The sequence below is a fragment of the Panthera uncia genome (genome assembly GCF_023721935.1).
Source record: "Panthera uncia isolate 11264 chromosome C1 unlocalized genomic scaffold, Puncia_PCG_1.0 HiC_scaffold_4, whole genome shotgun sequence".
In the NCBI taxonomy this organism is placed as follows: domain Eukaryota; kingdom Metazoa; phylum Chordata; class Mammalia; order Carnivora; family Felidae; genus Panthera; species Panthera uncia.
In genome coordinates this window covers 68,336,203-68,400,158 of record NW_026057585.1, presented here as the reverse complement: position 1 = coordinate 68,400,158, position 63,956 = coordinate 68,336,203, and the positions used below count along the sequence as shown (strand labels likewise).

Sequence of the window (63,956 nt, the reverse complement as noted above, 5' to 3'; positions counted from 1 at the left end):
TATATATATATATATATATATATATAACATATTCTATATTATTTATAATATAAAACATATAATATAAAGCATTATATATAATATAGATAAGTTATATATATATATATATATATATATATATATACATATATTACTTATTACTATCCAGCTAATCATCAGCAATCCTGGGGCCAAAGGAGGGTGGTCCTCAGTAGGAGGAGGCAAGAGCTCCTGGAAAGAGGGTCTCTGCCTGAAGCCCCTTCAGGTCAGCTGGCCACCCCCACCCCTGGGTCAATCCACAAATCTGGGATGTCTGTTATACAAGAGCGGTGGCTTGACCAGGGGTAGCTGCCAGGCCTCCTGGTCCCGGGTTCCTGCTCCAAGGGCTCAAGAGCCTCTGGGTGAAGGGGTTGAGGCTTTAGTCCAGGCGTTAGTCACTAGTCCCAGCCCCTGTCCTCCAGGTGGGATTGAGTCCCTTATTTGCTCAGCCTGGCTCTTTACCCTTCACTGTGAACCCCTCTGTTCCCCTTAATCTTAGCCCTTCTATTCTCCCTCAGTCCGTGAAGGTCTGGGCCAACTCTCAGGCCCCCAACACTTCTACCATGCTCTCTATCCTTAACCCTCTCCCTATCCTCAGGGAACCTCCCACACCACCATTACTCAGTGCTGGCTTATTCACTACCCTGGAAGCTCTCAGCTTCTGCCAGCTGAATTCTGCCTCCCCAGACAGAGCCGAAAGAGCTGCTACCACCCCCACCCCAGTCCATCCCACAGGCCACCCTTGGCCCCTCATAGATTCCCCAAGCTGGAAACAAGGCTTGAGGATGAAGTCTGAAAGTGTGACTCCCAGTTCCTGTGTCTGACTCCTGGGCCCCATTATCCTAGTCCCTGAGTGGATGTGCACGTGCGCACGCACACACACACACACACAGACACACACACACAAACCCCACATGCACAATGATCAGACATACCCAGAAATACAAATACAGATGTAATATACTCTGAGAGCTGCAAACAGCGGCCAACACATAGACAGACACTCTCTAAGGTGCCTGCCTATACAGTGGAAATGAGCTGCTTCCCAGTAGATGGGCTCTGGAGAATTCTCTTTGCCTGGGAGCACGGGGGGTGGGTAATTTGGTGATAAGGAGAGCTGGGGCCTATGGGAGGGGTGATGGGAGTTCCATTCTAGCTGCTCTGATGGCACCCTCCCCTTTACAGGGGGTTCCCATGCCTGAAACAGGCGAGTACTTGACGCTCCCCTCACTGAGGCTCAGATTTGCCATTGGGAAAGTGGGAGTTTGGTCTAGATGATCTTTGCCGGCCCAGCAGGCTCTGGCTTCCTGCACAGCTGAGGGTCCCCAGGCACACAGGACTCTGCAGCAATCACAGCTCTGTGGTTATCAAACCAAGTCTGCACCCAGGCAAGCCAGACTTGGATCTCCAGCCTCAGTCTGGGCCTGTGCCTCCACTCCATGCAACTCAGCTGCCTGGAGCTAGCGGGAGGGGTGGCGGAAGGGGGTACTAAAGACTCCCTGGTGTGGACGTGCCCTTCCTGCCCTCCAGTCTGAGTCCCAGCACTGAGAGACTTCAGCATCCTGGGCACAACCGCTCTACCCTGTGCCCTCCTACTTGGTTGGCTCCTCATCTCCAGTGCCCAGTTCCCCCATTCCACCCCAGTGACCCTTTCCCTCACCAACTCTGACCCTCATCACCCCTGTCATCACCACGAGCCTCCTACTCTCCACCATAACCCCACTGCTACCACTATAGAAACACTGGTACAGCACCTACTATGTGCCAAACACTCTTTCAAGCCCTTTATATATGTTATATATCATCTCATTTAAGCCCCGTGACAACTCTATAGGCAGATGCTTTTGCCATCTCTGTTTTCAGATGGGGACACAGAGGCTCAGAGAGGTTGCACTGCTTGTCATAGACATGGTGATAATATGTGGCCGATCTGGGATTCACACCTAGGCAGTGTGTCTTCTAAACCTGTGCTCTTCACTGTGACTCTGTACTGTCTCTTGCTGTGACTGTTCTCTGATCTAGTGCAGGCCTGGAACTATCAGCATTTTCTCCATGAGCCTTTAATCTCCACTTCCTTTTCTGCACACTACGTCACTTCAGTTACTCCCCTGCAATTTACCTTGTCCTGCAGCCTCACCTGTTCCTTTGTCCTTCTGCCAGAGCTGCCTAGCAAAGTCTCGACCCTGCATCGGTCAGGCTTTCTGCTTCCTCCAAGTCTGTGCCCAAACGGTTAAGCCACACAGGTGAAAAGAAAATCACCAGCTGGCACGTCTCTGGCATCGCTCAGGCCCCCAAGGCTGTAGGGAAACCTCCCCCTTCCCAATCGGTGTTCATCAGCCTCCCTCACTGTGACTGCACCTCCTCCTGGATGCACTCACGCCTCTCCTGTCCTAAAACAAAACCAGACCCTCCTTCCACCCCACCTCTGCCTCCATATAACACTCTATTCCTTTCTTCAAAGTGTTTCCTCTTGGAAACAGTCTCCTTAAACTTCATTTTCTCCCACAAAGCCCGGACTCCCAGCCAGAAACCCGGGCTTCATCCTCGCTCTTCCTTCTCCCTCAGGCTTTCCACCGCACTTTCCCAACCCAATCCATCACCAGGCCCCGCAGATTCTTCCCTCTGAGTGTCTCTAGAACCCATCCCTTCCTTTTCAGTCTCACCGCTGCCCCACCATCCCCCTCCTCCATGTCTCCCTAGTGGCTACATCTCTCCTGGGCTCCCCACTGCTGCCATCCTGGCTGGCTTCCTCCAGGCCGCCCCCTTGATTTTGCTCAAGTGGAGCTGAACTCACCACGTGTGGCCAGGTGAACACGCTGCTTCCTGTGCCTGAAACATGGTCTACTTTCCCTTCACCTGGCTGAGTCCAGCTCAACCTTCAGAGTGCAGCCGGGACATCACTTCCCTCAGAAAACCTTCCTTAACTCCCCAAATCAGCAGGGCCAGATCAGGTGTCCAGGTCTGCATCCTCCAACTTTCTTCCTGGAGGACCAGCATTATACTCATCTTGTTTGCTGCTAGTCCCCAGTGAAGCGCCTGACTGTCCCCAGGTGCCCAGGGAATATTGGTTAAACAAACGGTGAAGACAGAGGTTGGTCACAGGGGTCTCCTGGCTTCACCTGTGTCCTGGTTTTGAAGTGACTCTATGCCCACTTCTCTATGCTGACTTCCTGTTCACTTTGGGCCTTGGGAACAATGGCGGTCAGCTGGGCGAGGGCTGGAGGTGGGTCCTAGGGCAAATTCCCACTGAGTTATAAAGCAGGGAGAGATCAGGGTCAGGCAGAGGGGGCCCAATGCAGTCACCCCATGCTGCATGTGCCCTTCTCCTGTTTTCCTCTCTTTCTCATCTTTTCTGGGAAGTCTGTCCCAGGCTACAGGTCCCTGACCCCTTGTCTGGGCACTACTCCGTTCTGCTAGGGTTTCGGGCTGGATGGAGCATGGCCTCCATTCCCTAAAGACTCCCCTCCTGGCCGCCCTCTCCCGCCGGTCTCATCCCCTTGACCCCCGCCCCCTCCTCAACCGCCCCCAACTCGTGGGGCTTTCACTTGCCTGGGCCAGTCGGTGGTCGGAGGCTTCTCTGAGCACCCCGGGCTAGCAGGAGGGGCCGGGGGGGGGGGGGCACGGAGGGTGGGGGTGGGGAGCGCAGCCCCCAGGCAGGCCCCGCCCCTCGCAGCGGCGAGCCGGGAGGTGCGGCGGCGGGTTCGGGGCGTCCCTCGCGCAGCGTCGCAGCCGCCGCTGGGCCCCTGGGCTCCCGGGTGGAGCGGCGTTCTCACGGAGCGTCTTCCTGTCTTCCTCTCCGCACCGCCCCTCTCCCCTTCATTCCTCTACGTTCTGCGGCTTCTAGCACCTTGCCCTGGGCTCCCAGCACCCCCACGGTTTCCAGCCCGGACTTTCGGGGCCGGACGCAGACGTTGCCACTCACTCTGGAGCGAGGGACGTAGGTGGCGCGGGTTCCGTCTGCAGCCCCTGACGGATTCCCCACCTTCCCTGGAGGGAACGGGGGTGGGGCTGTGGGGGCAGGGAGCCTTCTCTCGGGAAGGGGCTTGCTTTCAGCCACCCTTCCCAGAACACCGCCCACCAATCCCGCGCTCGAGAACGGGGTGTGGCCACGAGCCCCTTGTAGGAGGACACACGTGTCCCACTGGGATCTGCAAGAGGTCCAGTGGGGGGCGACGGATGGAGAGGGAGGACTGGGTGGGAGACTGAGATGCTGATTTCCAGAACCTGGAGTTCAGCTGGAAGAGCATCTCCTCCAACCTCTGTCTTCATTCATTTGCTCATCCATTCATAAACCCTCTGCGATGTGAACCACGTGCCAGGCAACGTTCCTCCTGACAGTGGCCCTGGGGAGGCGGCGCTACACTCATTCTCTGGCTGCAGATGAGGAAACTGAGGCGCAAGGCCCCACAGCCTCTTGCCCAGAACTCCGGCCCCCGGACTTGTGGACGCAGAGGTGGGATGTGAGTCACCCCCAGACTCCAGCCCAGCCTGGTCAGTCCTCCAGGTTGGCCAGCAGGGCTGTGACTTCCAAGGGGCTGCCTGGACCAAACCAAGCACTCCCCACTTCAGTGAGTTCTCTGACCCATGGTGGACTTTCCCTTCACCTGGCCAACTCCAGCTCAACCTTCAGAGTGCAGATGGGACATCACTTCCCTCAGGACGCCTTCCTTAAACCCCCAAACCAGCAGGTGAGATCGGGTGTCCAGATCTGTATCCTCCAACTTTCTTCCTGGAGCACCAGCATCATTACCCCCTGTGGGGCCAGCCAGGCACAGCCACAGTTGAGGGTTGTCAGAACTGATTTCATTTATTGAACAGACCACTGGAAGAGCTGGGTCCAATGACCTGTCCATGCCCACATCCACTCCCACTGAAATACTGGAGGGTTCTGGAGCTGCTCAGAGGTGAGAGGGCACTTCCTCCCTAACACTACCCACCACACCACCCTGCCTACTTGGCCCAAACTCACCTTCCAAAGGGGGAGAAGGCATGAGCTCCACACGGACCACTCCTGTGACCAGGCTGAGGGGGTGGGGGCATGGGGGTGCAGTATGCACTTGGGAGGATGTATCTGGACATTCACTTAGACTCGGGGAAAGGCGGTCTCGGGGTTTCAGGCCCTGAAGACTCCCACAGTTTCAAGGGTCTTTTGGACCTCTGCCTAGTTCTTCCCCAGTGGACATAGCCCTTGCCTTTTTATGTGTTCATTCCTTACTTTATTCTGCTCTGATCCCCACACCACTCTGTGCCGGGCTCTGCCAGGCATTGAAGATGCAATAGCCCTGCCTTGGGGAGATCGTGTTGGGGAAGCGGTGGTGGTGGGCCAAGGGCTACCACCCTCCCCACAGCCCAGGTTCCACTTCCCCCCTTCCCACCCCTTCCACCCATGGGCATCTTTCAGGGTGCTTCAGGTAAGGATTAAAGATGGGCAGGAAGAAGGGTTTCCTTATTGAGCAAGGAGGGGCCGCTGGGCCCAAGTTATGTTGATGATAATGACGTTGAGGGAGTGGAGAAGGGTAAGTGATCAGGCAGGAGGGAGGTGGAGGGGAGGGAAGTAGAAGGAGGGGGACTTCCCTCAGGCTGGAGGAACCACAGGCTCCACAACTGGCCAGCATTTATGAGTGGAGGTCTGTCCCACTCTGGTCAGGGAGCTGGTCTCAGTGCCAAGGACAGCAGAGGGTAGAGCCTTGGGTGGGGAGAGAGGAGCCCTGACTATAAGGCCTGGCTGCACAACCTCTCACCGCGGGACTCGATGAGTCCTTTTTTCTGGAGGGCCTCAGCTTTCCCATCCGTACAATGAAGTGGCCTCTCCCACTTTTGGTTTGGTTTTGCAACGTCTGCTGGGTACCTGTGTGCCTGGTCCTCTGGCCCTTGCTCTTGAGAGGAGGAAGGTGACAAAGACCACTCAGAATGATATGGGCTGTGGGAGCACAGCACAGTCAGGGGAGGCTTCTGAGAGGAGGTGTCATCTGCACTGGTCCTTGAAGAATGAGACTCTTCCTAGCTTGTCCTCTGCTCACAAACATGAACAGAGGCCACATGGAGCAGATGTCTCTGTAGAGGTCAAACACCGGCTCCACCTTGAGGGTGTAGGTGAGTGAGGAGTGGTGTGGAGGGAGGCACAATGTTTTCTGCATAGCCACACACACGTGGGCCAGGTCCTCCTTGCCCCAAACCACAAAGATACATGGGGCCTTGACATGACTCTCCAGGGAAAGATTGGGGAATTGTTTTTGTGTTAAATTGATGCCACTAACATTTATTGAGCACCTACTGTGTACCCTGACAGTGACTGGAAAAGGGCAACGCACAGTAGGTTTCAGTAGGATTAAATAATTGTTTTATGAAAAAGGAGACTTCAGCCTGCCTGGACCCCGTGGAGGGAGAGAGGCACGGGCTGCAGGAAGATGATGGGGAGGGTGTTGTGTTAAGGGGATCCTTGGAACTGTGCCTTTCAAGGTGAGGGCTTTGGATAGGCAGAGAGGAGTGGGGGGCCTCCAGGAGAACACAAGACAAAGCGTGGAGGCTGGAATATTTGAGATTGTTCAGCAGCGGTGAGTGGGTAGGGGACAAGAGGGAAGGCTGGAGGTCTTGTCTGGGGTGAGATCACAAAAAGCCTTGGATGGTGGAGTCACACACAAGGGTCTCAGGACAGGACTCAGTTCAGGAGCCACCTCCTCCTGGAAGCCTCTAGGTCACTGCCTTACCTGGGCCCCTGTCCCAGCATGACTATTTTGTTTGTCTAGGACATGCTCCTGTCTGGTTTGCTATTGCTGAAAGCCTGTACCTAAGGAGTGGCCCAAAGTTTTTGATATCCAGAAAGAATCTGTTCCAGCCCTTCTATCTAGCCAGTGAGCTCTAGAAGCCCAGGGCCAGGCCTTAGGGGCTGAGGGGATCCTGTCTGTGGCTCCTGTCAGCCTGTGGTTCATTTCTGTGGCCAGGCTGGAGCAAGGGCCTGAGGTACCTCTGGCCCCCAATTCCAGAGAAACCAGTCAGTAGATCAAAAAGGGAAGAAGCCTGCTGAGCTGCAGTCCAGAGAGAAAATCCACATCAAAAGCCTGATACAAGGGTCCCCTGTGGAACCTCCAGTGACACCTTTGCTTCAGGCCCTGCTCTCGGCCACGTGGAATCCATTTTCAAGAGCTTTGCTCAGGCGAATGCATGTCTGGTGTCTCCAGGGCCTGGTTCACCTCTGGTTCGGGCCCAGGAGGGCTCTGAGATCAGGGTAGCAGGCAGAGAGGGAGGGAGGGCAGGGGGTAACCCCTCAGCCCTGCCTCAGCCCTCCCCAGTTCCCCGGCCCCCTGGCTTCAGCTTCTCCAGTGTTCTGCTCACAGTGGACAGGCTGCTTCGGGCTCCTGGGGAAGAGACCAGCACAGGGCTGCCTGAGTAGACAGATTCCGGATCAGAGCAACCCAGAGGGACCAGTGGGGAGAGAGGGGAGTCCCAGGGACAGTTTCAGCTGAATTTAAAGAGGCACGGATGGTCAGAATGGCTCTTCAAGAGGACAGCAGCATGGTGGGGGCAGTTACAGGCAGGACTCGGGGCTGACTGCCTGGTTTCAGTTCTGGCCCCACCACTTCCTAGCTGCCTTACTTAATCTCTCTGTGCCTCAGTTTTCCCATATATAAAGTGGGCTTAATTACAGTACCTCCCTCATGTGGCTGTTTTGAGAATAGAACAAATAAATATATGTAAAGTGTTTGGAGCAGGGTCTGGAATGGGGCCTTTTGCTGGGATTAGGCATCCCACCACTGGCAGTAAGATGCTGTGGGCGAGGACCATCTTTGAGAAACTCCTGCCCTAGAATTTTCCAGTGTGTGGAGGGAGGGGAGGAGGAAGATGTTCCATTTCAGTTACCAGCTCTGAGAGTTGGATTCCATCATGGGAGAAGAGAGTGAGAAAACATAAACTGAGACATGGGACCAAGGGTCGGTCCCAATGTCCATGCCGGGCACAACAGAGAAGCCCTGAGGTCAAACAGGAGCCCGGCTCAGCTTGGAGCGAGAAGGGTTTTGACCAAACACATGGAAGAACTGGCTAACTCTGCTGGCTCCCGGTGACTGGGGACACCCCTTCTGCATGTCCCTCAAGGCTTCTCCCCGGGCCCCCCAGAGCTGCTCAGCCAGAGAGCAGAGGTGGAAGATGGATTCTGGAGTTTTTAAAACTTACCCTCTTTATTGCCATTGGTGCTGGATCTTCCCTCCCCATGGTCTGGCCCCGGGTGGGGGTGAATTCTCAGGCTCCCTGCATGATAAGATCACCCCAAGCCCCCTGGTTACTAAGCCATTCTCAGATCAAGTCCTGCTTTGGGAAGGGAAGACCTGCCTGTTGTCTCATCTCCATCCCTGCTGCTGTCTTCACTCCACCACATTCCTTTAGGCTTCTCACATGATCTGGGCTGGTTTGGGAGTGGAGATGGGAGAAATGGGCCCTTGAAGGGGAAGATGGCAAACTTTTTGAGGAGGTGAGGGTCGTGAGGAGAACTAGGGATATGGAAAGCCCCCCAGGATTGATAGAGATGGTAGCATGTATGTGGGGAGCTGAGATGAATTGAGGAGCTATACAGGGGTCCTGAGGTCTTAGGGGAGGTAGAGGGTTTTTATGGGGGCTCAGGAATGAAATGCGCTTATCTGGAGATCTCGGAGGCTTTGTGGGAGTTGGAGGCTCCCTCCGGGGAGATGGGAGTTCTAGGTGCTCTGAGCTGGTTCAGGCACCTTTGGAGCAGGCAACAGTCTGGAGTCTGTTACACCGTAGTCATGGCAATGCCAAAACACACACACACACACACACACACACACACACACACCCAGCAACTAACACACACAGCCAGGATCAGTCACACACAGGGTCTCAGTTCTGCCCCACAGTGGGCCACAGACTTACACACAATGGGTCTCACACAACAGTCCTTGGAAGAGGGCTCTGCTGGGTGCTGGGGAGAGGACTCACCTATGGTGGGCAGGATGTGGTCCAGGTTGAACCGAGCCTTTAGAAAGGGGTAGGCCAAGATGAGGAACCCTGAGAAGAGAGACACAGAGGGGTTCTGTGATGGGGAAGGGGCCTGGTTAGTGCAGGCTGCGTGGGGCTGTGGGTAGGCTGTGAGCCTGGGGGTGGTTTATGAGGGTGATATGGATGGGCATGGGAGGAGCATGAGTGTGCAGGTTGGGACTGTGAGTGCATAAATGTGAGCCTGTGGGAGTTTAGGGGGGCGGCTCCCCATCACCCAGCCCTAAGAGGGGGTAGGGAGTAGTGCCTCTTTGGAGAAGGGGCTACAGGCTGTGAAAGCCCGGGCTCCCGGCTCCAGCCTTCCCAGGTGCTAAGCATGTTCTCAGCTGGCTGGAAGTGGGCCCAGCTACATCACCACCACCACCACTCCTCTGTCCCAGTCTGCCCCAAGCCCGGGAGCTTCTTAGCATGCTCTTTCCCACCCAGACCTGTGGATGGGTTAGCAGAAGAGTGGACCCTGCCCTGCCCACCTGCATTTCATCCCCAGACCAAGTGTCTGTGGCTCTTGGCAGGAGTTTGCAGGTACAGATGCCAAGAACCCACCCTTCTGGTGCTTCTGGCTCTGCTTTTGGCCCAGGGTGGTGGAGTAGGGAGGGACAGTACTCAGCATCAGTGCGGGGATATCAGTGGGACTGGCCCAGATAGAGAGATGGATGGATGCCTGGACAGATAGACAGATGCCCTGCCAAGAAATACCAGGAGAGAAAAAGAAACCCTTTGAGTTGGATCCTCTCTTGGCTCACAGAGTGTCCCACTGAGACCTCTGTCCTCTTTTACCTGTCCCCTGTCAACCCACCCTCAACAGGCTTACGAATTCCACCAAAAACCCAAGAGCCCAGGGCTTGGGACTAGAGGGCCAGAGGGGAGCAGCCAGAGAGGAGCATGATGACCAGCTCCCTTCTCCCAGTCTCCCTACCCCAGGCAGAAGGAAGCTTACTCCAACCCTGCCTCCCTGCGTCCCCGACGGCTGCTTTGCTCACATCTCTTTAGCTTCTATGGTCCCCAACCAATTCCTAGTAAACCAACCCTTGCCTCCATTTCTCATTCACTTGACTATGCCCCCCCCCCCCGCTCCCCTTCCAAGCCCAGCACCTGCTCACCCAGACTGGCGGCGCCAATAAAGATGCCACCCACGGCGGCTGCAGCTTTGGACACGGACACACCGATGATGATGCTGCCAGCCACCAGGCCGAGGGCCACACAGGCTAGCTGCAGGCAGCGGAAGTCTCTGCTGCTGATGGGGATGTCCATGCAGGCCTACCCAGGGTACCGTCTGCTGCCAGAGGGGCCTGTCCCCAGGAGAGCCCTGGAGGTCTCCGTCCTCTTGGATGTATCTTTGCTGGAGCTCCACCTTCAGAGTGGGAGTTTCTGGGCAGGAAGAGTCGAGGCTAGTAACCCTATCCCACAGCTCTCCCAGGGGCCCCCAGCCACACCTTGACCTAGGATCCCTGCCAGGTCACCCCAGCCTACTCTTCCTCCCCGGAAGGCCCCTGAATGTGGAGGCCACTCTTGGGACTCCTGCCTGGCCACATCCTGCCTTGGCTGCCAGAGTTCTGGAGAGCCGGGCCTGCTGTACAGGGTTGTCCCCTGTTAGCTTCCTCTCGGGAGAGCTTAGCCTGAGCTCTCCTGCTCAGGATATCCTGCCCTAGCTCCCTGGAACCTGCTTGGCTGCCCCTGGGCCTTGGCCTATTAAAGTTTGGCCTATTAAAGTTTAAAGCGGTGGGGGAGGTTGGTCCAGGGAACACGGGTTTCTCGGAGAAGCGGACAGCAGGGAGGTCCTGAGTTATTCATGAGACTGCAACACGAGCTGCCACCTGTCCCAGATGCCCACGAGGGCACGCAGCCCGGGTTCCACTGCTGGAGGGGGCAGGGTGGACTGGTGGCTTCATGCGGGGTTTAGCGGCCAGGGACGCGAGGAGACTCTCCGGCTACATGCTCAGGGCCCACCCTGCTGTCTTCGGCCATTTGGCACGCGAGACCTCTGCTCAGGGACTCGGAGACAGGCACAAGCATGAGACACAGGGGGCCTACAGGAGGCTCAGAGGCCAGAACAGTGACTGGGACAGGAGGAGAAAAAGGGGTTCACGCTTGCCCCCTTGCTCCTCCCCCCAGCCTGTCAACCTCTGGTCTCCTAAGGGGAGCAGGGCTGAGGGGTCCTGATTTGAGGCTGATCTCAGGGGACCTCCTTCTCCTCAACTAGGCTTGGTACCCACCCCCCTTTTAGTTGCCAGTGGGCTGGGAGGGATCCCTGGTAGGGGGCTGAGAGGGAAGAGCAGGGGTGGGGAGGCATGAGATAGGAGGAAGATAAATATGGGGAGAGGATTGGCAGGGGTGGAGTGTCAGCAGCCGGGGTCAGGAGATAGGGACATGGCTGGCACCTCTCAACCTCCTCTGCCCGGCCTATCTGACCTACTTGCAGTACCCACCAGTTAGAGGCTGGGCATTTGTAGCCCTATCCCACCCGAGACACAGCCCTCGCCACTGACTGCAGTCTCTGGGCCTTTGTGGATAAGGACCTCCCTGATCCCAGAATCTATCTGGGCCTGCTTCTATGCCTGGACCTAGGCACCTGGGCACTGTTCCCAGGGTCCCATCACTGGCCCCACTGGCCTCTCTTTGTGTGCCTCTGTCTCCCTGATGATGTCTGCCACCCAGCATAGCCAGGCCAAGGTCCTCCACCTCCATAGCTACCCACTGCCCCTCGCTCCTCCCCTTCTCTGCTGCTGCCTTCTGCTGAATGTCTGCTTAGCTGTCTGGAGAGCGCCTCCTTCCTGCAGGATGCTGCTTGGCCAGCCCCAGCTCTGTGAAGCTGTTCCTGACCATGCCTGAGGCGGGGGGTGGGGGAGGGGGTGCTGCCTACTGCTGCTCCCGTGTGCCCCATGCTGCAGTGCCCACCATCTGACCTCATCCTCTGTCTCCTCTGTGGACTGTGAGCCCCTCAAGGGCAGACTCAGAGTGAGCTCCACAGAATGCCATGGCTAGAAGGGACTCGGGTGAGGCTTCTGAACACAAGGTAGAGTTCAGGGAGGTCTTAGACCTGCACGACCACCTCAGGTCCTCAAAGAGGAAGGCTACAGGCACCCTGGGACCTCTGCCTCTAACAAGGGGCTTTTCTTGGGTGGGGGTGGGGGCCTGAGAAGGCCAGGGTCACCTGACTGAGCTTCAGCTGAGGGAAGGCACTGCCAGGAGGCTGGAGAGAAGCCTGAGGCAAAGACAGGTGTGAACTCAAAGGTACATAGAGAGGAGGGGTGACTGCAGAGCACCAGGGGGCCCCAGGCTGTGTCCCTGGGCCCCAGAAGAGGAAGCCCCTGGAGGTGGGCATTCCCCAGTTACAGCGGCTGCTGCCAACGTTCTCTGTGCTTCTCTCCAGGATGAGGTCTGATTATTCCTCTAATTAGGCATCAAATGACAGCCCATGTCTCTGTCACACATAATTGACCCCCCCACTTACTAGTTTTAGAAGGAGCTGTCAAAATAATTGTTTATGAAAATGTGTTCTGAGATTTTGAGCTTTGGGAATCTCAAAGCCCTCACCCCCGTTAAGTGTTTGCATAACTCAGGCTGGGCAGGGTGTAAAGCCAAGGGCGGCTCCCACGCCGTCAGCGAGACGGGCACCTCACACTGTGGGTTTTGGGCCAGCCACTCCACCGCCTGAACCTCACTTTGCCCATCTGGTGAAGGGGGATGGGGATGGCAGAGGCTGGAGTCAGGAGGGCCTGCACATTGTGAGTTTCAGCTTCCAGAAGAATACTCTGCCTCTAAAAACTGGAGACCAAAGCTAAATTAGAGGGTTTGGGGTTTTTGTTTTTGTTTTTTTGACATTGTAAATTCCTCAGGGCACAAAGTCAGAGGAGGAAATATGGAGGAGAGACACATGAAGCTATTATCAGTTACAAGATCACAGAACTACAAATCCATGCAAGCTCCTTTATAGAACAGATGGGGAGACTGAGGCATGGGGAAAGGAAGGGTTGCCCCAGAGACCTTGACAGAACCTGTGTCCAGATTCCCGGCTCAGCTCAGAAGTACTCTAGCATTTCTTTGTCTCTGAATTTCTAAATTGTCTTATTTGAGGTGGGAGGAATTGGCAACCCCACCATCAGAGAGGGAGGCACTGTGTTCAGTCAAGGCCTCCATTTTTTCCATCACGACAGGGGAGTGTCATTAAAGGCTTCTTAAAACCTTTGGATGCCCATTCATCCATTGGTTATCTTAAAACCTTTGTGACGCCCACTCTTCCATTGATTAGAAATATAGAGAGGAAGGCTTGCCAATTCTTTCCTCAATATAGGCTGTTTCATCTGTGAAAAAGAAAATACAAGCCTGTCCTTGGGTGATGTGTTTCCTACAGTAGGTAAGGAGATGGAGGTCCAAGTCACTAGAGACTGATCACCCCACCTGTTCCCCACCCTGCAAGCATCAGAGCCCTCCTCGCTGAAGTCTGGGTCCCCCAGGCCTCTGGACTCGGGGGCTGTATAGGCAATGGGTCATCTCTGTCTCTGGGCAAGGCTGGGGTTGGAGTGCCTGCCTCTGCTCCTTCTTTCCCAGAGGTGCCAAGTCCAAGGCTGGCCTGGGGTGGGGAGGAAGAGTGGGTGGAAGGCCTCAGTGTGGTTTAGTTCTGTTTATTTTCCTTGAGAGGTGAGGACCCTGGAAAAGAGCGTGATTAATGCACCGATCCCCTGGGGGACGGGCAGCTTTCCCAGACTGTTCAGAAGCTAAACTCCGGGGAAGTGGCTTCCAAGGCAACTGCTACCATGGCAACAAGAGTGCCAGCCGTGGGGGGACCTTGCTCCTCGCTCCCCTCCAGACCTAAGCAGCTGGAGCAGTTGGCACGGGACCAGGGCACTGCTGTTCGTGGAACAGGTCTTTGGGCCAGGAGGGAGGAGGGTGCCCCAGAGCTCAGGCAGGTGGACACCCACAGGGAGAAACACTTGGCCCCTATGCCCAGGGCCCGAACTAGGGGTCAGATAGGAGTCTTACTAACTAGATTTGAGGCAGGAGACCTGAGGTCTAGGACATGCCGGCTGGCTGGGACCATCTTTCTCCTAAGGCCCAGTCCAAGCCTGAGCCCTAGAACTAGGGGACTGGCCACCCCAGTTAAAGGCCTCAGAGCCCCCCTCAGTGTGTCTGCCATGCGTCTCTGCCCAGCAGAGCCAGGTACGTTGGCCTGGGCCTCAGAAAGGGCAGGGACTTCCCAAGGCCACCCAGTGAACAGTAGCAGAAGGACTAGAACATAGGACCCCTGAAATCCCCAAACTCAGACTCTGCTCTGGGCACCACAGCAGCCCCTTGGGGACAGGGAGCCCAGCCCCGAGGGGCAGAGCAGCCTGTCAGTAGGAGGACCCCACAAAGGGCTAGAAGCCAGACCCACCTGGAAAGCCCAGATCCGTCTCCACCCACACAAGCCAAGGAAAGGGGGAAAGCTCATCTCCATCACTGGCACCGAGTGGAATAATTCTGCCCTAGGAGATGGCAATAAAAACAACTACAACTATCACAGCCAACCTATACTGCGTACTTGCTGCGTGTGCCTGGAACTGCTCTAACACTTTGTTAATCAATCCACAATTTCACAACAGCACCAAGAGCTAAGCAGCCCCAATTTTTGGTTGAAGAAACTGCCGCCCAGGGCAGGAACTTGCCCAGGGCACAAAGCTAGTTAAGTAGCAGGGCTGGGACTTGAACCCCTGCAGTGCAGCTCTGGATCTCAAGTCTCTCTTGGGAGAATTCCATCTCTGTCTTCCTACCTATACAGCGAAGTAATTTTTTCCTTTCTCTGCTCAGTTCTAAGTCGGGTAACATAATGGTACTTTACCTCATATGAAAATTAAATGAGATAATGCCTAGAACTTTCTCTGCAAGCAGCTGTTCCTTAGTAAGCACACAATAATGCCAGCAAAACCAAAGTAGGCACTGTAGCATTTAAAAGCAGAGCCGTGAAGGAGGAGAGGGGCCTTGCTGGTTGGACTGGGGTGGGGAGGCAGGCTTGTAGAGGGCACAGCACAGCCTGAGCAAAGGCTTGGAGGCACGAGAGGCGGCTGGAGCTACATGCAGCTTGGAGTCGGGGGTGCTTGGTCCAGGAAGCCCCTGGAAGTCCCATCCCAGCTGGCCAACCTGAAGGACTGACTGGGCTGGTGCTGGAGTTGGACAAAACTCATATCATGGCTCTAAGCCCCCAGGGACTGGGAGACTTTGGGCCCAAAGGCTCTGATTCTGCAGGCCTGTTTCTCTAGCCCATCTCACTTCAGGTAGAAGACAGGATGTGAGGGTGGTAACAGTTACTGGGAAGGGAAGACAGTCAACAGAAAGTACGTCAGCGTCAACACGGAAGCACCCACACTGCAGGAGAGCCCCTAGAATGAGGAGCTCCCGATCCCATCACCCCTCTCTGCTCTCCATGGGGAGAAAATCTGCCAGCAGCACCTCGTGCACTGCCCTGACCCCTCGGACCTCCCCCTTGCCACCGCCTTCCCACCCCTGCCCTCTCCAGTGTGGCTCTGAGGATGACACGGGACGAAGCACAGGAAAGCCCTTTTGCACAATGGACACAAGAGCCATGGCTGTGAGGTGCCAGTTTTCTTTGTTCCAAGTCTGGCACAGTCCGGAGCACACAACACCCCCACAACAGATCCTTGAGAAAGGCTTAGTGCTGCTCCAGACAGATGGGAGCTTTGTTCCTGCCTGGGTGGGGTAGCTGGCCTGGGCACAGAGCACATCTAATAAAATACTTTTTGAAGACGGCTTGTGTAATGGTTACTGATAGGCACCTCTTCCGTCTGATGAGGAGACCCTAGGGGGCAAAGGCTGCTTCTCACTCATCTCTGGGTCCAGGCACAGAACAGGAGATTGACAAATGCTGACGAACTTCATTTCTTCACGTAAAAAGGAAGAGCAATGATATCTCCTTCACCTTGTGTCGTGGGTCCAATGAGGGGCTAGATTGAGAGGTCCCAGATTGAGAGGTCCCACCAGGCGCACCTTCCCGGCACAGGGCTGGACTCGGCCCCTCTCCAGGAGGCCTGTGTCCTCAGGTTCACAGGGGCAGAAAGGACCATCAAGAAGGCCACAGCTAAAATTTAAAACAGTTTTATTAAAACAAGCACATCGTATAATAGCATTGTCGTTTTGTGTAAATGTCTTGTCTGACTTGTACAAATCAATTTTCTCTAGGTAGCTGCGCAGCCCAGCTTATCTGACGCCGGATGTGCCTTCACTCTCTGGCAGCAGGCACCCGCGCTGCCTCCGATCTGGTGCCACGTCAGGCGCACGGCTCCTTCTAACTGCCCTGGACTGATGCTGCCCTCCAGCAGACACAGCCTCCAAGTCACGCATCATCTCAACAGCTTAAAACCAGTTAGAATAATAGGAAACAACTGATTAAAACCTTTCACATGCATGGACATTTGAGGAAGAGCGAGCCATTGCGTGCTCTGGAAAATCCACGGGCTCGCAGTGGGAGTTGAAAGTCCCATCTTTGCTGGAAGTGCATGGTTAAAAAAAAAACATTTTTTTAAATGAAATAATACGGACTTCAGCAGCAATCCCAAACAAGGAAGGGGATGATACATGAGGGACACGTTTTGGTCCCGGCAAAGAAAGATTATGTGCTTCTCCAGCGCTACAGACTGGAAGACTGATCTGGCCTCCTGAACGCAGAAGGCTCCCTGCCCTCTCCTGAAGTGAGGGGATGGCTTTGTTCAGCCAGGGGAGGACATCCGGAGGACAGAGGAAGGTGGAAGGACCAGCGGGGGGGTGGGGGGAGGGTGACAGTGCAAAGAGAAGAGAGAGCCTCTGTCAACTGCTGCTTCTCAAGGCTGGCTCCCTGAAGGCTGCAGCCCCAGCCGCCACTGCCGCCTGCTGCCCAGGAGAGCAGGCTGCATCCGGGATCCGCAGGCGGGTGAGCAGGTGGGCAGGAGCCCAGCAGAGATGTCCCTGCCGCAGGCGATTATGCAAAGTGACAAGTGATTGCTTTCCTTTTCAAAGAACCCCTTTGGAAAGAGCTTTTTCCTTGAGGACTCTGGGGAAATGGGGGGTTGGGTGGCCTGGACGGAGCCACAGAGCAGCTCGCTCTACTTGCTCTGCAGACTTTGGCCAAGCCCGGGCAGGCTGAGGTCCTGGAGGGTGTGGCCGGAGTGGGTCAGAGTGTGGTGGGAGTTGGACACAGTTCCAGGTCATCACTGCGGCCTGCCTGGGCCAGGGCCCTCCGCCGGGCCAGGCGTGACTTGCATGGAGGAGAAAGCCTCACCGAACACAAGCCCTCAGCCAGGGACTCCTCTGCCAGCTCGTCTTCCTCGTGCTGAGAAAGCTGGCGGTTAAGGGCGATGGCCTCAGCCGCGAAGAGTGTCAGGTCCATCGTGCTGCTATTTCTAGAGGGGCGGGCAGCACAGAGCAGAGGGAAGAGGGGCTCAGCGCCCTGGCTGGCTGCCTCCCAGACCTCCGGCAGCTTTTTCTGGGTGGCTTCCCCCAGAAGTCATTCTTGCCTGGGTTCAGAATCTGATTTCACTGAGGCTGGAATGGCTTTGAGCCTCAACTACAGTCCTAAGACTTCAGAGTTGGGACAAATGCCCCCTTCTATTCAGAACACCCTCCTCTGAACTCTCATGCTCCACACCCAGCTCTCCCAGAGGAAAGGCCCGGCACACGAAGTGCGCACCCATATATCCCCTCTCCCCTGTCAGGGCATAGAGCACCAAGAATAGGGGCTGTGCCTTTCTGTCTGTGTCCCCAGGGCTCAGCTCAGGGCTAGCCTACAGCAGGCACCGTGGGTCTACCAAATACATCCTCTAAGGTGGACCAGAGGTTTGGAGCCTCAAGGCCCCTGGACACAGCTCTAGAGAATCAGGTAGGAACCAAGCTGGGCAGTAGCATTCTGGCTCACATGAATGGAGACTACAGTGGTGTAAGACCTCCCTGTGTGACTCCCAGAAACTGGTCATGAGGTTGGTTCCTGGAGGGGTCCCCACAACGTGGTAGCCCTGGTCCTTTGGGAATAGGGCAGTGCTCACTAGGAACATGACCTAGTGTTAAAAGGACTAGAGTCCAACAGATCCGGGTTCAAAGTCCAACTCCCAAGGCTACTGTGTGGCCCTAAGTAAGTTACCATAATCTCTCTGCTCTCAGTTTTCTCATCCACAATATGGGGGTAAACCTCTCTTTTAAATTTATCCTACAGATTATGAATAGCATCTCTGTACAGCTCTTAGCAGCATATCTGGCACGTAGTATGTATTTACTTTCCAGTGGCCATTCCTATTGTGCCTAGTGGTGACAGGACAACCCGTCCCAGCACTTTACAGCACCTCCAGCCTGCTACTACAACCAGAGCAGCAGTAGGAAACCCTGGGGTGAATAACCCACAGAGAAGGTCTTTGGACTGTAAATGCTGATTTCTAGTTAGGATGTGAGTGGATATGGAAACAGGTTTTTCTCCTGCAGAGAGGCCTTGAAGGAGCTGCAGGGCAGAGGAGGCCATCAGGTGGCAGAAGAGAAGAGGGGAAAGAGGAAGAGACGTGCAGAGTAGGCAGACTGGGTAGCCCCTCCAGGAGGAGGACACCTGAGCCTAGAGATGGGCTCCCTGTCCCCACCTCCATCCCAATGTGGCTGAAAGTTTGAGGGACAGTCAAAGCCAAAGAAGGGGCATCGGGCATTTACCTCTGGAGGATTCGCGGCGTGGGGAGTCCCCTTTCTGGAGCTTGCTAGAATGGGAAGGACAGACGTGGGGGTAAGCACTGTTCCCTCCCTCAAGAGCTGCCCCTGCCCACCCCAGCACAGGGTGGGTACATTACTAGAGGCTCCTGGCCCAGCACAGAGACTTGGTCGAGCTTGCCTGTGGGGTCAGACCTTCCAAGGAGAGAGCAAGAAAGGCCCAGGTTGAACCCAGCTGCCTCTGCATGGAGAGCCACTCCCTGTGCCTGGCAGAGTCCTAACCTTCCTCCAAGACCCAGCCTGAGGGTCGCTTCCCCTGTGAAGGAAGCATTTATACTCCCACCCATGCCACCTCCCTCCCCCTGTCCCAAGCAGAGGCTGGATCCTTGTCCTTTTGATAAGCATTCATTACACTATCACATCATTTATTCCTGTCTCCCTCTTCCCACTAGAACATGAAGACAGGGATTGGGTCTTGCTCATCCCAGGATTGCAGAGTCCGACATGGGGCAGGTGCTCAGTAAAGACAGCAACTCTTGGGTGGCTGGGAATTAGCCATTCAGAGATTCTTGGATTGGGTACCCCTGTCACATGGGGCTGGCAATGTTTGCTCCCTTCCACTGGCAGGGCCACTGAGGATGGGTAGGGCCTGGCAGACCAATGACACAGTGAATCACAGGAGGTATAGCAGACCCCTTAGAGGGGCAGATGTCAGGTACCATGACTAACTGAGGAGGACGGTTAAAAATGTCTCCTGGTAGGGGCGCCTGGGTGGCTCAGTCGGTTAAGCGGCTGACTTCAGCTCAGGTCATGATCTCATAGTTTTGTGAGTTCCAGCCCTGCATCGGGCTGTCTGCTGATGGCACAGAGCCCGCTGCAGATCTTCTGTCTCCCTCTCTCTCTGCCCCTTCCCTGCTCTCGCTCTCTAAAATATAAACAAACATTAAAAAAAATATTTTCTAGTAAAGGCTTGGATCTTTAGTTTGGGGAAACCACCACCGTTGCCTTTTAGGCAAGCTGCACTCCAGGACCACATGGAGAACCTATGTGCCCCCAGTGCATCCTCACTGCAAGCAGGGCACCAAGGCCCTGCTTCTGGGCATTCCCAGCTAATGATATGTCTGTATAAGGGGAGGGTACCACAGACCCCAAATGCCAATACCAGACCGTGTGCCTCTGCCAATGGTAGGATGCATGAGCCAAATCCCCCAGAGGCCTCTGTCCATTCCTGAGAGGCATGGGTCAGTTAGGAGCTTCGTCTGAGGCCAAGATTAGAGCCAAGTCTATGACCAGTACGTGGCTCCTTCAGTGGCCAGTTCGCTCCACATGTGCAGGGACTGAAGCTGCCGTATAGTCTCCCTCCAGCTGAAGTCAGCCACCTGGGCTGCTGTCCAGTACTTGCTCCTATAAAAGCTTCCTCATGGCCACACTCCAGGCCCGAGGAAGTGGATGGCCACCCTGCCCTGGGTTACTCACCCCCTGCACCCAGGGGTGCTGCAGAACTTGGGCGGCACTCAGTCTCTGCTTTGCATCTCGAACCAGGAGCTTGGAGATGAGGTCTTTGGCCTCACTGGAGATGTGTGCCCAGTCCTTGTCAGGAAACTCATACTTGCCTTCCTGGATGCTCTCAAACAGCTTGTTCTAGGTAAAGAAGATTCCTCCTGAGGCCACACTACCAGGGAATAAGCAGGATGTGGCTGCCATTGATTTGGTCACCCCGGGTCCCATTGACCTCAGCTGAAGCTGCAGCTCAGGGCTTGAGGATGCCACAGGCCAGGGCCCTCCCCGGCTCCCCCGTCCACACTAAATCATCAGGCCATGCAGAATGCCCCTGGCGGGCACAGATGGCTAGGCCCCCTGGGGGGCTAGGTGGGTGACACCTGGGGAAGACCAACTAGGGAACACAGCCCCAATTCCTTAGCCCTTCGTATGGGGCCCCCACAAATGGGTTCCTCGCAACCTGTCAGGTCTCACCGCCCCAACCCCCAACCTTACAATTCTACCCTCCTTCCCCATACGCACGCCGCTGCTTCACACCTCCGTGTCTTTGCTGGCGCTGCTGCTTCTGCTTCTATTCCTTGCCCCTCTGTCCCTGGGCTAGACTCATGTTTTAAGACTCAGCTCAGGTATGGTCTTCTCTAACAATCCTCCTCTGAGCTCCCAGCTGGGCTGAGTGCCCCACTGTCTCTCTCTCACCCTGTCACTGGCCCTTGGACAAAAGAGGGAAGGGGCACTATAGACCCCCTTCCAGAGCAGGAACAACCCTCAGCCCAGTCCTGCTGGGCATCCCACAAGCACACTCACCCCCGCCCAGCAGGCCCTGTGCAGGGGGTACCGGTGCTGTGCTCACCTGGCACACCCTGCAGACCTCTCCCCGGTCCCAGCCACAGTCGGCCCCGCAGTGACCTACAAAGGGGGGGTAGCCACTCAGCATGATGTAGAGGACCACGCCCAGGCTCCACAGGTCACAGCGCTTGTCGTAAAAAGTGGCCTCGTCCCTGAAGACCTCCACCACCTCTGGGGCCATGTATTCTGCGGAACCACACTGTGGGGGCCAAGGTTGGGGAGGGGAAATGGCAGAGAAGGGAGAGGCTTAGTCACAGGGAGAGGAGATGGCGAAGAGCAGAATGAAATGGGACTTGAGCAAGAGGATGGGGTTGCAGAGCAAGAAGCTGTCAGGAAAGCCACCAGAGGGCTCGCCTGATGCCACCAAGGCACTTAGAAAAGCTGGGCCAACTGAACATTTGTAAATGGAATCCTAGCATTCCTCACGATCACATGACCAGTTCCAGGTCACCTTATCTTTTCAGGTCCTTCTCCAGTAGGCAGAGGCTCCTGGTCAAGAAGCTGCAGGAGTCTCTCTGCCTCAGCTCTCTGCAGACAGTCACCTAATATACAGCCACCTGGCTGTACCAGGGGCATGGCTCTGGGAGGGGGTCTGTGGACATGTAATCCCATAAGGCAAGGAGTTCTTCAGGTGAAGCCCTGCCAAGCTTCTCTGTCATTTTAGACCAAGGAGAAGTAAGAATTTAGAATTAAGAGTCCATCAAAGCTGGAACAGCTCTTAGAACAAATCCAACCTCCTTGCTTCTCCCATTTATAGATGGGAACACCAAGGACTAGGATGGGGCAGGGATTTGGTTCAAGCACATCAGTGGTAACCAAGTATAAGAATTCAGGATTCCTTCCTCCCATCCTTGCATGGAAAATGCTGATAAAAACAAAACAAATACTTTTTGCTCCCTTCTTCATTATTTCAGGCTCGCCAAGAGATACCTCCCTGGCCTCCACCAACACACACACAACTAATTACATGGGAAGATGGGAAATGGAGAAAGGACTTTCTGTTATTGGTAATTAGAGTTAATGACTTGGAGAACAAGGTAGTTCGGTGTAGAAGCTAATATGGAAACATTTCTAATAATGTTGATTAGAATAAGACATGAGCATACTGAAATGCATGTCTTAAAAAAGGGTATTAGGAAAATTCACTTATGAAGCATGCAAATCCCAAAAGCCTCACAATAATTGTAGTACATCAGGTGTGTACAAGAGACGTCTTAGGAAGGACAGCTCCCGGCTGCACATCTGGGCATGAAATGTGAAGTGAAGGAAGCAGCAGGATAACTCAGCCAAGTGATCCTACGTGCAGGGAGCCGGGACCTCTCGGTTCGTGCCACAGAGAGACCACACTCCTGTCCTCCATCACAGGGGGACGCGCCCAGATGCTGCCGGGCACAGCGGAACTCTCAGAGCTACCATGTGCCATGTGCAAAGGGCTGGCCTGGGACAGCGTCTGTCTTTACCTGGGTCAGGAGTCAGGGCTCAGCCTGTTCTCATAGATACAATCTGTCCCGTCATTGGCAGAGGACCCACCCCACACTGCAAGTTCTTTCATCAGCAGTTAAGCACTGGCGGGGGGGGGGGCCCACTATGCAGTGGCCAGATGACAACTCAGGCAGATGGCAATGATGTAGATACACTCGGTTTTCCTTCCTTAGCCCCTGTTCTGCACTCCAGCTTTGGGTTGTGGGTACTCCAAATGACAGGAGCCCTGAAGGAGGCGGTACAGGGTGCCCAGCCATACATACTGGAGTGGTCAGCTCTGGTGTGGTTATGGGGGTGCAGGAGTTGTTCAGTTTCACCCCACTGCCCAAGTCAAAGTCACAGATTTTCACTGGAGACACCTGAAAAGGAAAGCCGAAAACAAGGTTACAAATACAAGAAACCCAAGGGCAGGAGGAGACCAGTGTGACTGTGACACACTTACCCCCTCTCACTCCCTCCCCTCATGTAGGAGGGGGGGCCTCTCACTGGCTCACTCTTACTCTTGCCCTCGAGGATGCATTCTCTCTCCCTCTCTCTGTCTCTCTGTCTCTATGTTTATATGGCCACCATGCTGAAGCCCAGCTTTATCTGTTAGGTAATGTTTGCTGTCCTTGGGTTAACTAGAAATCACCTGAGGATTTATCCTAAGGTGCCCTCTGCCCCACACCCTTCCTCACTTCCTAAGGAAAAACGTGTACGCTACGTGGTGTCAGACTGCTGTGCACTTAGTAAAACAAGCAGGAAGCCTATGGAACTCTTGCCCACAAATGACAAATGACAAATGATGGTATAGGTTGCAGAATCTGAGAAGTATGTATTCCTGAAAGACTCCTTGTGGCCTGTTCAGTGCAGGGCATGACCTCCGGTGTCTCAGGGTGACCAACTTGTCTTTGCTTGCTTGAGACTTTGTTGTTTGGGCACCGAAAGTTATGTATCCTGGGAAAGCCTACAGGCCCAAGCAGGCCGGGATGGCTGGTCACCCATACTGGATGTTGCCCCTGAAACCACAGACAGCATTAGTCATCTCTGGAGCCAACTGGGAGGGCACTTTGTGTGCAAGCAGGAGAGTGGCCTGCGTGGTGGAGGCAGCCCAGTGAGCCACTCCAAAATGCTGGTTTTGGGAGTCCCAGCTTTAGCCGTTTAACCTGCTAGGGAAGCCAGGACAGTCTCTCAACTTTTCTTCCTCCCTTCCTTTCTTTCCTTTCCCTTCCCTTCCTCCTTCTTCCCTTCTTCTCCTTCTTCTATTTTCTTTTCTTTTTCACTTAGCCTCTCTGTTTTTGTTGTGGTGGTGGTAAAATATGTAGGACAGAAAATAACCCAGTGGCAATAATTACATTCATACTGTTGTGCAACCATCACCAGTATCTGTTTCCAAAACTCTTCCATCATCCCAAACAGAAACCATTTGATAGTAATTCCCCATTCCCCCCTCTCCTTAGTAATGTCTAACCTACTTTCCGTCTGTATGAATTTGGCTATTTCAGATATTTCATGTAAGTAGAATCACACAGTATCTGTCTTTTTGTGTCTGGCTTATTCCACTTAGCATACTGTTTTCAACGTTCATCCATGATGTGGCGTGGATCGGAACTTCATTCTGTTGTACGGCTGAACAACATACCATCGTATGGACAAGCCACATTTTGTTTATCCATTTACCTGTTGTTGATGGACACTTGGGTTGTTTCCAGCTTTTGGCTATTGTGAATAACGCTCCAATGAACACTGATGTTCAAGTTCAAGCCTCTGTTTTCAATTCTTTTGGGTATTAATACCCAGGTGTGGAATTGTTGAGTGGTGTGGTAATTGTGTGTTTAGCTTTTTGAGGAACCGCCAGAATGCTTTCCATGGTAGCAGCACTATTTTACACTCCTACCTATTTTTTTCCTTCTTTTTAAAATTCTAACCATCCTAGTAGCTGTGAAGTGGTATCTAATTGTGGTTTCAATTAGCATTTCCCTAATGACTAAGGACATTGAGCATCTTTTCATATGTACAATGGACATTTGCATACTTTTTTGGGGGAGAAATTTCTATTCAAGTCCTGTGCCCATTTTTAAACTTGGGCTGTATTTCTGATGTCGAGGTTTAGAAGTTCTTTATACATTTTGGATATTAAACTCTTATCAGCTACATTATTTGCAAACATTCTCTCCTATTCTGTGGCTTGTCATTTTGTTTTCTTGACAATGTCTTTTGATGCTCAGTCATTCTTAGTTTTAGTTTTCAACCACAGAAAAGGGGCAACAATCCTGCACCATTAAGATCAAATGAAAGGATAAAAGACATGAAAGCATATTGTAAATCAGAGGCAACAGAGTGGTTTAGAACGCCTGTGGAGTTCTGGGGTGAGACCACCTTAGTTTTAATCTATACTATTTATCAGCTGAGTATAAGTGCCAGGCACAACGTAAGTACTCAAGAAATGTTAGCTAGGGTTATTACTAATAATCATAATGATAATAGTGACAAATCATAAAGTCTTCTGCCAGAGGCACTGACGGGAAATCACAAGATCTTATCTGAGCTAACGTATTACTATCCCCACAAAAGAGCTGTAAGTAGCAGGCTGGCTCCCACGTTCACTCGAAGCCATTCCTGCTTGTGAGCTATCCCTTCAGTCAGACCAATATGTGTGTTCATATGTATACACTCTTATACGTACGCAGAGCCATGAATGTGTGCTGACAGGGCCTCAGTCCCTCCAACAAACACAGAATTTGTCAAATTGATACATGCTTACAGAAGGGCAAACACTTCCATTTACTAGTAGGTTGAGGTAAAGTTTAGAGTATGTGGCATCTGTTCAACACCAAATGTAAGTGTTTTCTTATTAATGGGCACCTCTGGAAACAAAAATGGAAACAGAAACCCTTAAGAACTTGCTTCCTAATTATCACTTCAAGTGGTGGACACTAGCTGGTGTGTGTACCGTAACACAAACATCATTTTTAGGCAGAGATTTGCTTCCCAGAAGATTGAGTTGTTGTTTACGACTCACATCAATTGCTCTAAAGACTGGACTAGAAAACATTCGTTGTGTGCAGGTCCCATGTATTTTATAAACTCTCAGGCTTAAGCCGATCACACTATTGATAAAGAGCAAGGAAGAGACAGGGAGGAAGCCAACTGGGAAGGCAGAAACGCCACACAGTAGGCATAACATTCTCACAGGTTCATAACAATCAGCTCAGGTTGGTACCCGAGGCCGATGGTGCTGCTAACAACCCAAAGGAAAGTGGAAGTGGCTTCCCCACATCAGTGTAAACTGTAATCTCCCAAGTCAGCCCTACGTACCTTTTCTGGAGACTCACACAATATATTTTCTGGCTTCAGATCGCGGTGAGCAATGCCTGAAATGACAAAGAGCAAAGAAAGGGTTAACATATGCACATAATTATCAAACATTCCACACACAATTAATTTTTTCCAAATGCTGTTGTTCGCAGATTAATTCCCAATTATGGTACATTAAAAAATCAACGAGCTGCAGGAGGCAGGAGTAACCAGAGACGAACCAAAAAGCACAGTTGATTCTGCAAGCTCTTTCGAAGCCAAAGCTTTAGAAGTCTGGCAGGGGTAAGTTGGGCCGAACGAGTCCCAGCCAGCCTACTCCTCAGCACCGCAGGGACGACCAAGAATAAGAAGCTAATATGAAGCAGAGCAAAGAGCCCTGCAAATGGCCATGCCGGGACAGCAATGCAGAAATAATTAGTGCCTTGTTTAAGAGCATCTGGGGAGACTGAGGCTGCTCTACCTCATTTCTTCTTGGGTGGCCAATGTGTATTAAAGATGATTCCCTAAGCGGGACTCCCTGAATGGTCAGAGCGCCAAGTGTTAGTTAACAAATCTTCCAAAGCTTGTCCAATCCCTTTCTCACCCGTGCTGCATGTCCAAAATAGTCATGCTAGAAGCACAGCAAGGACTGCTTTGGCCGAGGGTGCTGTTCTTAAGAGACACCTGCCCTGCATTTTGACCAGACCTCCTGCAGATAGCAGCTTACTCCATGAGGCGCTCAAGGCTGCTGACCTGGCCAAGAGGGCACCTGGGGGAAAACCACCTTCTGACCAAAGACAGGGACAAAGAACCAACTCATGGGGCCATGGCGGACACAGAAACCTTGATCCCTCTTTCCTCCTGCAGAACGCACAGTTCAGAGACAGAAAGGCTGGAAGGTTGAGCGAGAGCCAAACAGCTAGTGCCCAGAAGTACTGGAAAGTAGCAGAGGATTCATGGAGTAAGATGGAAAAGCAGAATCTGCTTTCCTAAAACTCCCTCAATGACCAAGTTCTTGGGCAGCCCTCCGATTCCCTGGTAGGAGGCAGAGGCCCAGCCCACCCAAGGCACTTCGTGAGGGAGGGAAAACCTGAGCTCCAGCAGGCTGAGTAACTTCATCAGTCACCTAATTGAATGAGAACCCAGAGCAGCTCTGTCCAGGCTGTACAAATTGAGTCGGGCTACAGCTTGCTGCACTAAAAGTGAAAGATATTTTCCATTACAGCAAGTGCTCCCACAGAAGGATCACGAGCCACACATGGAGTCCTGCTCTCCAAATAGGTGCCGATGGCCCAGTTGTCCCCCAGCCTGAGAACTGAGCGCCATGCCGTAATAATGGGCCTGCCTTTGTGAGCACACCAGCCATCGACCTGCTCTGGTTCATTTCCCAGAGGTTAAGCTGCAGTGTGTCCAGTATTTAAAAGTGTGGAACTTGTTTCAGGGCTGACCCATTCTTGCCCAATTCATCTTCCCAGCGTGAAGTTATTTAGAAAACAGCCAAGTTCAGCTGGAAATCGTTTTTCATCCCCTCCAACTTCAAGTCACATGCGCAGCTGGCCAGCTAGATGTTAACAAGCACTTCAGAACTCCTAAGACACAGCAGCTCAGTTCCCTTTAGTGCATTCTTCTAAAAAAATTAAAAAATAAATAAATAAAAAATAAAACCGCCTTTACCCCCCTCTAAGGTATGGATCTTGCAAAAAGCGTGACCCAGTTTTGCAATCTACAGAGGCAGCTTGGGGAACAGTTGTAAATCTTTGTCAAGCAGGTGTTACCTACATGCATCCCAGCTTTCAGAAACAGAACTAGTGCTATTCATCATGCGGGGGAAAGTACAGATGCCCCTCCTAGGAACTTTTGTCCCACGTGCAAGTCAGGTGCCCAACATGGGCACTGTCGACACGGAGATCTCCCTTTAGCCATGGAGGGAAACAAGGCAGGACCAGTGAGGCTGAACTTCCTTGCACACATGCCACCTGGGTCTGCGCTGCTCTGTGCACCCAGCATGCCTACAAGTGGTCTCTTGCAACCAGTGTGGCTGGCCCGTACCCACAATAGCGGAAGGGAGCAGAGTTAAGTCCCAGATTATTCGTTCCACCCACATCCCCCACCAGACACAATGCTTTATTTTAAGGGAATTAATATTAGGAATAAAAATACTTCTGTCCGGCAGGGGTTAAGGGTGGAGGAGATAACATTACTGAGCTACTAAGTGCCGGGCACTTTGCTCCAACTGTGCTATACATACACAACACAGACACAGGCTGCACGCAATTCCGTAAGTGAGTTAGAATAGTGCCTAACACTGACTCTGTGAGTGTTAACTACTGTTGATGATGTAACTCTCTCTCTTCACACCATCACTCTGTGGGTTGGCATTATTACCGAGAGAGCACACAGTAGGTAAAAAGTGAAGCCAGAATTCATTTTTCCGTGGCACTGCTGTTAGGCAAATTTAAAAAATATAATAATCAAGGGTGCCTGGGTGGCTCAGTCGGTTAAGTGTCCAAAACTTGATTTCAGTTCAGGTCACGATCTCATGGTTCATGAGTTCGAGCCCTGCGCTGGGCTCTGCACTGACACAGCACAGCCTGCTTGGGATTCTCTCTCCCTTTCTCTCTGCCCCTCCTCTCTCTCTCTCTCTCTCTCTCTCAAAATAAGTAAATAAACATTTAAAAAAATGTAATAGTCAAACATATTTATGGAAATCAAAAACATTTAATTTGCAAAAAGATTTAATCCACTATAAAAGTTCTGAAATAATCAGTTTTAGATAAGGGACTGTTAACTGAAGTGTAATTTGGACAATAGCAACCCGTGATTTACCATCGCGATGTTCAACAGATACCTCAACCATGTTAGTAGAAAAACGCATTTTCCATTTATGACAAACAAGATACAAAACTAGATACATACTATCATGCTGATTCTGGAGAGATGTAGGTGACCTATGTTAAAGACTAGAAAGAGTAACACCCACATATCTACACTGGAATAGTAGTGTTATGATGAGGCTTGCACTCTTCACTAGGACAGGAGAAGGAGATCATCCATACCCACACGCTCACACATCTTGTTCAACATGAAATTTACTTTTTCCTCCCTGCTCCTTCCCCTGTGTCCCTCCCCTTCTTAAAAGCGCCACATCTGCCCACCATCCACATCAGAAGCCTAGTGCCATCCTGGTTTGCTCCCTCACCCTCATGGGCGGGCCTGCCGGCTGTACCAGCTCCTGGCCCAGCTCCTCTCCCTCCGTCCTCAGAGGCTGGCTGGCCCAACCCAATCACTGAGGCGAAGGCTTGGTTCACCTTTGGTGTGCAGGAAGTCAAGGGCAGCAGCCACATCCCGCACCACTCGGCTGGCTTCTCGCTCATTGAAGTGCTTCTGCTTCTGGATGTGGGCCAGGATGGAGCCTGGGGAGCAGAGGAGACACACAGCTATGCCTTTTCGGGCCTTAGGAAGTATAAATTCTCAGAGGCCAGTTTTCACAAGTTTGGGGTGGGGACACAGGCTTATTCATCACTAAACGTCCAGCACCCATTTGGTACCTGGCACCGAGGAGACACGAGCACAGAACTGGATGGAACAGAACTGCACTGCTGTCTTCTGTACCTGCCCATGATGAGCACAGAAGGGACAGCAAACAACTATTTAAATGACCAAAAAAACTAGCACCATCAGGGCAGGTCTGACTTATGAAATAAGAAAGAACTAAAAGTGAATCCACATAGGGTTGGGGGCCTCTCCACAGGAACTTTACCTCCGCTGCATTTGATCTCAGATCCAAACAAGAGCATGAGCCTTTAAACAGAAATTCCACACCCTCACCAGATATATAAAGGTCTAGAAAAAGGGGAGAAAGTACTTTCCCTCTGAATTTTCCTATTTATTATTAATATCATTGTTACTACTTTGTTGGCAATGGCTAACATTTATTGAGTGGTTACTATGTGCCAGGCACTAAGTAATACTCTTGAACAGATTATCTTAGCCTCACCATAACTGTATGAAATGTACAAAATACAGCTATCCCCATTTTACAGGTGGGGAACCTGAAGCCAAGAATGGGTAAGCCACTTGCTAAGATGACACCCCACTAAGTGGAGGCATGAGGACGTAAGCCCACTAAGTCTGACCGGAGAACCTGTGCACATCCCCTGAACCAGATGTGTGGTCTGACTGCTGGGGGCATGGGCTGCCCTGAGCCATCCACAATCTCTTTTCCTACTGGGTCTAGCCTCAGTAGGGTTGCACTCTAAGCAATACGGTTATAGATGACCCCTAGCATTTCAAATGTAATGTCTCCGTGTTGTTGGGCAGGGCAGGAGCACATGGCCTGGCTCCATGTGGTCTATGCTCACTCCTGGAAGCTGGAGGTATCATCTCTGTATCTTAAAAATGGCACGTGTTTACTTATCGCTGGTTTTTGGCATGGGGAGGGGATGAAAGATCTCTCACTTGCCAGATTAAACAATGAAAGGATCCCAGCATGCTAAGGAACATTGCCAGAAAACTGGCTCCTGGCTAGGTCTCAGGCTTGCTCTACTCTAGTGAGTCTCTTGCTTCCAAATTTGTTCAAGCGGAAGATAGAGAGTGACATGCTACTTCTTCTAAGATAGCCTCCAGTACACCCTATAATTTTCATAATATTAACAGCTGACAATTATTGACCCCTTAGTGCCTATGGGGCACTGTGCGAAGCATTTCACATGAATGATCTCATTTAATCTTCAGAGCTATCAGAGAGGGTAGGTACTGTCATTATCCTTATTTTATAGATGAGAACATTGTTTAGAAAGGTTTAGAAAGGTTATGTGACTTGCCCAAGGTCACACAGCTAGTAAGTGATGGAGCTATACTTAAACTCAGCTTTACTGGTTTCTAAAGAATGCTCCCTTAGCCACCAAACCCCTCCACATGGCCCTCCACTCAGCTCCAGATAGCCTCCCTAACCTGTACCCTGCAGATCTGTCCTCGGGCTGGATGAATGATGGTGAGGGCAAGGGCTCCTCTATCCCCTTCTCTACGTCAGGAAAGCAACTTCAACAGACATTCCAGTGACTATGTGCGTGGGAGATGGCAGTAGTGGTGATGGTTAAGAGTGGCATCTTTCCATCTGAAGGATCCAGATTCTCAGGCCTCCTCTCTATCCTGGGTCTATGTCCTAAGCCATGGGACCCTCCGTTCCTCTGGTGAGCCTTTCTGGCCTTCACAATGTATGCAAGAGCTTCCACCCCACAATTAATTTAAATAGAGAACATGTCAAAACACTGGATTGATAAATTGATAAGTAAATGTATCTATATATGAGTCCTATTATAATGAGAAGGCATTTTTAGAATGCCCACACAGGTGACATTCTAGGCTCTGCAAAATGCTAATTATCATCCTTCCCTCCGGCCTCCCTTCTCCCAAATCAAGGGCAGTTTTAAGTCCTTCATCCTTTTTATTAGCTTGACTCATTTTAGAAGTCTCTGGGATTCGTGATGGATGATCACCGTTCTGGGTCTTAATCAGAAGTCCAAACACATACTCAACAGTAAGTACCTCCTTGCAATTTCTCAAAGACCAAGTAAAACCTTGTGTCATCTTCAAAGAACTCAATCAGCTCCAAAATGTTCCTTAAATAGGAAAACAAAAAAAATAGGAGGAAAGGGGGAAAAAAAGAAAAATGGTATCATATATTAAAGCCCGCTTACAAATATACAATGAAAAAAAATTCACAACGCCCTGTAGCAGGGCAGAAATCAGCTTCAAATCAGAATGCTTATTAAAGACCCATGTTTGAGAAGTAGCCAGTGGTGTTAGCAAGACTCAGGTCACCTTATCTTTCCATAATGTTCGGTCTCTGGTGTTTTCACCAAGCCTGTGCTGTCAAACCCCAACCCTAAAACCCACTAGGTAGAGTTATAAAAAAGTCCTGGTCACATTAAACTGAATAAAATCTGCAGCCGACTGGAAGCAATTGCGGCTAATAACACTGAATAGTAGGTGTGTGTCCTGGAGGCAGGCAGCAAATAATTACTTGCCCTCCCTCTTGCCCATAAATCACGGGGCAGTATTTACATTGCCTGGAGAAAATGGAAACATCTGTCAAATAGACTTGGGGCCTAACGTGGGCACCGCTAGACCCTAACTGCTAAGCGCTGCTTAATGAAACGGCCGCGTTCCCGCCACCGCAGCACTTGTGGCCTTCCCCGGTGAGCACTCTCTGTCTGCCTGCGCATTACCGGGCTCTGCCAACAAGGTCGTCTTGTAACTCAGGAGGGAAGCCACCAGCCTGGATATCGGAGGTGTTGGGGGCTTTTTTTCTTTTAAAGAACGAAATAAACCAAGTAGAGTCTCTAATGCTGAACTCAGAAGCTGCAGGGCTGAAAATAAAAATCTGTCCCTCATAAAAAAATGCTGACCACTTTGGGAGACACCAGGCTTTTACTGGTGTGAAGGCATCCAAATAAGATGACTGAAATGGCCTGATTTGAAAGAAGATTGTGGAGGTAGCGCCTGGAGTTAAATCAACAGCAGCCCCCGCCCTCCAAGCTTAATGACAAAGCCATCAATACCTGGCCGCTGGCTCCCCGCTGACCCTGCTGTGCAGGGAGAGAGAGTGGGAAGCAGAGTCTTAGAGGTGACCCTGATTTAAAGCCACCGTGGGACAGCCGCTCATTTGGAGCTGGTGGTGAGCAGGCTGAGGCGGGGCTGGAGACCACCTTGGCCCAGCTGTCCAGCACAGTGCCCGGCAGCTTCTTCTGCCTGAGCAGTGGCCACACAGACACAGGTATGCTAGGAATGGAACACATCCTCACCTAGTCATTACAGCTGGGCCCTAAAGTTGCGTGTCAGGGGACAGACACTCCGTCGGCCTGGTTCCCACAGGCACTTGAAAGAAACAGAATCCCAATTTTCTCCCAGCCCCTCACTCAGATTGCTCACTCTTCCAACTTGCCTGTATTGTTATTTATAGTATTGCAGCCTGAACAGAAGCAAAGGCCACTACTGCTTCTGTCCCCACTCTCTCTCTTTAAACACGGAAAGACAGAAGGAATCCTGTGCAGTTGTAGCCAAGGAGTGAGAGCTAAATGCTGGGGTCGGGAGGTGGTGAGAAAGAACTTTTTCTGCGGCTAAGTATCCCCCCAAAAGAAGTAGCAAGTAACCCAAGACTGTACTCACTTGTTTCCTTGGCACTGATAGAGCGTCTCCACCTCTCGGAATACCCTACTCCGACTGTGCCCTGCTTGTTTTTCGATGATCTGTGGGAAGAATAAAATCTGTCATACCCACCTGACCTCAAAACATGTCTCAGCAGGATCCCTCTGGGAGAATGCAAGGCCCAATTCAGCCCACAGCCGGTTTCAAGCACAAGCCTGGAGTAGACCCTGGCACTGTGACTCTGCCGGCAACACGACAGACTGGCCTGAGGGATTTCCAGCCTGGCTGGGCCTGTTTGACTCTGGCCAGGCAAACACGGGGGAAGCCATGGGGTGGTTGCCCCCAGCTGCCCAGGGGAGACTGAAGCTGCCGGCAAGAAGATAAAGAGCTACCTCTACCCAGCTCCTACCCCAAGGGCATCTCTTCCTGCCTTAAGGGTAAGATTTACAACCTCCACTGAAGGACCTCCCAGGGTTGAAGGAACAGCAAGGGGGATGGAGGACACAGTGGAGAGGGACTAAAGCTCCAAGGCCCAGCTCAGACCCCACCTCTGCAATTCTGCAGAGAACGTGCCCTTCGGCAGGCGCTGCATTAGGCACTCCATTAAGTAATTCAGGTCCCTGGTCTCAGTTAACTCTTACAACACAATCCCAAAAGACAGGAAGAGGTCAAACATTCTGCCCACAGCTCTGATAAGTGGTGAAAGGGTTGCCATTCCAGTCCAGAGCTGCCTCCAAAGCCCTTGCTATCCTATCCCTGTCTGTACCCTGTCCAGCTTCTCTCAGGGAGCTGAGGGGAGTTGTCTCTCCCTCCCGTACCTGGGGGTGCCTGGCAAGTACGAACTGAAGGGGTGAGCCAACAGGTGAGCAGGTGGTTTAAGTAGGGAGGGACTGGTTAGCTCCAAACACCTCCATGGACCCCTCCCGAGCCCCAGACCACCGCAAGTCGCACATGGGGGCAAGTCCTCTGCAGAGACGGCTCTGCTTTACAGTCCCACATGCGGAGTGGGCACAGCACAGACGACGACATCCTGCTCCTTCATTCCAAGGTTGCTATATTCAAATCACTCCTATATGCTGCAGCACAAACACCCATGTCCAGGTGTAATGTTCTATACAAGTCCACGTGTGTTAGTAAACCACTGCGGGCCCATTTCTAAGCAGAGAGGTGCAGTGCCGGGGCAAAGAAGCTATTCGACTTGTTCACTCACCTAGCATTTCGCATCAAAGTCAGGAAGAACCTTGTAGCAGGCAAGTTATTCAGCAATGGCATTATTTTCTCTGCAGAGGTAATGGACCCCTGCTATCAGAGGTGGGGGAGCAGAACACAGGCAACTATTTGAGGAGTTATGGAAGAAATTCAGGACCAGATTATCCTGAAACTCCATTCCAATCCTGAGACTCTAGGATTTGTCAGTTGGATGCCTGTAGGGAAGCCCTAATAAAACCAATGTTGTGGGGCCATGCTGGCAGAAGTAGTACATCTCTAGGGAGCCTCCAAAGGACAGGAGAGATGTGGGCCAAACTGCTCAATCCAAAGAATTACCAAGCTAGGGTCCTGTGTTTGCACCAAAGATGCTGGGGGAGGCACGGAGGGCCTGGTTTTCCTCTTACGATCCAACCCCAAAGAAATAGGTCTGGATGGATGCATTTGAAAATCAATTTGTATTTGTGATTTATTGCCACACTTAAGCATATTTTTAAAAAATTACCTGTAATTTATACTGATGTTTCCAAAAAGGAATTGAGGTAATACTTTCGTTACCATATGAAGCAACACTCCAGCAACAAGGACTATGGCTTAGCAGAAGTTTTGCCTTCATTAATCCACAGCTGGGACTATGGACAGTTGGTTAAAAGAAGAAACACTTCTTTCAGAAGCCACTTTGGCTGGGTTTGCCTGTATGAGGCAGCGCTTTGACCTGGGCGTTCAGGTAGATGATGGGAAATACACCTGAATTACCCCTTTGGATTTAATGTGACCTTGTTTCCAGATTAGTGGTTCCCAAACTTTGGTGGGTGTAAGAATCACCTGGGGAACTTGGTAAAACAACAACAACAACAAAACAAACAAACAAACAAAAAAAACCAAAGACCTAGACCCTATCCTTTATCAAGAAACTGGGTCTCTGCGCTGTTAGCTCTCTAGATGATTCTGATCCACACTAAATGGAAAATGGTCCTAAATAAGGGCTTCCCCAACATCAGCAAGTGTCAGAACCACTTGGAGAGCTGGCTACAATCAAACTGCTGGGTCCACCCCTAGTTTCTGACTTGGTAGGTCTGGGATGGAGCCAGATAATCTATAATTTCTGACAAGTTCCCAGGCAATGCTGACACTATTGGTGCAGGAACCACACTTTCAGATCCATCCCTTCTTCCACGTGGAGCTGGCAAATGGAGGCACAGAGGGGTAGAGTGAGCCACCCCAAGGTCATGCAGCAAGGAGCCACCTCTCCTGCCCCAAAGCTGAGTGCTCAGTCCTCATTATTATACTATACATCACTTTACAGCATTTTATAATTTGTAGGGTCTCTAAATCTACCAGTTCATTTTTATTTTCATCTTCATAACCACTCCATGGGATAGGAAGGGCAGGTATTATTGTGTTCATTTTAGAGATGTGGGAACTGAGGCTTAAGCAGGTTCAGTGACTTGCCCAAAGTCAAGTAGTAGTTTGTTAAAACAGAGATTCATGGGGCACCTGGGTGGCTCAGTCGGTTGAGCGTCCGACTTTAGCTCAGGTCATGATCTCTCGGTCTGTGGGTTCGAGCTCTGCGTCGGGCCCTGTGCTGACAGCTCAGAGCCTGGAGCCTGCTTTGGATTCTGTGTCTCCCTCTCTCTATGCCCCTCCCCCACTCATGCTCTGTCTCTCTCTCTGTCAAAAATAAATCAACATTGGGGCGCCTGGGTGGCGCAGTCGGTTAAGCGTCCGACTTCAGCCAGGTCACGATCTCGCGGTCCGTGAGTTCGAGCCCCGCGTCAGGCTCTGGGCTGATGGCTCGGAGCCTGGAGCCTGTTTCCGATTCTGTGTCTCCCTCTCTCTCTGCCCCTCCCCCGTTCATGCTCTGTCTCTCTCTGTCCCAAAAATAAATAAAAAACGTTGAAAAAAAAAATTTTTAAAAATAAATCAACATTAAAAAAAAAAATTAAAACAGAGATTCAGGTAGGCCTTCTAATTCCAAATCTGGTTGTCTACTCCCTGAAGCTTACTTTATTTTTCAGAATAATCAAAAGCAGCTTACTACTGGCCAGGCATTGTTCTAAGCACTTTACACATATTTATTCAATTCCTACATCAATACTGTATAGTTTCTATTATTATACCCATTTTACAGATAAGGCAACTGAAGGGCAGGGGTGTTAAGTAACTTGCCCAATGTTACCCAGCAAGTAAGTTGAAAAACCAAGAGCTGAATCCAGTGAATACAACTTTGGAGCCTCCATTTTTATTGAGTTGCCATATGGCAGAATATAAAATTTATTTGGCTTAGGGCAAGTGACACCTATTTGCAAAGTAAAGCCTGGCATCCAGATGAGACACTCACTTTGACAGCATACTCTTTGCCATTCTGCAGGCTCACGGCACCTTGGACTTTGGCATAGGCTCCCTCTCCAAGCAATTCAGAGGTCAGCTTGTACATATCTAGAAGCGAAATGGGTGAGAGGAATTACGAGGTGAGTCACGCATTTTCAAGCCAACATGGAAAGAGGAGCTTCTGCCACTGCCTGTCCCTGTGTGACAGCTTAGGCACACACAATGGCTCCGCAGCACTCAGTGATGAGGAAGATCATTAACTGTTCCAGCCATCTTAGGACTCAGTTTCTCAACAGCCACACCACATCGAAGGCATCCTGTTCCTCATTTTAGAGATGAGGTCAGTGAAAGAGTTTCAATTCAGCCCACACCTCCTGAGCATCCGCTATGTGCCGGACAACATATTAAACTCATAATAGCGACAGAGTGAGGAATAAAGTATAGTCCCTGCCCTTTGAGGGTCACAGTCCAGTGGGAAAGACAGTCATATCAACAAATGACTCCAGAATAAACCAGGCAGTGGTAAGTACTATTATAAAGGGACAAGACTCAGCGAAAAAGAACAAGGGGAGGGAAAGGTTAAATCTGTTTAGGGAAACTGGGGGATCCTCATAGAAGGAGTGTGATTCAAATGGACATCATTCATTCATTTACTCATTTACTCATTTTCTGAGCACCTGCTCTGTGCCTACGTCTGTGCTAGGCACTGGTGATAAAAGGGAAATAAAGCAGTTTTATTTTACACCACACACAGAAGTCACTGGAGGTTTCGAGAAGTTTCCAGAAGTCACCCACAGGAAACAGGAGACAGAAGTAGGATGCAAACGGATGCCTTGAGGTTTTTAGGGTGCTGAGTCAGGGCAGTTCTAACAGAGGAATAGGCCTGGGTTGAAAGAACATACAGGTAACCTGCCTAAGCTCACAAATAGCACAAATTTTTGAGCCCCTTCCTAAGAAAGCCACAGCTCCATCGTGGCCTTTGCCGAGCTGACCTCCTCCTCCCTTGACCTCCATTCTTCAGTTTGTTTCCTCTCAAGGCAGCCTAGCATTTAAACCCACAGAGTGAGCAGAACACTTGCAAACCATGAAATTAGATTTTATCACTTTTAGCATGAGAAGCCTATAATTGCACAAGCCATCCTTGAATAACAGGAAATACTCTCATGTTCACTGAAAGGGCAAGACCTGTTGATTTGGAAACTATTCTAAAAACCTTGAGGCTTTTATCAATCCCCACGACCCTCCTATACACATATGTTTACGTTTTAAGTTAAAGACAAACCCTACACTAAGTACCTTCCTGGGTCCATCACAGTTTGGTCTTGTGACTGTTTATAAGCATGTACACTGTTGTTTGTAAGTATTTTAAATGACATGTTTCTCTCACAATGGATACTTTGGCATTAGCCTTTCATGCATGTCAGGATAGGCTGGTGGTTAGAAGCCCAAATATTCCTGATTCATAAAAGGGCTCGTTATTAGAATCACTGTACAAAACAATCAATTCACTAGTGTATCTGCAACATTGGAAAGAAGGCCCATGAGGGGAAGCTGTTTCAGTTCTCATGATGAAAGAAACACAATAAATGAAGGGGGGAGGTGTCACTCCTGGAGTAGCTACTGATCCATTTGCAAAAGTGTTCAGTGATTCACTTCATTTCATCACATGTCCAGAGATAACAGGACCAGCACTGAATCTGTGCCTCACAACCTGAACACGGCATGAACTCTTAAAATGGAGTCAAACTCATACAGCACAAGTAGCTGCAATCTCTAGGAGTCAAATCCTCTGCTTATAGAAGATTTAACTTTCATCTGGAGCTGTGGCCCTAGGTGTTCTCTCTTACCTGGTTGTTCTACATCTCAGCAGCCCCTGCAGGAACAAGCTGGGGGCAAAGATCACATCAGAAAAGAGCTGAAACACACCAAGTGATCTCACTCCATATACAAGTCTGACAAGCTGGTCTTCCTGTTCCCCTGATGAAGTGCTGAAAGCATTCAGAGCACACCATCCGAGAGCTCTGCCATCCCATCTTTCATCCCTATCACACAGATAAGCACGAGGTGGCTCTCAGATGATGCACGCTCTAACCTAGATCCATGGGCTACCAGAATGCCATATGGTAGAGCCGTAGGCCCAGATCTGAGAAGTCGTGTGACCCACCTTCAAACTTTCCTGGTAAGGAGTCAGTGGCCCGGGCCTTCCGCTTCTTCTTTTTCCTCTTGTCACCTTCTGCAATAGGAAGGGGCTCACTGCTGCCCATCTCTGGGAGAAAAGAGATGTAAGGGAAACATCACTATACTGATCAAGCCATAAGTTCACCCAGAAGGGAAAAAAAAAGTGTGTGGGGGGGGGACCCAGGAGCTTTACACTGATGGTTTTTAAATATCTGTGAGGACTATTGATTTGTTTGACCCAGGAGGCAAAACTAAAGGCAAAGCCATTATAGGAGATCATTAACTGTGGAAAGGAACTCAGACAGACAGGCTAGATTAAAAGAGGATAGCAGAGCTTGCTTTATCCAGGCTCATTAGCACATGGATCTAGATCGCCACCAGTCAAACTACAGTTCCCAACAAAAACAATGAATCCATAAGCAGAGTCCCACCTGTGACGTCCTCCTGCCTCAGCACCAGAAAGGCAGGACCCAGGGAGCTAAGCAAGGGCGTGGGCTTGGGAGGGGTCCATGCAAATGAAGTCATATATGCAGCAACATCTGAATGGATGTGCACATAGATTCACAGGCCTTTGGTGGAGCAGCCTCTGGAGGTACAATGGGGCAGGGGACAGGGTTGAGGATGGCCCTAAATTACTTCATGTCTAACAGCAAAGACCTGAGTACCTGTGGAGCCCCGAGCACACTCTCCCCTTCCCCTCAGCTCCTTATTTGAGAGGATACATTTAGGGTCCATTCAGAAGTCTGCAGTTGACAGGTCTACATCAGGCTGCTGGATGAGGTCATTCATTGCAAAAACATTATTATCTCTCATTGACCAGCAGGTTAAAGGGAGGCTCCCCATGTTCAAGGGAGGATTTGTGAGGCAAGCATTTCAACACTGGATACACTGGGCAGGAAAGGGTAGGGACAGAAAGAATAAGCAGGAGGCATGAGGGGAAAGAGAAAGGGGGCACGGGGAACCAGGGCCCAATCACAGCACTGTTTCTAAGACACTCTAGTAAGGGCCTTCCCCTATTAAAGATAAATTACTTATAGAACATGTCATGCCCCTGATGCAGAGTGAAGCCTTAATACTCTTTGCCTGCAGTTAGAAATAATAAGATTTCTCTGAAGTCTCTGGGTCTAAATCCCCACCAGGGTGATTAAACCTTTACATCCTTCTAAAATAGAGGCACTTGGGTACTGGTGGGGCATTCAGTATGACAGACTTTTAGACCAACCTTCAATAAACACAGGCTCTGGCTTGTTGGATTTTTTTTTTTTTTCCTAAGAGGTTTTGAAATGGAAGCTGGCTCTTTGCCCATTGAAGGGAAGGGCCCACTTTCTTCTTGGAGGACTCCGGCTGAACACGGTTGGAGAAATGGCAACTTGGCTCAGGAAGATTGATTAGAGCCAATGTACATCTATACATTGTTCTCAGAAGCAAGTACCCAACAGCCATTAAGAGAAAGCAGAGCGATGGCACTTGTCGACACCACAGCCTGGAAAGCACAGTTAGACAGCTGAGCGTCTGACAGCCCGGTTTGGGCGATTCCTCCTCCATTCTTGGATCTGATGACAGCAGATCTTCAATTATACTTCATTTTTTGAAATATTTTTTAAAGTTTATTTATTTTTGAGAGATAGAGAGAGAGCACAAGCAGGGTGGGGCTGAGAGAGGGGGACAGAGGATCCAAAGCAGGCTCCATGCTGACAGCAGCAAGCCTAATATGGGGCTCGAACTCGCGAACTGTGAGATCATGACCTGAGCTGAAGTCAGACGCTCAAACGACTTAGCCACCAGGTGCCCCCAATGATATTTTAGGGAACAGATAAACACATGGATAAAAGGAGTCCACAGGGGATCTCAAAATAGTACTCTGGCTAATAGCTTCAAGCACAAGATAAATCTGGGGACTGTAGCTAGTTATGAATTCAAAGAATCCAACTTGAATCAGCATCCAATATCCACCCTCCCCCCAAGGTAAATGAAAGGGAAAAAGCTGCCCAACGCAGTGAGAATTCTACAGAAATGAAACACAGGGGGCTCTTCAGGAGCCCAGGGAGGGGCACTGGCCATGGGGACAGCAGGCAGAGGAGGAGGGACCACTGTCCCTCTCACCCTGCCCTTGTGTGCAGTCCTGTGTCAGTCCTTGTCCCCATCTATGTTCTCATCGGTGCTGCGAGGCAAACGCAGAGCGGACTGACTTTGGATTCACTTCTGTCTCCTTCCCCTGCCTGCACTCTGATGGAGGGCCTGAGGACAAGCAAAACAGCCAAAAGGCAGGCAATGCAGAGGAGCAGCAAGAGAGCTGGCAGCATTATAATTCACAGGGGATGCTCAGACATACTTACGACTCTAGCTAGAAAACCCTGTTAGCGGCAATTTATACTTGGTTTTTACCACAGCAGGGCTGAGGGAGCCTCTTGTGGAAGAATCATACCTCTGAGCACCGCCACATACTCAATATTAGATTTTATGGCTTCACACACAAAAAGATAGAGTACCTGGACTATTCTGCATGGATTTCAATGGAAGAGGGTACGCCAGAAGGGACAAATGGTTAACACTTTCCTTGGAAACAGAACTTGTTGAAGGAGAGTTGTTTTTGAAACTAGGAAGAAAAAAAATGTAGGAAGACAGTGAAGTAAAAAAACAAAACACAACAAAACAAAACATGCTTAACTTCCCTGTTTACACAGGGAGGGGGGAGGTGTCCTAATCTTACCAAGGGGTTGATAGGTCCCCATCTGGAGCTGTCCATAAACTCTGTTTTATCACGGTCCACTAGCGGGGGCTGTGGGTCCTTAATTTATTAATTGCACAATCATTTGATGAAAGCTTCCTCAAGGCGTAAGGCTCCACAATCACACTGGTCCCTGGCTCACCTCCTTCCCTTGGCCCACGACGTCCTCTCAGCCACCAAAACCCAGCTCAGAAGGCTGTGCCCCTTTGAATGAGTTCAGTTTGTACAAACACTTTGGAAATCAGTTAGGCACCAGGCAAACAGATGGTATTATTGCATAGAACTAATAGTGCTCCTCCTCTGCTCCCAAACACCCCGCTAGAAGTTCTACTAGAGCGCTGACAGAATTTGGTGCTGAGCACTGACAGCCTTGAGCTCTCTCTAGTGTTCCTACAGGCCAGGACTGTTGCCTGTTCATCTCTGCATCTCCTATAAGCCGCGGCACAGCGTCAGATACCCATGAAGTATCAGAAAATGTGCTCTGAAGTGAAATGATATGAAACAATGCACACTCTTAGTGTCAGGTGCGTGCATGTCACCTGTAACAAGGTACAAGTAACAAGGACATGCGCTGAAAGAAATGTGAGTACACCTCTTCCTACAGACAATGCAGTGTAAGGCTATTCAGTTCTATGAGTTCTCCGACAAAGTCCTTCTAAGAAAAAGCCCCATGACCCAGGAGATCCTAGCCAGAAGTCTAGTGCCTGCTATAGGATTGGGCAATGTGTTATTTTAGAGGAGAAAGTGAGTACTTCCTTTAAGTTTTCAGACAGACCCCAGCTGGTGTGTAGGTTCCCAGTACTTCCACTGCCTCCAGCCCTTACCTTCCTCTTGGTCAGAGCTCGGTGGTCTACCATTTGTGTACTGGTGGAGCTGGAGCTGGAGCTGGAGGGGAAGCACAGTGTTGACAGGGAAGGACGTGAGCTTGGTATCAGAAGACCAAGGTGAGAGTCCTGACTCAGAGATTACCAGACACACCACCAAGGTTATGCCAAGCTACTCTGCCTCTTAGAGCCCCAGTTTCCTCATCAGTGGGGTAGGTTTTAAAATAACACCTGCCCTTTCCAGCAACCCTGTGATGACCCAATGACACACTTGGCAAATCTGTGTGTGCACACGTGTATGGAAATACCAGACAGAAATACATAAAAATGTTAACACTACTAAAATTTGAAAAGGTGCTTAGTATGTGCCAGGCACCATGCTAGGTATTTTACATACATTACAATAATTCCAATTCTTACAATAATCCCACGAGGTAAATATTTTGCCATATTTTAGGTGAGGAAAACTGAGGCTCAGAGGTTAAACGATCTACCAAACATCAAACATCTAGTTAGTGGTTTAGCGGGTTCAAACTCAGTGCTACCTTTCGAGTCCAGGATGTTTCTAATCTATATAGTAGTTTTCTCTGTGTGATAGGGTGATTTTTATTTTCTGCTTTATATTTTTCAGCATTTTCCAAATTGTATATAATGAAACGTGTTACTTTTTAATGCTCTTATTGTTTTGGCCAAGTTTTATTTTCAATAAAATACACAATAAATTTTCTCCGACACAAATTGCAATTTAGAATCTGATCATACAATATTTAAAAATGTATGTAGATTTCTCTGTATTGAAATTCAACATTCAGCGAGGAAAAAACATTTCAGGAATATCGGTGCCCTGAAGATGTTATTTTTATAATACTGGAAAACAACATAGAACACTATTTTAATTTTTATCTTTTTTAAATGCTAATTTTTTTAAAAGGAAAAATTCTGTAAAAACCAATATGACAATATGATGCAATGAGCATTTGAGCCTGAGAGATACCAGTCTCAATCCTGGCTCTCCAGCACTGTGTGCACTCTGGTAGCTTGCTTGGCTTCCCTAAGTATCCGTTTCTTCATGTAACAAAAAAGGTCAGAGTAAGGCCCGGGCTGCCTGCACCACCAGGCTGTGTGAGGGTCAAAGAAGACACAACATAAGAGCACTGCTGACTTACTCATTCGGCAACTACCATATTTACTGGGTACCTACAGATTGTCCAGTGCTAGGCAGTGAGAATACAAGAAAAGACACGGTCTCTGCCCTTAGGAATTTAAATCCACTGGTGTATAAAACAATTTCAGTAGAGTGGGACAGGTGCTGTGTGACAGCAAGTAGCAGGTGCTGTGGAGCAGAAGACAGTCATCAAACTCAGCTTGGTAACTAGAGGAAGGAAGAGCTAAGCTGACATCTGGGGGATAAATGGGAACTGGCCAGGGTGGGCCTGGGGAGAGAGACAGACAAAGAACATGTGCTAAGCCTGAAGAGAAGCATTATGGCTGGTCAGGGCAAATCAGAACTCCCGGAGCAGCTGAGGAGGTACTGAGGAGATTCACCTGGGTGGGACTGCAACAGCAACAGATGTTCCTGACAGGCAAGTACCCATCATCCACAGTTCCCCCCACAGGTGACCCCAAAGCCTGCCTCTGAAAGAACTGTCATTTCTCCAAACTGTCCCCCAAATCACCATATCTGTTCTCCATGTTTTGACAGAAACTTCAGAGAACCGACCAGCTCCTGCATCTGCTGTGTGATACCAAAGGAGATCATTTCCCCGCTAAGAACACGACTTTGCTGGCTAACTCAGCTCGGCAAATTTAGCTCACGCTCCTCTCCCAAGTACTTGAGAGTTCTCTTCAAAGACTATGGTTCACTCTTCTTCCCACCCTGTGAGAGTTATTTGCCTCAGTCACAAGGGCTTTCCAGAGAAGGAACAGTGGTGAGAACAAGGTGATGAGTACAATTATTTGTAGTGATGCCTTCTCAGTCACCAGCTGGTGGAGGTCCCCAAACAATGGAGACCGAAGGAAATGAAAGGAAGGGGGTGGGCACTCTTAAGGAAGAGCTAAGACTGACACATGTGTGGCCGAGGAGCAGGCACCGAGGATGGGTCTGGGGAGCTGGAGCCCAGGACGCTGACGTCCCTGAAGGAGTAGTACTCGCAGCCATGGTGCACACAATGACTAGTGACAGCAGGCACACTTACGTGGTGCTCTTCATATGCCAGGCAACGTCCCAAGTATTTTACAAACACCACATTTTACATATCCTAACTTATTTCATCTTCACAACTGGAGGAGATAAGTATAATTATTATCTACATTTTACAGATGAAGAAATTGAGCTACAAAGAGATTAAGTAATTAATTTGCCCATCGTCACGTAGCTAAGTAAGTGGCAGAGCTAGGATTTAAATCTAGATGGACTGGCTTAAAAGTCAAGCTTTTAACTATTACATTATTATAAGCATATTTAATATTACTTCATATATTAAATATTATTAATATTATATTTAAACATTAATGCTGAAAGGCAGGAGGGTAAAGTTAGCCAGGCATCAATAAGAATGCTTTTATTTAGAAACCTTAAAAAAAAAAAAAAGAAAGAAACCTTAGCACAGAGTTTCCCTACGGATGTGCTGTGAATGAGGTATTGATCCCCTCACCGGGCTGAACAATATCATTTTCTGTGTGTGCTATGATGTCAAAAAGGCTGGGCAGCCCTGCACTAGCTTACATAAATACAAAAGCATTACTGCCACATTATTATATTAATCAGAAATCTGATTTATCATAAGTTTCTCTGTCTTACTTGGAGATAACTTTGCATTTTATGCTTCCGCATATTATGGAGGATGAGCTACAAACCAGTCCAACCACGTTATTTCATGGCAGTTCGGGTATCAGGTACACAGCTACGTTCTTCTTCCACCTGACCTATTAGTTGGTTGATTTCGTTTCTGATGGATCATTACTGTGTAGGGGACAAGGTCAAGGAAAAGTACACTCCAACAGAAGCTAGTCAAATTTAACGCATGACAGATGAAAGGAGCCACCTGTGAAATCATCTCACTCAGATGACAGTCTGGGAGTGTGATTCCAAGGGGCTAGGGTAGTTCATAGGTTTTTCCCAAGAGTGCTGTGTGCTGCAAGGCTGGCCAGCATTAGGCAGACTGCAGATTCTCATTCAACTGCTGTGGAAGTGGGCAGTGTGAGCCCCCCCCCCCCCCGGGTGCCAGCAGGGTGGTCATTCACAACAGGCCCCCAACAGGGCTGTGACAGCAAGATTCCCAGAGGCAAAGGGTCTGGAGTCAGGCCCATCTTCTTCCTCTGTTTTGACTCTGGGATCACAAGCACTCTTCAGAGCTGTCACTGCATCTCCTGGTGGAAGGAATGATCAGAGGAAGGGTAGAGCGGGTAAAGGGAGTGTGTGCTTTAGAAAGAGCAAGCAGGAGTGAAGGACTGGATTTGGGTGAGCAGGTTAGTATAAAAAGCTGAAAAGGGCAGGCTGAAGTCAGATCACGCGGGCTTATTAACGTGGCCAGCGAGGCCCTCCAAGGTCCCTATCTACTTTGCAGCCTCCTCAAGCCTCAGTCCTTCTTTCAAGTAAAAATGAAGAGTTCAGCTTGTAATGCAAACAATCCCACAGGCGCTTTGCCTTGAGACAACCCGGGTACGTCAGCATGTACAGAAGTGCTTTGTGAGAGTTTCCATTTTGTCACCCAGAATAAAAAAAGATGTGTACTCCAGGGCTGAGATTCACCAAAATTAATACTTTTTATTGCTTCATCAGGACATTCTTAAGTGAAAATGGCATTTTGTAAGAAGCTGGGAGTGTAGCAGTGAGGAGTACAGAGGCTGCTAGCACATCTTTGTGCCGCTGCCTGGACTCATGCTCACGCACTAGCAGTTCTACACACCGTTGCTTTGCAACAACAAATAACATCTTAGTGCTATTCTGAAAACAGTTTTGACCTTGTAGATACCCTGAAAAGGTTTCAAAGACCCCCAAGGTCAGCAGAGCACACTTGTGAACCACCATTCTAGGCAGTGGGGAGGGACTGGGCTATGAAACTGGCTGTGATATGCAGAACAGACTGGAGGCTAGACTGAGTCTGGGAGAGTAGAGAGAGGCCGCCGCAATAGGCAGGAGGGCAAGGAAAGCCTGTGACCGAGGCAGGGACAGAATGGGAGAAAGAGGTGAGGGGATGAAGCCGCACAGGCAGAACTGGTCCTAGTCCTGCCAAGCGACTGGAGATGGTGGAGGAGTCCAAGATGACTACCCTTTGAAGGATGGGATGGGGCCTATTTTCTCTCTGTCCCCACTGCCCAGCAGGGATCCAGCACAGAGGAGGACCTCAGTATATGTTTATGAAGCTATGTTTATTAACTAAAGTCAGGTAACCCTAAAAGCAGTGGTACCACCAAAGAAGGGGAGAATTCAGGAAGGGGAGCTGGTTGGGAATGGGGGAAGGCCACTGGGAAGCTTCAGATAAAGAAGGGTGACACATAGCAGCAAAGGAGTAAAAAGCTCACAGATCAGACTAAAATTATTCTCAGCCAACCCTCATCTGACCCAATCTACAACACAGGCATTATTTATAATCTGCCAGGCATGATGAAGCCGCAGGTATTCAAGAACACTTCAGGGGCACGTGGGTGGCTCAGGTGGTTGAGCGTCTGATTTTGGCTCAGGTCATGATCTCACAGTTTGTGAGTTCGAGCCCCACATCAGGCTCACTGCTCTCAGTGCAGAGCCTGCTTCGGATCTTCTGTCTCCCTCTCTCTCTGCTCCTCCCCTGCTCTAGCTCTTGCTCTCAAAAATAAATAAAACATTAAAAAAAAAAAAAAAAAGAACACTTCAGAGTAGCATCATATGTCACAAATATTATGCAGTAAAAAAATAAAAATAAAAATAAATAATCCCAAAAGATACATCTCAAGCCATTATTAACAACGGTTACTTTAAGAGAATGAAATTGGGTGGGTACAGAACTTTACTTTTCATACCTCTGTTTTATTGGATTTTGTTATTTATGGTACAGTTGTTTTACTTTTATAAGTAAATAAATATGTTTTACTTACTGTGTGGTTTTCCTTGTGACCTTCTCGGCCATTGTATTCTGGTAGAAATGTGCTCGTCCCTACTAAGTAACTGTTTTAGGCATGCCAGGCAACCCAGTTAATCCTCGCTGCCCCCTGAATACTGAAATCTCTGACCCACCCTTCCCTCTGGAAGTATCAGGTAATTTCCGCCCGAAGCAATCTAAAAGGTTAAGTGAAATGTGCATCCGTCTTACCTTGCCCAACTTCTGAGAAGTAAATCCTCTGTAAACTGAGATGAAATAATGAAATAATGCTCCTGACAGAGGGCCGCTGTCTACCAGCTACTGCAGCATTTTAATTGCCTCTGGAGGGTAGCATTCTTCAGTTCTTCACTGGCTTTTGCTTCACCTGGCATGAAAATCTTTAAAAAAGCAGAAATAGAAAAGATATAAAAGTCTGACTTCTTTAAAATGACTAAAGAAGATAAGGCTCACTCTACATGTTCCCCCAAACCTATGTGTTATACTAGTAAGTAGATATACACAAGGCCATCACAGATTTCCATCTGTGGGAAAATTAGACATTTGAGTGTTTGAAAATGTTGACACCAAGCATTTGGAGATTTAACAAGGGTCTGAATAAAAGTTGTCAGATTCTGTTTCCACTGTGGGAGTCCAGACCTAGGCCTGGATGACGGTTCTGGACAGCTCTGGTCGCCGAAGAGCATCTCGCAGAAGGTAAAAGCTGACACTTCTCTGTCGTCCATGTTTTTAGGGATGAATGAGTTCTGGCTCTATCTCTTAGTGGCCAGGTCTAGGTCTCACAGGCAGCAGGCAGTGGAGCCAGAAAAGGTAAGAGTAGATGCCGAGAGCAGCAGGTGGTATAAACACGAGCAAGGTTTTATGCCCAATGCATAATTATTGCTAGTTTTCCATCTGATGTCATTTTCTACATGTCCACTGCTATTTTCAAACTCGCGGCTCTAGTTATCCTGTATCAAAGCTGATTTGTCAATTTCTCTACAAAATGAGTCTCTACTTCCCTTTTTTCCCAGTGGAAAAGCTCTGACCATGCAGTTTAAATCTGAATTCTGGGCCCCTGTGCTAACATTTCTAAAATGATTTTTAAACTGGAAGCCGGATATGTTTCACCATTACCTCAAATCACGTGTCCCAAAAAGGACTTGTCCCAACCCCCATCCTTCCTCCTTTCCCTTCTTCTCTATCAGATTATCTCACCCTGTCAGCTGCCCACCCACAGAATGTTTCTAAATCATTTCTTTTTTTTTGTTTTTAACGTTTATTTATTTTTGAGACAGAGAGAGACAGAGCATGAATGGGGGAGGGTCAGAGAGAGAGGGAGACACAGAATCCGAAGCAGGCTCCAGGCTCTGAGCCATCAGCCCAGAGCCCGACGCGGGGCTCGAACTCACGGACCGCGAGATCGTGACCTGAGATGAAGTTGGACGCTTAACCGACTGAGCCACCCGGGCGCTCTATGTAATTTCTGATGTCTCTTTCTCCTCTAACCTCCTTGCTCCAAATACTCACATGGTCAGGCTTTCTCTCAGCCTGGTACGTTGCTTCTTGAAAAGAACATCTATCCATCCTTCAGGACCTCTCATGAATTACTGAAAGTGGTTCCACAAAGTACAGCAGTCCCTGGCTCTTTTTTACTTCATCCAGCATTTCATCAAATCCATGGCATGCTATGATAATACACAGAGCTGCTATTCACATGCATGTGTGGCTTGCCCACTAGGCCATAAGCTCCTCAAAGGCAGTGACACCCCTTTTTCATCTTTGTATTTCTAGTATCTAACAGAGTATCTGGCACAAAAAAGGGCTCTAGTAAATATCCAAGTTACTTCATCCATAAAATACTTCTTTATTGTTCAAGAGAGAATGTTGGCACATACAATTATCCTTCCTACTGTACTTTTTATTCCCCAACAAATCTCTTTGGCCCAATAAAACTATTTCCAGGGCCCAAAGCAGCTCAGGTTACACTCCCTCTCCTTACAGCCACACCTCCAGGGACAACCTTGACCATCTTTGAACTTCAACTCTTTGTCTTTAGTCTTGCCATTGGTTGCTTCTTGTTGCTTATAGTAGGACTTGGCCAATTTTTAAAAAATGTTTATTTTTTATTTTTGAGAGAGAGAGAGAGCATGCACAGGTGGAGGAGGGGCAGAGAGACAGAGAGGGAGACACAGAATCTGAAGCAGACTCCAAGCCCTGAGCTGTCAGCATAGAGCTCGATGCAGGGCTTGAACTCATGAACTGTGAGATCATGACCTGAGCCTAAATCGGATGGTTAACTGACTGAGCCATCCAGGAGCCCCGCCATTTTTTTCCACAAAGAACCGGATAGTAAATATTTTAGGCTTTCTGTGTTACATGGTCTTTGTTGTGACTACTTAATTTTGCCTTTGTAGAGTGAAAGCAGCCATAGACAATATGTAAATAAACAACTGTGGCTCTACTTTTGCGAAGCCTTACTTACGGATGCTGAAATTTGGATTTTATATAATTTTCCCATCACAAATATTAATCTTCTCTTGAATTTTTTCCCCAACCATTTAAAAATGTAAGAAGTATTCTTTAGTCCACACAAAAGTGGTGGTGAGCCAGATATGACCTGTAGGCCAGAGTTTGCCAACCCAGTTTACTTTCCCCTCCCCTCAATACACACACACACACATACACACACCTCTGTTCATTCCTACCTCTAGTAGGTTTATAGTAAAAACAATCTTCAGAATTCCTTTATGGATTTTGTGTTATTCTGCTGTCTGGAACTACTCAAGGGCTGGGGAGGTAGGAAGTACATGGGCTTTCAAGTCATTAGGGCCTAGATTGAGATTCTGGCTTTCGCATTGACTAATGAGGTTGTCTTGGAAATAATACTTAACCGTTCTGCTTCACTGTCATCATCTATAAAGTGGGGGCAAGAATACTTACGCCGCAGGCTTCTTGTGAGAATTCAATGAGTTAATGTATTTCAAGTTCATGGCACAATGGCTGGCACAAAGTAGGCACTCCATAAATAGCAGATATGACTCTAGCTTGAGATAAGGCTTCCCCAGATTAGCTGTGGCCCTGGACAGCACTCTGTAAACCACAACTGTGCAGCCAGAAGGAATAAACTGATAGCAAAGTACAAAGGCAGAGAGATAGAATTTGGAGGTTTTCAGATTCATGACCCAGGATTCTAAGTGCCTGGTTGGCCCTGATTCCTTCTGGCACCATTTCAAATTCCTCTGGGCCTCTTTTCCTCCTCAGAAAGAACTTCTGTCTCTCACACTGCCTGACTCTTCTCAGCATGGCTTACCAAATACCCTGATGAGCTCTGGAGCCCTCTCCTCCTTCCTGGACCTCTGCCTGGGATAGGGCTGGGAAAGGGTGAATGTGGTCAGACCATACCTACACACATCGGCTTGCCACTGAGTCTTATATAGGCTGGTCACCCAATTCTCTATCAATTCCTCACAAACTTCCTGCCTGTATAAGGAATGAAATTTTTCCAGAGTTAAGAACTAATTTTTCTAAAGAAGTTTTAGAGCAAAAAAGCCAGTCTACAAACAAGGGATCCATCATATTACTTTCAAGTAATATGAAAACATCCATGGAGGACCAATAAGACTAAAGCTTGTGTTATCTCTGTGCTTGGTCCAAAACCCCAAATATGAGCCTGTTACTTCCTTGCTCCAACACGTCTAATGGGTATCCACCATCGCTGGAATAACCAAGCTCCTGTGCTGTCACTCAGGGCCTCCACAACCTTGCTTCAGACTACCACTCCTGCATTGTGTCCTACCACTCCTCTACAAAAATTTTGACCTACAGTCCAGGCAAAATGGATGATCTGTTTCTACCTAATGGCCCTCAACAATTTCCAGCTCTCCACACTTGTGCATAATCTAATCACAGCATCTGTAACATTTAATTGTACACCTCCCCTTAGACTGTGAGCTAAGGACAGGGTGAAGACTATGTCTAATTCCTCTCTGGGTACCCTACACCTAGCACAGGGCCCGGCATGGGGCAAACACTCCATAAATGTTCATGACTGAATGAAAACACCTGAAGTTATTCTTCCCTGAAACTGTTTTAGTTGGACTCTTATTAGCAGACTAAGCAGTCTGGGTCACTGCCAAGAAATAGAAAAACCAAAAAGAAGGAAAAGAAGCATGACCAATGTGATCCAAGCAACGGAAAATAGGTTTTAAGACCGAGGTAAAAGAAACCAAGGCTGCTTAACCTAGAGAAGAGGAGAGGAGGCCTAACTAGATTCTGGCTTTAAGTACACAAAAGGTTCTCATGAGAAAATCTTGATCTCATCCTGCCTTTAAAATCAGAAGGAAATTCTCCATATTTATGGACAATGGAACAAGATGAAGTGGCTTAAGTTAAGGTCAAAGGGGTTTAAACTGGAGAGAAAGAAGAACCAAATTACGTACTACTTTTCTAGAGATACTGTTATTGTACTTTTTGGCAAGTGAATTGGAGGGGTCTTACTTGGCACTTTTGTTGAAGGCTGTGCAAAGGGAATAAGTATGCTGCTCTGTTCCTGTTTATCGTGACAGAGGTGGTGAAACCACAAGTCAGGTGAGATTTTCTAATGAGCCACTGACTTTTACCTGACCCTCTTCCTATAGGCATTTTCTGTCATGTTACACTTTGCAGCTCTGTGATAGAACTATCTATTATTTCAAAGTTTCCTGATGAGGCAATGGAAAGAAAGAGAAGGCAACAATGTCAGAGTAAGACCGTAGGAAAAATGGCCCTAATAAATATACTTTCTATAAAAAGAATAGCTAACTAGACATTGATAATAATTGTTAATATGATTAGTATTAAAGCTGACATTCATTGAGCACCTACTATATGCTGGGCACTGTGCTAAGTGTTTGAAATGAGTTATCTCAATCCTCATAACAACCCTATGAGGTGGATAATATTTGTATCCCCAATTTACAGATGAAGACACTGAGACCCGGGAAGGTTAAATAACTTCCCCCAGTCACACAGTTAGCAAGTGATAGAGCCAGGACTCAAACCTAGTCAGTCCAACTCTGGAGTCTATACACCTAGCTACTGGCAACCAGAAGAAGCATGAGAGGCTGGAATTTAAAGCCTAATCTCTGGGAATCCAGGTGCATATTCTCAGCCACTTCTTTTAAAGTTTATTTATTTATTTTGAGATAGGGGGAAGGCAGGTGCAGAGAGAGAGAGGGAGAGAGAGAATCCTAAGCAGGCTCCCTGCTGTCAGCACAGAGCCCGATGTGGGGCTCAATCCCACAAACTGTGAGATCATGACCTGAGCCGAAATCAAGAGTCTGACGCTTAACCGACTGAGCCACCCAGGCGCCCCAACTCGGCCACTTCTTTATACTACCCCAACCCAGGAAGGGCAAAGCAACACATGACATTAGCAAGAGAAGAGATCTCAGAAGTGAACCCAAACAGATCCAATATTACAGAGGAAGAAGCTGAGATCAAGGCCTCACAGATGATAATGAGCAAAACTAAGACCAGCCTAGTGACTCTGAGTTAGTCCTATTTCCTCCACTACAGATTCTTGTTCAATGTAAGGGTGAGAAAATGAAGGAACAGTCTCTGCCAAATGGGTTCCTTCCCCAGACACTTCTGTAATAACCTGCGAATCTCACATTAGAACTTAGGCCTGAAATGTAAGGGTGCCAGCAGCCTCTCTAAACTGATTCTGAGATTCTACTAGCAAAGGACGGCAACATGCTTGGTTTATGGTGCTACAGCAGCAGACCTGGACCAGGCAGCTTCCATATTAGGCTGGTGATTCACAGTTTAAGCCTGAACTAGACTATTCCAACAGACTCCTCATTGATGTCCTCCTTCTGGGACATTCTTTGCTCCAGACTAGCCTCCATTATGCAACCAGAGGAAACAGAACCCTAGTCATGGCATTAGGAGCCTTGCAGCATACTGGAAAGAACATAGGTGTTTGAAATCCAACACTCATCGGTTTGGACCAAGCTCTGACACTTACGAGCTACCTGACCTTGGGCAAGTCACTTTAATCATTCTGAGGTCTGGCTTCTTCATCTTTAAATTGGGGATAAATATCCCCACATTATAGGATTGTGAGGATTAAATAAATTACAGTGTGTAAAGCACCTAACATATTGCAAGCCATAATGCAGAGCAGACCTTCAATAAATGTTAATGTTCTTCTCCCAACTTCCCTCTACGTTTTGGCCACAATCCATCATTTCAGCTTATTTCCTCTCCTTACCCATTCCACTCCTCTCCTCCAACACACACACACACACACACACACACCTCTGTTCATTTCCATCTCTAGACCAGTGCTCAAACTGAAGCTTCTCATAGGAATGAACTTCCTCCAAAGCCCAGCATAAATTTCCACCTTCAAGAATCCTTCTCTAGACCCCCTTTGGTCATGTTGGGATTGATTTCTCCTTTTCCCAAACTCCCACTTTGTTTACATTCCTTACTATATTTACCACAGTCAGTCTGATTTCAGTTATTTATGTACTTATCTATCTTCCCAACTACACTGGAGGGAGAAGGCTCTGAGAAGACAATTACTTACAGAAGGGCAGGAAATGTGTTGTTTTCCTCTGTGTATATTTCTCAATACCAGGGTTTTGTACATAGCAAGAGCTCAATATGTGTTCATTAAATTGAATCTTGCCATCCTTGACTGGGAATCTTTACAGAAAGATCCTGGACTGAGTTTATTCTAAAACTTTGCATTTACTACTTGACTTGATAAACATGATAAACTAATACTCATTGGCTTGCTTCACTTTTTTCATCCATTCTTTCAATACACTCTGGATTCCTCTTAAGACATCTCCCCAGGTTATAGGGATACATTGTTGGGAGGACATCTCTTACTCACAGAGGTAGGGGGATCTGCGAGCAAACTCTTTGGAGAACCATTCTATCTCATTGGTTAGGAGAGGACTGCCATTTCCACCATATTAAAAACCAGAGTTGTGGAATCAGAAAGTAGATCTGAATGATTTCCATCTGCCTCAGTTTCCAAGTCTATAAACAGAGTTTTAAGGTGTTACATATAAAGCATTAAAATAGTATCCACCACATAGTAAGTGCTCAATAAATGTTAGATATTATATTAACAAGGTCGGTGGACTGAAAAAAACAGAGTCAGTACTTTCACTTTTAGTACTATCTCTGCCACTGACTGATTCCTTGTGCAGTCTTGATCAAGTCCTTCCCCTCTTGGGGCCTCTCCTCATCTGTAAAATCAGAGGTAGAACCAGATGGTTCCCAAACGCCTCTATCTTCAGTGATGTGTATTTTTCTATGATCATCAAGGAGTCTTCTGTTCCATGTGCTCAAGCTGTTGGCAAGGAAAAACGTGGATTTGTAGCAGCTCGTTCCCAGATGGAAAGGGCCAGGGACAATGCCAAGGCCAAAGGCAGGACAACAGATTAATAAACCACCTGTGAGCCTTCCCCTGCATGATCTATATCATACTCATTTCAGGTCCTTGAACAGAGCACCACCTCCCTTCCAACAAAATTCACACCAAAGGCAAGAGAACAATAATATCAATGAAGAATCCTGCCTTGTACAGAATTCCTGCACTTTCTTCCCTTTGATGCCTGTAAATTAGGGCATCATCAATCTAAACAAGGGCTCTCCTTAGCACAAAGAGAAGGAAAAACACAAAGGCCCACTCTGAACCTGAAAGCTCATAAAACAAAGACCAAAGCGAGTACATAAAAAATGTCAATGACTCACTCAACCACAAACACTGCAAAGGCCTACTATGTGTCAGGAAGAGGAGGGATGAAACAGACATGGTCCCTTACTACCAGTGTACTCAGGGTACACATGAGGTGATATACCCCAAGGTAGACAGTAATCAGAGCTATATTCGAGGTTCAGCCCCTGCTATAGAAGATGGGAAGGGGGGCAACTAATCCAGCAAGGGGAAGTTGCTGAGAAGGTCACATGAGACAAGCCTTGAAAGACAAGAAAGGAGGAGGGAATGCCAGGAAGAGAGTGCAAGCAAAGAAACATACAGGGAGTATTTAAGCAACAAAAACTAGTTTATTTTGACTGGGGCATGGGTGCAGTTTTGGGAGAACATAGGGAAACAGGGCAGGAGATAGGTTTGGGAACAGATTATAGGGCGGGGAGGGGAGAACTGTCTATGCAGCTGAGGAGTCCAGACTTTATATAGTAAGCAATGAAGCCGCCCAAGGTTTCTGAGCAGAGACATAACATGATGAGAACATTGTCTTAGAAAGATCACATGGGCACCCATGAAGAGGATGCAAAAAGAACCACATTACTAGATTACTATGGGACCCCATAACAGGAGGCCATATACACTTCCTAAGCATATGCTAGAATCCAACAGGTCCTGTTCACAGAACTTCTCTCTGCCATGGTTCAGTTTCATGCAATCTAAGTTTAAGAGGTGCTCTCTTGCCAGGCCTTCTAACCATCAAAATCTGCTACAGCACTAGAGTAAAGGCTCCCCGAAGTCAAGAACACAATTAACTCTGGGATCACACAAAGGGAAGAGCTGAGGTGGGAGAAATTGGGGAAGGGGACAAAGTCTTGAACTGGTCTGGCTCCACATGAACATCCAACCCCGAGTCTCCTCTTTACATCACTTCCAGCCTGGCCTTTTTTAGAGGGGCTGAAGCAAAGGATAGTAGGGCTGAAAGCTGCAGGCGGATGGCTGAGGATCTAGAGCGACAATATACATCAACTGCCCAGGGCGCTGCTTGGCACGTAAGCCACGGTCAATAAGCATCAGTTCCCTTCTCATCCTACAAGTCAGTTCCATCTACAAAGTCCAGTGAGGGTTCAAGACCTAGGTGACCTCAACTCTTCCCCTGGGGCCTCTCTAAAGTTCTCCCCTCCAAAATGACCTAGTTCCTAGAAATCACAGCTACCATGTATTCAGCACCCATTCTGTGATAGGTGCCATCCTGAGTGACACATGTAATCCTAGTCAACCTTCGCAATGACCATATGTATTATGCCCTTTTTATACCAGAGAAACCACAGCTCTGAGAGGGGAAATGACCCAAGAACGCACAGCTAGGAAGTGGCAGGTGTGAAATGTGAACCCAGGACTACCTAACCCAAAATCAAGCACTTCCAACATTTTATTCGTGTCACCTGCGCTGGGCTCTGATCTGCTACTGACCACCTGACGGTAGCCTGGAAATCCCGAAGAAGAGATTACTCCTGACATCATCTCCCCTCACTGTACAGCGACCCACACATGTCAAGAGCTTTTAGATGAAAACAGCTAACTTTAAAATAAGGTAGGACACACACGGAATAAACTCCTCACGTGAAAATCTATTCGTGATGTTGGACTGCCTGCGCCTTGAGCCCAGCCATACAGCAGGGTAGGGGCTGAGTTTCAAACTGGCCACTGACTGAGCTCCGACCTCGGACACCTGTCAATCTAATCTTGACCCCAGGCACCGGCGGAGCCCCGACCGGGGACACACGCTGCGTCCTGGGCTCGCCACAGACGGTACCCCGCCAGGTCACAGACGCGGTCCCTGAAGAGAGCCCTAAACAAGCGTCCCCTCAACATTCCCTTCACAGCACGATCGGATCGTGACCTCGGGCCGCTCTGAAGGCCCCGTCTGCCCTGTCCCAGGCACACCGACTCCTTCACAGACCCCCGCCCCATTTTGCTCGGAGGGATACCTCGCTGGGGCGGCTTTACCTCAGCTGACTCTCTGCGGGACCGGTCGCGCGCACCCACCTGCAGGTCGCTCCGAGAACGCGGAAGAGGCGGTACTAGAGCCGAGGGGCGGGCCCGACCAGAGAGGGGCGGAGCTGCGCGTGCGCCCTGATGGCTACTCCCCGGGAAAGGGTGGGAGCGAGCTAAGTAAACTGAGACCAAGTGAGGGAGAGGGGTGTAGAGATTGCCGGGGCAGGGGGTGGGGCTTAGCTCCTTTGACAAATTTTTTTCGGAGTGAAGGTCGGGAAGTCAAGGAAGCGACAGGAGGGACGCGGCCAGGCAAGTGGCTGGTGTAATTAACATTCACCGGGAGCTTCTGTGTGCCAGGATGGAATTTTTAAAGTGCCTATTGCATGTGGGGAAATGCTGCCAGTCTTTTCTAAAACGAGGGCTGATTCTGTAAAATTTCTGAAGACGTTTGCGTACCTATCTTTTCACCTTGAGAGTTTCCTTGAGTAAAGGATTACCCCCAGTAGTTCAAAATGAAACACTTAAAAGTTAATTTCTTGGAGGGGCGCCTGGGTGGCTCAGTCGGTTAAGCGTCTGACTTCGGCTTGCGTCAGATCATGATCTCACCACTTGTGAGTTTGATCCTGTAGTCTGCCTCTGTGCTGACAGCTCAGAGCTTGGAGCCTGCTTAGAAATCTGTGTCTCCATCTCTCTCTGCCCCTTCCTCCCCTCAAAAATAAGTAAACATTAAAAAAAGAATTTTTTTAAGTTAATCTCTTGGCGAAAACCAAGTGCATTTAAATTAATATGTTAACCCCCAGCCCTTCCCTAGGCTGCAAGTGTAATGAGGGAATGAGTGCTGACTTGGGTTTAATTCAGGTCCTGACTCTGAATGTGTTTCCTCCGTGGTGAAATGGAAGTAAACATCCCTTCCATATCTGTCTCAGGATTGTTGTGTGGGTCTGATGAGGTAGAGCCTCTTAGACTTCTATCTCCCACCATTCTGACAATGTTTATTCCTTTCTCCTTTTGAGCTCAGTGTTCTCACCTGTATGATGGAAGAAGGTCTGGAACATGAGAGAACATTCAGGGCTTTGCTAGATTTCCCAGTCTGGATGAAGGCTGGAGAGGGGAACCTTCTCCCACGCTTCTGTGTTGAGTCACTTACAGAATCCCTCAGTCCAACCTGAGGCCCCTGTATATCCTGACCTCTCCCCACCCATAACCTTCCAGGCCCACTCAAGCTACATGTCCTCAGAGGCCATGCTGGCCTGTTCCCTGAATATCTAAATAGCCAACTGGTCCTGAGTTGCTCAGGCCTATGTTCCAATCCAGGTTCTTAAAACTGCTATGTCTCTATGCACATGGTGACCAAGTTCAGGTAATATTAGATGATGGCTCTGGGGGGCTCAAAGAAGGGCTCCAGGAGGGCTCCCCCAAATCAGGTGGAGCTCCAGCCATACTGTGGCTCCCTTCACCCCACACTACATACAGCTCTTGGGGGTGGGAGAGTAGGAATGGCAGCAGAAACCTCAAAAAAGAAGCTACAGTGTTCTTCAGGGCCAAGGGTGGGGTGGGGGGCATCCTTTACTCAAAGGTGGAAGCTCTGCCCCAAGATGCAGAGTGGCTGGCTTCCTCATTCCCTGCTCTAAGTATTTTTATGGATTTTGAACAAGCAGGAAAACAAAGCCTTCTGCAGTGGCTGCCCAACCGAACTGCCCTTCTACCCCCAACACATGCCTCTCTCAGGAACCCCTCCTGCCAAGTTTTGCCCTATGGGGTGGAGGTGGGGGCTCTAGCCTCTGTCTTGCTGAGGCACCAGCTCTCTCTTCTGTATCCTCCTTTCTCTCTACCTCTGTCCAGTCTTCTCTGAGCATCCCTGTCTGAATTTCTCAGAGCAGTTTTGTGATGTCTTCCTGATGTATTCAGACATTCTCATGTAAAGTGCAGGCCTTAGCCACACAGTTCTGAGATAAATTTACCTTCTCTGCCATGGTGTATTTCAAAATAACTACGAGCCCGGAGCCTGAACTTTCTAAGAGTCTGAGCTATCCAGTCATTGAGGAGGTAGTGGGTACCTGTCACAGGAAGTGTGCAAACAGAGCTACCTTTTAGAATGCTGGGCTGGGCCTCCAGCTCCTAGAGCAGTAAAAGCAGGGATACTGGGCACCAGGAAGGGAGCCAAGCCAGGCAGATAGCCAAAGACAAACCTGATTTGGTAAGCTATTGTATGTTACACATCTAGAATTGTACCTGACACAGAGTATTAGCTGTTATTGTTGATTGTGAATGATCCACAGACTGTGAGTAATGAAGGAGCTCAGAGATAAGTCAGTCACTCACTCCCACACCTGGTCATGAAACAGACTGGGAAATTGAGGTCTAGAGGGGAAAAGAGGCCCACCACTGTACCTCAGGGGCTGGGCTGGGCCTGGACCCCAGGTCTCTGCCTCCCAGGAGAGTCACTGCACAAAGCCAGGCTGTCTCCTTCTTAGGGAGAGGAAAGAGCTGTAGGTAGCCCTTTGCTAACTCTTAAGAACAAGCTGTTTTCTGCTCTTGTGTGGGCAGCTGGTGGGTAAGGGACAGTGGAATGGCAGCAAGACCAAAACAAATTGTCTCCTTGGGAATAAGCTCAGGAGTCAGCCCCATGTCTTGCCACCCCAACTTTGAGCTCTGGCCAGCACCCAACAAACAGCCTTTTCCCGAGAAGGGCTTCCTCTGCTGTGACTGGGGACTGTAGCACTATATTTCTGCCCTGTCCCTTAACCCACTAGCTCCAATAAGCCACACAGATTAAGGGGTGGGGTGAGAATAGCCATGCCAGGGAACCTGAGCTGAAACAAGGAAAGACTCCCAAGAGACTGAATTCCCCAAAGTCAAGAGCCAACCCTCCCTACTCTGAGAGTCCTAGACTAGGCCAGAATTCTGGGTCCAGAATTCCCAGAACCCTGGGAAACCCTTAGTGTCTCCACCCTGTAGAGCTAGGCCAGACGTGACCACACCAGCAAGCCCTCCCCATGGCCTGGGATCTCAGGACAAAGAGCCTTCCCTTCCCCATTCTGGCCCGGCTCCCTCCACAGCCTACCCAGGAGCCATGTGGCATCCAGACCACAGCTTCCCACCAGTGCCGCTTTAGTTTGTCTCCTTTATTTTACCAAAAATAACAATAATAAAGTCTTCCCTCTGTTTCACAAAAATAGATTTCCCGTCTCCCCAACCCTTCTGCAGTCAGCACTGGCCACGGCCTAGAACCCATCTTCCAGTCCTCAGTCCTCCCTGAGGGAATCTCTGATCCCTGGACCCCACCCCAACCCAGAGCCTCCAGCAAAGCTGCTGGGTCAGTGTTTCCCCTGGGAACTTCTTCAGAGACAGCTGTCTCAGGTCCAGCTGGCTGGCCTCAGGAGCCTCATACACTTCCCCAGAGATCAGGCAGCTTCTGGGCCACTGAGAGGGGCATGACTTTGGAGGCTTGGCTCAGCAGACAGCCCCAGCCAACTTGAGAGGCAGTGGGGCACTCTGGCATTCAGTAGAAGTCTTTGCTCAAAGCAGGAACAGTTGTGCCCTAGAGAGGAGCTGTCAGACCATCTTTCCACATGCATCTCACCTCCCTATGTAGCAATCCACAGGCCCTGAGGTGGAGTCAGGACCCCTGGTTTCTACTCCAACTCCATAAAAGCCTTGCTATGAGGCCTTGGACAGTTTCTCCCTCCTTTCCTCAGGGCTTCCGTTTCCTCCTAGGTACACAGATGATTCTGTGAGACTGGATAATCCTCAGGCCCTTCGTGGCTGTCCATCCTGGCCTCCCAGTGTAGAGGCTCTTGGAGGGGAGGGCCCCGCTTCTGCTTCAGTTTCCCCACCTGTGGATCTGGGCACAGGGCTGGGCATGGCGGTGCTGAGTAATGGAGTGTCAAATCAACAGTTTCTCTGTGGATAGCTATCCAACCAGCTGGACTGTCTCGGGGATGGTTGGGAAGGAGGCAGGTCCTTGCAGAATGGGGGCTTTCCAAGCCTAGAAGAGTCCATTCACTAGCAACACATCTTCAGTGTCCTGGGATGGGAGAAAAGACTCTGGAGTTCCCCAATTCAAGTTCCACTGGCTCCTTGGGCTGGAGGATTATTTTGTGCTGGGCTTCAGATCCTGAGAGCCAAGTCTACAGATTCTGGGAGCTAGATTGGAGTATATGATTTCCAGTTTAGGGACCAGAGGACCTTTGTGGATATAAGGGATTAACCCCAGCCCTCAAGAGGCTGTCTATAATCAGGCTTTCCTGGAGGCAGAGGGATGAGTGAAATGATAGTTCCTGGGTATCTTTGGCTGAGCAAATCAGAACATGTGTCTGTGGTGGGCCAGGGGTGTAGGTATCCAGGGCAAGACCCCCTCCTTACCTCCCTATAGCTCCCCAGAACTCATGCTTATGGAAGACGGTAGCCTAAAGGTTAAAATATAGAGCTACATCTACAATCACATTTTGTGCACTTTTACACATGGTCAGAGTGGGGACGCTGACCTGTCATCACTCCTACAATGGTCGTGGTCTGGTGGTCCCAATCCCTATTAACTTCCTTCTTCCTTCCCTCCTTCCTTCCATTCATCCATTTACCTGACATTAATGGAGGGCCTACTATGTGCCAGGGAGGATCTAAAGCAGCTAGTTCTTATAGAGACACCCCACAGTGAAAACCACATACACACACACATACACTCACACACACTCAGAGTCATCTGTATTCACTCACATAGATTGCTCACTCTCTAGTACCTTTCTTGCTATCACTCAACCACATCCATATTCCCCAAATAGGCAAGGGAACCACCATGGAAGGGTCAAGTATTGGAGCAGAAACCTAGCCAATCCCACCCCTAAACTTCATGTGGAGATGTAGCTCCTTTTTTCCTTCTGTGTGACCACTTTTAAGCTCTCCCCTTCTCCATTCATAAGCAGTCAAGGGGCATGTGGGCAGACTCCTGAGAACCACAAGTTCAGGGGCTTTGTGTGTGTGGAAGAGTCCCAGGCACTTCAGATTTCTCTGCTACCAGACTACTGAGGGTTCTCTCTCCAGACACTCTGTGTTCACATGGTCCATCTGACAGTCAACAACTCCAGACCTGGGTTCAGTGACAGATCCGCTCTGTCATCTCCCTCTGCAGAGACATAAGGCGGAAAGGGATGAGTCAGAGCTCAACCTACCAGGCAGCCCCTTCCCAAACTATAGGGCCTGGCTGTTCTTCTGCCTGAACCTGGTCCCTTCCTGCCCCCACTCCCAACTCCAGACTATAGACTTAAGTCTGTAAACTGAGACTTGAATGAATTCTCTATTAAAGAACAGAATCCGCTGCTAAATGAATTGCCTTCTTCTAATCTATCCACTTGGGTATTAGATTTTCTTGAAGTAGATAGCCTTTGGATCTGAAAATTCTGAGGCTAGCCTTGGTTGGAGAGGGCAACAGGGGCCTTACCAGTGGCTCTAGCTCCCGCTGGTCCACCAGGCTGAACTCGCGGATGAAATAGTAGAAGTGTTTATAGCAGGTGTTGACATGTGCCTCAGCCCCCATGCTGAGGATGCTGTCAAAGTGGTGAATGTAGACGTGGACAAAGACACGGAAGAGGCGGGTCAGGATCTTGGTGCAGACCTGCTGGAAGTTCTTGGGGAAGGGAACTCCTAGGGGGTGGGGATGGGCAGAAGTGGTGGGGATCAGCATCCTGGTGATGAAACACTGCCCAACCCTGCCCTCCCCATTCTAGGCCTAGGATGGCCACTTCCCTGCCAGGGACAGAGAGAGACCATGGTCCACTTTCTCCCCACTTCCCTTTTGAACAAAGCACAAATCTCACTGTGCCCCTCCCTTGCTGAAATACAAATCATCTCCCACATTTTCCCATCACCCTGAGCAGGACTCTGCAACTGTGTTTGGGTCACTGACCAACCGTTCTTTGGCTATGATGAAAGTTATGTTCAAATTCTCCACAAAAATATGTGTGTCTGCAGGTGCTGTCCTGTGACACCTGGGTTACAATTCCAAGGCGAGTTTATCAACATCTAGGGTCCATTTTTAAAAACATTGGTCTTTGGGATTAAGTTCTAACTGCACAGCATGGTGCCTGCTCAAGGACTTTCATGATCTGATCCTGACCTCCTTCTCCAGCCCCACCCCAACCCTTCCTTTTCATAACATTCACACAGCAGGTCCCAGATCCCCAATCCCGAGAACTACAAAATCCTCAAGAACTAGTTCAGATATCTCTCATTCCTTCAACTATTCAATAACACTTACGAAGAACCTTCCATCTTTGAGCCAAGTTCTGTGCTGGGCCCTCCTCACCTTTTGCTTCATATGGTAATGGGTACCATAGCCCTTATAGATATGATAAAGTAGAAGTGTGTGGTGGTGACACACGACAGTGAAGCCACTTGCCCAAGGCCATGCTTCTTGATTAGACAGACTGAAGGCAGGATTAAATGCTGTTGGCACTGCACTGCTGTGACCCGCAGAGATAAATGCCACAGCCCCTGCCTGAGGGAAGCCCGGTACCTGTGAAAAAGACACAATTTCTGCACAGCCCCTCACACTCAGGGTAGAGATCTTGGTGGCGATGCCATCTTCTCTGCTGTGGCAGAGTCATCCCCAGGGTTAAGGTACAGATACCTGGGGCTCACAGTCCTGAGTTAGAAGAGGCTACAAGAGAATAAGAGCCCAGACACAGGCCCACACTGGTCCACCCTGCTCCATACTGGTCCTCACTGCTCTCAGGTGGGGTTAAGCCCTGCCTCCCTGTGAGCCCTACTAGGCCCAGCCCATATTCCTCAGACTTGTCCTGCCCATCTAGACTTGGGGCCCTGGGTCTTAAGAGACCTGAGCTGCACTTCTGAATCCCTCCTGATTCAGTGCACTGCCTCTGTTGGCCTCAGTTCCTCCTATGTGAAATGCAGATGCCCACTGTTGGGCATGATGGTGCAGGAAATGGCAGGCCCCCAGCTGGGGAGGGGCTGTGAGCACTGAATCATGACTCAGTGCCCAGCCTCTC

The 63,956-nt window shown here is 49.5% G+C and overlaps 3 protein-coding genes across 8 annotated transcripts in view; all 3 read right to left on the bottom strand.

The window, feature by feature from the left end:
* Nucleotides 1–3,573: 3,573 nt before the first annotated feature.
* Nucleotides 3,574–15,372, bottom strand: KNCN (kinocilin). The gene is made up of 4 exons (XM_049617263.1): nt 10,125–15,372; nt 8,968–9,036; nt 8,188–8,262; nt 3,574–7,373 (listed from the first exon to the last, which is right to left on the bottom strand). Exons 1-4 carry the CDS (start codon nt 10,273–10,275, stop codon nt 7,294–7,296), a joined length of 375 nt encoding a protein of 124 aa, XP_049473220.1. The 5' UTR covers nt 10,276–15,372; the 3' UTR covers nt 3,574–7,293.
* A 143-nt stretch (nt 15,373–15,515) lies between these two features.
* On the bottom strand, nt 15,516–47,509 carry MKNK1 (MAPK interacting serine/threonine kinase 1). Of its 4 annotated transcripts, none has more exons than XM_049617256.1 (14): nt 47,478–47,509; nt 42,190–42,244; nt 39,069–41,233; nt 38,624–38,725; nt 36,470–36,567; nt 32,944–33,023; nt 31,321–31,394; nt 29,082–29,186; nt 25,795–25,850; nt 22,761–22,856; nt 21,020–21,214; nt 20,146–20,310; nt 18,676–18,719; nt 15,516–16,093 (listed from the first exon to the last, which is right to left on the bottom strand). In XM_049617256.1, the coding sequence occupies exons 3-14, from the start codon at nt 39,160–39,162 to the stop codon at nt 15,931–15,933; spliced, it is 1,272 nt and encodes a 423-aa protein (XP_049473213.1). In that variant the 5' UTR covers nt 39,163–41,233; nt 42,190–42,244; nt 47,478–47,509; the 3' UTR covers nt 15,516–15,930. The 4 variants fall into 4 exon arrangements, with proteins under 4 accessions (XP_049473213.1, XP_049473212.1, XP_049473214.1 ...); XM_049617255.1 differs by lacking the exon at nt 15,516–16,093 and adding an exon at nt 16,095–17,390; XM_049617257.1 differs by lacking the exon at nt 15,516–16,093 and adding an exon at nt 16,095–17,390 and having other exon boundaries at nt 41,127–41,233.
* A 14,354-nt stretch (nt 47,510–61,863) lies between these two features.
* MOB3C (MOB kinase activator 3C) overlaps nt 61,864–63,956 on the bottom strand; it is a 6,752-nt gene continuing 4,659 nt past the window's right edge. For all 3 annotated transcript variants that reach the window (XM_049617262.1, XM_049617261.1, XM_049617259.1), the window contains exons 3-4: nt 62,390–62,592; nt 61,864–62,074 (exon numbers count right to left, since the gene is read on the bottom strand). In XM_049617262.1, coding sequence (XP_049473219.1) covers nt 62,045–62,074; nt 62,390–62,592 — 233 coding nt within the window. In that variant the 3' untranslated portion in view covers nt 61,864–62,044. The remainder of the gene's footprint in view (nt 62,075–62,389; nt 62,593–63,956) is intronic.

What these genes read in the sequence shown, in the direction of transcription:
- MKNK1 (XM_049617255.1), bottom strand. Translation starts at nt 39,162, where the DNA reads ATGACTTCATTTGCATGGACCCCTCCCAAGCCCACGCCCTTGCTTAGC. An exon ending in TATCAGTGCCAAGGAAACAA is followed by an intron (nt 31,395 to 32,943) that starts GTGAGTACAGTC and finishes TTCCTATTTAAG; the next exon opens with GAACATTTTGGAGCTGATTG. An exon ending in AGGTCTGCAGGGTGTGCCAG is followed by an intron (nt 20,311 to 21,019) that starts GTGAGCACAGCA and finishes TTCTTTACCTAG; the next exon opens with AACAAGCTGTTTGAGAGCAT.
- KNCN (XM_049617263.1), bottom strand. Translation starts at nt 10,275, where the DNA reads ATGGACATCCCCATCAGCAGCAGAGACTTCCGCTGCCTGCAGCTAGCC. An exon ending in CCACATCCTGCCCACCATAG is followed by an intron (nt 8,263 to 8,967) that starts GTGAGTCCTCTC and finishes CTTATCATGCAG; the next exon opens with GGAGCCTGAGAATTCACCCC. An exon ending in CACCAATGGCAATAAAGAGG is followed by an intron (nt 7,374 to 8,187) that starts GTAAGTTTTAAA and finishes TCTCTTCCCCAG; the next exon opens with GAGCCCGAAGCAGCCTGTCC.